Source organism: Thamnophis sirtalis, unplaced genomic scaffold (assembly GCF_051295495.1).
Source record: "Thamnophis sirtalis isolate CommonGarterSnake01/CBP01778 unplaced genomic scaffold, rThaSir2_p1.2 scaffold_6, whole genome shotgun sequence".
In the NCBI taxonomy this organism is placed as follows: Eukaryota; Metazoa; Chordata; class Lepidosauria; order Squamata; family Natricidae; genus Thamnophis; species Thamnophis sirtalis.
Genome location: NW_028261386.1, coordinates 108,432,126 through 108,504,214, shown reverse-complemented (window position 1 = coordinate 108,504,214; position 72,089 = coordinate 108,432,126).

Below are 72,089 nucleotides of genomic sequence, written 5' to 3'. Positions count from 1 at the left end.
ACTGGGAAACAGTGATGCAGACTATATTTGCAATGAGTCTGGGAAGGGGAGGAGGGCAACATCATTTGTTCCTGTACTCGGAAATAGTGAGTGTCCTGCAATGATGTTGGGGAAAAAAGGAGAGGATGTGCCCATGGACTATAATCTCATCAGCTTCCACAGCTTCCAGAGAGTAATATTTAGTGTTTTAGTCAGAGGCTGTAATGGTATGTGGGAATGACCTTGGGAGACAGGGAGAAGAGTTACAGATTAGGCAATGGACAGTTAAGAGGAAGCTAAATCCACAAAAGGAACAGGCTTGTGATAAACGTTTCAGAAGGAAGCCCCCTAGTTGTTTAGATTGTAAATGTGAGGGTGAAGAGATGCACTTTCAAATTTGCAAGGTCTGTATTCATGTAAATATAGAACTAGTATTCTTGTGGATGCTTATTTTCAAGACTACCTCACAAAACTAAGAGAGGCTTATTGCAAAGTTTGGTAGATTCAGCTGAAAAGTCATACTCTGAGTTGTAAAGTTGTGTCTTCCGGCCAATAGACTACCAAGTATGGAATTGATTGCCATTTCTTAAGAGCACCTCACCAGATTTGCTACATACTGAGCCATGGTAGTGCAGTGGTTAGAATGCAGTATTGCAGGCTAATTCTGCCGATTGCCAGCAGTTTGATTCTCTCAAACTGAAGGTTCACTCAGCCTTCCATCTTTCCAAAGTCAGTAAAATTAGGACCCATCTTGTTAGGGACAATATGTTGACTCTGTAAACCACTTAGAGAGGGTTGTAAAGCACCATGAAGTAGTATATAAGTCTGCTATTGCTATTGCTACTGCAAGGTGCAAGGTCTAGAAGGCTTCATGTCCACTTAAGAGCTTCCAGAAGGATGTTTTTGCAATGTAACAGAAATTTACGTACTGCTGTATTATGTAGAAAACAAAATCTCTTCTTCTCCTGAAAATCCACACTGTGCAGATTAGTCAGGGCTACCCTATATATTAAATAACTTGGCTATTCCGAAGCTATTTGAACTTTCTCCTGACTTCAGTGCCATGCTTAATCAGAAATGTAAGGGGCATACCTCACCTTGACGTATTAGTGCCGGTAGGGTTAGAAGTGTCTTTTAACTCCCTGCTTGTGCTTAACTCTTCAGCAAGTTTATATTCAGCATTTATCTTTGTCTTTTTCCCCCCACTGCCGTATGTTGCTGACTTGAAGTTATTGTTCTGTATCAGGGGAAAGCTCACCACTAGGGTTAACAAGCTGTTTAAAATGAAGAATAGCTTGGGATCCATGGAAAATAATCTGTTGCCTCCATCTGCCTGGCTTTTTTCTTCTTTTTACAAACTGGCTGATTTACAATCTTTGCAGAAAACATGACTTTGAATTTCCTAACTTTGTTGGAAATAGAATTATCTATATTACTTAAGGCTATAGTGCTGTTATGCCTTTTCCTTTCCTACAGAGCTACAGTTCCCATATAGCTCAGCCAATTTCACGAGGCTAGCCGAGGGCTATTCACTCGCTCAAGACACTAGCATTCTGCCACCAAAGTGTTTCCTAAATTAACAAATTCAGATTATTGATCCTGCAATCTCAAAATACACAAAAGGCCATTGTTGGGGGTTGGAGGAGTTAGCAAAATTTATATGTTTGATGTTATGCTACATTTTTTTTCAGCCAACAAAGCAGATCCTGCCTGAGCTATTGTGTGGCCTGAGGCACAGCATCAGTTTCCTCTCCATCACAAATCAAGGCTGGTCAAGTTATATCGGCAACCAAGGAGAAAAAAATTCCCACAAGTGCCTGTCCTCCCCATCGGCAATAAAATGCAATAACAATAAATTAAAGGCAGAATATTCTGCTGGTTCTCATGATATCCCAAATTAGCTGCTAAAGGGAAGCTGACTTCTTTGCCTCAAAGTTAGATCAGTGCCAGTGGCACTACCTTCATGTAATGCCACCATTCAAACAATAAAATACATCTTGCCAAAATGTAAAGTAGCAAATGCCCATTGTTAGCAGAGGGTAGAAAACCTGATGAAGTAACTTTTGCCTGATAAAGCATCACAAATGTTCTGACCCAGCTCCCTAAACACGACAAACCCTCTGATGTGAACTCTAGTTTATATGTCTACAAAACTAACATCCAGGACACAAGCAGCTAGCATACCATGATAAGGTTAATGCAATGAAGTTACTGTCCTCAAAAAAATTTCAATCTTACAACCATACAACTGGGCTCACCTAACATTCCAACTCAATGTCTGAATGAGCAGTCAAGTTTTTAAAACTTTTCAGAATGCTAACAGAGTCAGGGCTATTCAAATATTGGGTAGGCTATTCAAATGTTGGGGTAGGAGTGTTCATAAAAGCAGATATAGAAGGCACATCATTGCTTCCCACTATCAGAGGTGTCAAACTGGCAGCCCACAGACCAGATGCGTCATGTGCAGGCCACGCCTACCCCAATTCCGTGAATGGGGAAAAATGTTGTGAAACATCACGTGACAGCAATGTGACATGGCGAGTTTGACATCCGTGCGCTAGATGATGCTGTTTGAAGGGGGGAAAATGCAGAATTGTTCACCTGATTGATTTGAGTGGAGGTGAGCAGAAAAAAATGAAGGGAAGCAGACCAACAAATAACACTTTCCTATGCGAGGTAAAGCTTCATAGGTGATAACAAGCACCTTGAATTGTGCCTGGACCATCATTGGGAACCAGAGCAGCTTGAGAAGCAGAGGTATTATGTGGGAATACTTTGGTGTGGCCAAAACTTTCTATACCACTAAATTCTCAGACAATTATGGTTTCTCACTATTCTTCAAGGGCACCCCCATTTAGCAATAACAATAGCAGTTAGACTTATATACCTCTTCATAGGGCTTTCAGCCCTCTCTAAGCGGTTTACAGAGTCAGCATATTGCCCCCACAGTCTGGGTCCTCATTTCACCCACCTCGGAAGGATGGAAGGCTGAGTCAACCTTGAGCCGGTGAGATCTGAACCGCCGAACTGCAGATAGCAGTCAGCTGAAGTGGCCTGCAGTACTGCACTCTAATCACTGCGCCACCTCGTCTTTAGACTTTGCAGATGCCCAATCAGGAACCAAGATATGAATGATTGTAAGCTGAACTTCCCAATCCAAAAATTGACACAATTGTTAAACAAAACTGTTTGGGGGATGATCCTCCAAGCCACAGCTATAATCTCTCCTTCAAGCAGGAACTGTGAGTACAAGAAGGCATCTAAATTGTGTGCCAACCATCTGGGGGACCTATCCAGAGAAAAATGGAAAATCTCCACTTCAAGGAGGCCTCAGGATGCATGGCAGTTTGGTCTTGCCAAGTATTAAGTACCAAAATCCACATAAGCAAGCATGAAAATCACAAAATGGGATATAATCATATCACAATACCATATTCTACAACATATTGACTGGAAATGAAGAAGCATCATCTTAAAAGAAACCAAAAGACACAGTGAGGCAGACTGCTTTTTGCCGTAAGAACATTCCTCACCAAACTTGCAAGTGTACACATTTTCATGAATGCTTAACGTTGCTTGATAAAGTGTTCTGAGAAACTTAAAGGGTTGTGTGGAATTTTGTAAACATTTTGCTGGCCTGATAGCCACAATTTGGAAGGTTGTTGTTTTTTTCCCCTCAAAACACTGAAGAGGCATGTTCTCTTCTTTTTCACATTGGTAAAATGTTTGTGCTAAGATTTAGTGTGTGACAACCCAAAAGTCTATCTTTTCTGTAAACAAATTATGCATTAGAGACACCATTAGAGCTCAAATGATAAATTATTAGTTTTAATCAACTTGCAACTTACACAGTAGGAGAATTCATCCCAAAGCAAAGAAAAGGTTTTCAAGGACAAAATCAAGAAGAGAGATGAAAGAACAATCTAAGGTATTCGACTGCTAAACCTTTCCTTAATAAGTCCATAGTTTAGCTCACTGGTGAATCACCGGCAAATATTAAACTCAGTAGATATAAAGCTATAAAATAGCTCAGTAGATATAAAGTGCATATACAAATGCATTTAGTAAACCAATAAGTATTTTAAACAGGCAGTGTAGTTTAACAATTAATAAACCTCAAACAATGACATATTTGCCTCACACCTACACTTAACCAAATAGCCATCTTGAAGAGGGTCTTCACATTCAAATTAATCTGAGAAACTGGAAAATAGCTCTTTTCTGCCCTCTAGCGTCTGTGAGAAGACCTCAATTAAGCTTTTTGAAGGCAGAAAGCAGAAACAAAAGATAGCCCCAGTTTGAGAAACCATTATGATTATTTGAGACATCAAATCATCTCCTATAACATGGAAGACAATGTGTAAATATACCTGGTGTTGTTCCATTAAGGTTTATTTTCCCCTCCCCACTAATTTTAGCAAGGTGAAATCAATTTTACCCTTTTCTTAGGGGATGTAGATATTCTACCTAAAACATGTCTGGCTTCACAAACTTGTGTTTTGCATCCCAATTGCACCATGTGCCAGGAAAACAGATTGTTTGCTAATTGATATTACAAAGGAAGACAACCCAGTAAAGGATGATTATGTCAATGCCAGCTAGTAGCTGATGAAGAGCCTGACAGGAACACCGTCTTTTTCTCAAAAATTACAAACTGAACCCATAAGGCAATTTTTATTGATATATTGCTATGAAGGTAAATATAGAAAGTGGGACAGAAAAGGCAGCTTTGCATCTACAAAGAAGTCACAATCTTCTGTCCACTGGGAGGGCTAGTTGTGCAACTGAGACATCCAGTAGTGGAATTGGATGTTGGGATTATTGATCGTGGTGTCCAAAACAAAGAGACTAGAATGTAATATTAGGTATCAAAGAAAAATGGTTTGCAAACAGGTATGGGATATAAAGTCTGATGAAATAAAGTAAACATTTAGGATTGGCTATGTAGTAGCACAACAGCCAGTCATCTTATTCCAATATTCCTGACCAAAAGTTGCATTCCCTTTCGACTGGTGAAAGAAATGTCTCACAGAGTTGAAAAAAGAACATCAATTTGTCTAATATGCCAGCAATGGAGGCTGAAAAGTAAACAGTATTGCAGCCTTCATTTAGACCAAGGATGTCAAACTCAATTGCCACCTGGGTTGTATCGTGACATATCACAATATTTTTTGCCTTTGCAGAACCAGTGTAGGTGTGCTTCCCGCAGGACATATCTGGCCGCAAGCTGCCAGTTTGACAGGGCTTATTTGGACCTTACTATGTGCTTGATCTGATTTATCATGAATGATTTTCCAGCAGATATATTGTCTACTTCATCAGTTTCATCTTTCTAGTAAGCCAAAGTGTTGATTTACGTCTGCAAGAAGAAAGTACTTAAAAGCATTAATGTCAATCACTGGGCTCCATGTTTCAGAATGAAACAGTATTACCAGTAGATGAAGTGGGAAGCTTCCTAGGAGACCTATTTTTCAAAGCACTTGAGGGCAGGACAAGAAATAAGAGATGAAGCTTATTAAGAATAAATCCAACCTAAAACTACGTAGAAATTTCATGTCAGTAAGAACAATCAGTTGACTGGCTTGCTTTCAGAAGTTGTGAATCTGGAAGTTTTTAAGAAAGATGGACAGCCATTTGTCTGGAATGCTATAGGATCTCCTGCTTGATCAGGGAGCTGGACTAGAAGACCTCCAAGGTCCCTTCCAACTCTATTACTCTGTATTCTAAATGTAGGGTAAATAAGGAAGGAAGAATAAAAAGTAAGGGATGAATTGGCACAATGGCGATCAATGTTTTGCACGCTATAAAGAATAGTTCAACTGTTTTTCATATCTATTACCATGTTTCCCCCAAAATAAAACAGAGTCTTATTTTCTTTTGACCCCCATAAAAAGCATTTGGCCTTATTTTTGGGGAGGTCTTATTATTTTTGAAGTGGTGAACGTGGTCACCTCATGGCTGCTGCTGTGTTGCAATATTTTCGGGGGAGGGCTTATTTTAGCATAAGCGTTCAAAAGCCCAATTGGGCTTATTATCCAGGAAGGTCTTACTGGCAAATTTTCTACTGGGTATAAAGATTCTAAGCTAGTTGAATGGTGCACAAATGTCTTTTGTTAAATTAAGCCTATCAGTTAAAAAAAAGGTTATGTATCTGGGAATCTAAAATGTATTGCCATATTCCACTATGGAATCTGGTAGAAGCCATCTAGTATTTGAGTCAATCATTTTAAGTGTTCCATTTCCCCTGCAGAGATCCATATTGGGCATATAGTATAAAAATCACACACATTTCTTCCATCTTCAGACCAGTTTAACTAGCTTAATCCAGTGTCCTGTTGCATATGTAAGACCAGATTTTATTAAAAACAAAATCATCTACGAAACTGGTAAGTGCATTAGAACACCAAAGCATTTGGTGCTTTGAAATAAAGCATCTAATTGAATTTAAGCTTGAGAAGGATAGATTGTTTCCTACCTAAGTAATATACAGTAGCAAATGTATAGGAAACCATATTCATATCATCAGCTGTCCATATTTCAGTAGATTTTGCCTTCAGTAATAATTGGCAACCCAGTCTTGTGTTGTATTAAATTATGTAAGTGAAAACTGAGTGCTATTTGGCAGTTGTCTAACAAATAAATTCTGTCATCTGAGCAAGCACCAGGATACCACTCCTGAGCATTAGAGACCTCCAGGAATGAAGTGTGTAATGAATGTGCAGAACTTTACAATACAGCCAGTATTCTGTAAAATTTCTGGGATAATTTTGGGTTGACATTTGGTTGCCAATATTCCAGGTGCATACAGGTTTCCAGCTATCAAACAGCATATTCTGTTTTGATATTAAGTTAACTTAAACCAAACAACACAATAGGAAACCTACTGTTTGCGTAAATAGTACAGAGAAAGTCAATATCCCATTTAGTTGCTGAAATCCTAGAGGACCTAGTATTAGGGGAAAATAGTATGGGTTTTTTGTTGACATCTTTATGCTCTTCGCTTTGCTTAAACAATTTTTATGATGTGGACATGATATTAAATCTTTTAATATATCCTTTCAGTTTAACTTTTGATTTCTTTTCTAATTGTGCTTTTCATTTTACAAAGTTGTGCAGTTACGCTGTACATTTAATAAAACACTGTGTTTCTGGTACATTTTTCTTCTTTACTGTAGCGCACATTAACTAAAACAAACATCTTTTCTTCTCTTCGTGTGTTCATTACAGCAAGTTTAGGCTTCTGAAAGTTGGCAACAGAAAAATGCCCAGTAATAGAAAGTGTGAAGAGCCCAGTAATAGAAAGTGTATTTCTTTAAATACAACATTTTTTTTGCCCTAAACCATTGGGACTCTGCCAAAATAGTAATAGCTATAGCCTTGGGACATCTATGACCATAAATAGAAATTCTCCATGAAGATAATATTCTAAGAGACAGAAAGCAATTTCACCATAAACATATAATCAGCTACCTTTGACATATGTCCTCACTTCAAGTTATCATCCCTGCCAACATATTTTACTTGGATGTTTTAATGCCATATCACCATATGTCATGGTTTTGGAATATTGCCTCACATGGTTATCTCTTAATTGCCTTGACCTGAAGGAGCAGTTTCATAAACTCAAGCTAATCTCACACATTCACGCCACACTTTGTGAAATCTGTTTCTAAAAAGTGTTGGATGGAAGACTATGTTCATGCTACGCAGGTAACCAATGAACATTGCAAACATTTTTTTAAAAAAAAAAAATCAGAGTCCCCAAGCACTAATGCTTTATTTTATTCATGATGAGTTGTATCTTTATTATCACTTACTGGCAAACACAGATTGGTGGACTTTGGATAGCATTGTAGTAGTATGAATAGATTGCATTGATTGCTCTGCAGGGACAGCATTCCCAGAATCAATTTTGCACTGTGAGTCACAATCCTGAACCCTTATTTGTCTTGTCAGGGCTGAGAATAAACCACTAGTTTAGATGTAAGTAGAAATGCATTTATTGTAGTTTCTACTATGTTATCTTTTGTGCTCAGAAGAACTGGGCTATTGAACAAAATGAAAATAAATAAGCATGATTTATATAACAACACAATATATATTCTATAAGTCCAAGCTATTCTTTCTTTATTCCATTGTCAGTTTTCGTGCAGATATAAAAGTAGATTTTACTAAGTGACTGCAGGAAAGAATTTGGCTGAATAGAAAGGGGACAGAACCAAATTGAAAATAGAGAGTGGAATCAGACCCACAAAGAAACAGATTATTAATGGAGAGAACATCCTGGTTTGTAATAAGTACAGCTTGGTGAAAACAGGATTTCATTGACTTCTCAAAACCCTAATGCCCCCAAGGAATCTAGAAAACAAATCTTATGAAGAACAGTTAAAGTAATGTATATAAACCTGCAGGTCAGAAGACTGAGGGAAAATAGGATAGTGATTTTCAGATATATAGAGTAATGCTATATAGAGAAAGAAGTAGATTTAAACCAGAGAAGATATTCAGCAGGTTCTGACCAGTTCTGGAGAACCGGTAGCAGAAATTTTGAGTAGGTCAGAGAAACAGTAAATACCACCTCTGACTGGCCCCGCCCGCTTCTATTCTCTGCTTCTCTGGGGATTTTGCCGTAACCTTCCCCTAGAGTGAGGAGGGAATGGAGATTTTACAGTATCCTTCCCCTGCTATATCCACCAAGCCATGCCCACCAATCCACACCATGCCTACCAAACCACACCCACAGAACTAGTTTCAAAATTTTGAATCCCACCACTGATTTACACTCTGCTGGCCAGAAGGCCAGAGATTGAACCTATTGGTTGAAATAGTGATAAAATATATTCCAGTTAGATATTAGGATGAATTTCCTGTCAGCCAGTGAAATATACTTCCCAAAGTGGTATCCCCCTCTTCATTCCTTTAAACAGGCACTTCAGTCTGAAATGTTTTAGTGGATCTTACTAGATGACATATGAGGTTCCTTCCAACTCTATGATGCTATTATTATTGTTAAAAAGTAATTTTACTGGTTGGGGTCTCGAAAGGCTCACTGATTGCAAATTACATATGCTACGAATTCTGCAAATTATATTTTATGATTTGCTGATAATAAGCTTCCTAAAATCTGAATTTGGCACATTGTCATTATATCAGGGAATAGGGAATCTATTACTTTGATTAACAGTTTTGTGCACTGTGGTGCTTCTGCCAATTTGGGATCTTCCCTAACTCCATTGGGAGAAAGACACAAACTATGGTGAAGGTTTATTGGAAATACGTATATCCCAGGACTTTAAGGAATTACAGATTTCTTATTATTTTGAATCTACAATTTAATCTTCCAATAATGCTTTACCTACATTTTGCCCCTAGAAAGTTGAGTTTTAGATTTATTAATAGAATTGTGTCAAGGTATTTTCTTACAATTTCTTACACTTCTCTGTGTTCAGTCTCTGCAGGATTTGTGTGTGTGTGTGTGAGAGAGAGAGAGAGAGAGAAAGAGGGAAGGAGGGAGGGAGGCAGGGATATATATATATATATATATATATATATATATATATATATATATATATATATATATATATATATATATATATATATATATATATATATATAATGTTTGTTGTTTCAACAAGTGAAATCTATTACTATATTTTCTTTATTTTATTTTCTATATAATAGTGTGGAGTGCATAAGGATTATAGAAATTCAGATTAAAATTCCAGACTTTCTCTGTAACTGAGATTTAAATTTCATGGAAAAGAAGCAATGTGAATTTGAAAGGAAAGCTGCTAAAATCAGTAGATACAACAACTATCTGAAAGTCACAGTTAAAAGCCAAATTATGTGCCTCAAGTGCCAATAAGAAAGCACATTATCGCCACTAAGCATCTGTCATGACTATTTCAAAGAATGATGCTCAAAATTACATAACCATTAGAGTTTGTGAAATACTATCTCCAACTATTTTTTAGGTACTTGGGGTATGAATCACTGTTTTCCATTATCTACAATTGGAATGAGATATATAAAAGATGTTCTACCGTGTTATCTTTACCAGGATGAATTTAAAATAACCTATATATTTTTTTTAAAAAAAAGTTATTCTGAAGGGAATGAAATTCTCATTTCTACTACAAAAAAGTTTTTTTTAAAAAAAAAACCATGCTGAGCTATGGTCTGAGGAGTCTATCATTATTATATCTTACTATATACTTATATTATATTATATAAGCTATGGTGGTGCAGGCAGAGGTTAGAGTGCAGTACTGCAAGCTACTTCTGCTGAGTTGCCGACTGCCTGCAGTTTGGCAGATCGAATCTCACTAGGCTCAAGGTTGACTCAGCCTTCCATCCTTCCAAGGTGGACAATGAGGACTCAGATTCTTGGGGACAATAGGCTGACTATAAACTGCTTAAAGAAGGCTGTAAAGCACTGTGAACTGGTATATAAATCTAAGTGCTATTGATATCTACCTTGGAATATTGGATGTTTGTCATTTATCTTTAAATCTGCCTTTGCTAACTAATCCTTGAAAGTATAAGCCAAAGCCTAATGGTTCCAATTATGGCAAAAGGGGAATCGGGTTATCATTGGCGGTCATAAGAAAGCCCTGAATATGTTGTAGCTCACTGACTTTTGCTGAAAATAGGGATTATTTCATTGTAGCCTTTGAAATCCTAAGTATCATTTCCTTGTCATATTAAAGAAGAGAACTGAGATGTTGTTGTATTTTTGTTTAACATGTCCATGTTCATAAGGAACCTAATGTCAGGGTTCGAAATAGCATCCAAAATTAAATCAGAGTCCGAGACAAATGATTCCTCAAAGTTCCAATTTATTAAAAAAGCCATGTTGGCACATCTGGAAAAACCCGAATCTGAAAGCTTCTAGGTTTTCCCACCCAGTTGAAAGTTCAAGATCCTGCCCCAACACCCACAAGTCCATCATATGGTCTAATCTTCCGCTACCATGATGACAGATTCCACCCATCCAGTTCTGAACAGGTGCAGAGACAAAGATGACCTTGGCTTTTTAAGAAGAATATTATTATGGCTACATATGACCCATCTCCGTATAATCCCTCCTCCTTTTTTCTCACAATAGAAAGTAGACATTCGAAAGTGTGGCAGGCCTGAAGTACAAAAGAAAAGATGGCTTGCTGGCATGACACCTAACAGTATTATGACTGGGGCACAATAGAAGTGTTCAGGATTTTGTTTTGTTTTTGGCCAACCTGGAAACTCCTGAGCACAAATAGCTTTTTTGGAATATTGGAGGAGAAAGGAAGAAAAGAAAAGAAGAATTTTTAAAAAGCAGTCTAGGGCAGTTGATCCCCCCCAAAAAATCTCAACCTTTATATATTTCATCAAAATGAAGAATGTAAAATACAGATAAAATTGCAAAAAACCATCTCCTGCATTTCGGCTGCAATTCAATTTGCTTTTGCCATGGTTATGCATAAGAAAATATGGCTGCTGGTGCTAAAATACCAGCTAGGAGGACCCTGGGCAGTAAGATATACCCAGAATGTATACCAAGCATCATTTGTATTGGCAAATTTCTCAGCTAGACGCCTACATCGCAGCAAGACATTAAATAGATTTATTGCCTATCAGCCTTAAAGCAGAGGATAGATGTCTGGTTTTCATAGAGAGCTGATGCATTAAATAATAAAAGCAGAAATAAAAAGGCAGCAACACTACTAAGAAATCATCATTCATCAGAGTTAATGTATATGACAAATTCCTTTTGTGGTTGGGTTGTATCCACCTGCCTGCAAAAGCTTTCATGAAGATATCCAATAGTTTTTGGGCATAGAATAATTCTGCAACACATTCCCTGTTATCTTTTTGACAACATTTTAATCTCTAGGCTCTGAGTAAGACTGCAGGGAACCAACCTGTTATATATCATTTCATTCTTCAAGGAAATAAAGAAAAAAATGAAGATGGGAAGGACAGAGTCCGCAGTCTCCCCTGTCTCATTAATTGTAATATTGAAGTCACAATGCTTTAAAAAGATATGAATACTGTCGAGAGAGGCAAGGACTTTCTCTAATCATATATTTGGTGCTCTCCCTTGTGGCATCAAAGTTAAAGACATGATTTGATCTCCCAGTGATTCATGGATAGTTTTGTCATTTGAATGCTTAAACCAGGATTGTATTTGATTAATTTTGTGCATGAATCTCCACCTTTTTTGTACTGGAGATATTAAGGAAGATTGAAACCATGTTATCCTGTTTATTTTATTTTCAGTCCTAGAGACAGTGGAATTTATACCATGTTTTTCCACCAATAGGGAGCAAAATGTCCAGGCCACCTTTATTTTATTTTTGCTTTCTTTTCCTTATTAATAAAAAATCTTTCTTCTTCTCAGGGGGATAACATATGACAAATGATTTTGGAAAACAAAAAATATGGAGCTTTTATGCTTTCCTGCAGATAGGAAATGTGCCAAACATATGAGAACATTTTTGGCATGGTGGGCAATGTTTCTAGACAAAGGTTCTTTTGGTTTCTAGGTCTTAAAATGTGTTTTGCTTTTGTTAATTGGATTTATATGGGATAATCAACCTACCCTTTATGTTAGGGTAGCTACTGTTATATGTATTAGAAATGGTAAAAAAGGCTAATCAGTGTAGACATCTTTATTTACTTCAACCAGGTGTTGTTCATCCATCATCTATTTCCCAACTGTCCCCTGATCCCACACTGATCATCAATAGTTTTTTCAATTGTCATACCATTTTCTTCTTAATGATCTTCTGTTCTTCTGATGCTGACCCATAGTGACTAATGATAATCGGTTGACATCTCAAAAATATCCATTCTGAACATATTGAAGTTTCTACCTGACACCCTGATACAGAGACAGGGGGAGAGAGGAAAGGAGAGGGGAAAGAAGAGGGAGAGAGGTGGGGAGAGAATTAGAATAGATATTTCCTAGGGGGAACAAGTCAGAGAAACTCATCTCTTCATTGTGATGCATCAGTAGCCCTATTCAGTTGTTCAGAAAGGATGATTTTCATAGCATGAATATTGCATCTATGAGGACATAAAATGCCCCCACATGTAGTACCTTTTAAAAAATAAATCATAGAATGCACGAGTTGGTCGTGTAATCCAATAGCTTGCCCAGTGTAAAAATATATGAAAACATTCTACTAAAATAAACTTCACATGAAATGTTAGTACCACTTTACAACTAATATTCATTAGTTGTAATGTGTATTTGTAATACATATGCATCCAGTTTTGGTCATTACAATATAAAATGATGTTGAGACTCCGAAAGGAGTGTAGAGAAGAGCAAGAAAGATGATTAAGGACCTTGAGACAGAAACCTATGAAGAACAGTTGCAGGAATTGGGTATGTTTAGCATAGAAAAAAGAAATACTAGAAACCTATTTTTCAAAGCACTTGAGGGCAGGACAAGAAGCAATGGCTGGAAACTAATCAAGGAGAGAAGCAACCTAGAACTGAGGAGAAATTTCCTGACAGTGAGAACAATAAACCAGCGGAACAACTTGTCCTTAGAAGTTTTGAGTGCTCCATCAATGGAGGCTTTTAAAAAGAGTCTGGACAGCTGTTTTTCTGAAATAGTATAGGGTCTTCTGCTTGAACAGGGGGATTAGATAAGAAGATCTCCAAGGTCCCTTTCAAATCTCTTATTTTGTTACTGTGTTAAAATCATAGCATGTACAGGTTGAAAGATTGTATTTTGAGGATAAGTTAAAAAAAAATATTTTTTTCAATGATAAGGCAGGAGTTATGGGCTGCTGCTCCAGAGACGAAAAGACTCTGGCAAAACAGGAATTCAAGTATAGTTGAGTGTTGTCTGGAGACAGCTACTTCTAAAACTTCAAAGAAAAAAAATGTAACATTTCCACAAGCAGTACAAGCTTTCAAAGACACCTGCTGTGGTCTGTTTCACCACTCCAGTAACCAGCTGTTTTTGAAACTCAGAAATCCTTCAAATCAATAGTAAGTGTAAGATGCAGGAATGGCAAACAGAAATCAAAGAAACAAATATGTACATAAGATAAAGCTCTCCATAAACAGCATCCCCTCCTAACTTATGCTTTATCATGCTGATTTTCTTGGTAAAATTCTCCTCTTTCTGCTAGGCTGAAAATATGGTTCTCAGCAAAAAAAAAAAAAAAAAAAAAGCAACTCTATTAGCAAGGTAATTTATTAAGAGAGCAGAAGTGTTTGTACGGTAAGAGCCTTTTTATTATTTTCAAAGAAGCTTTGCTATTTCAAAAATTGGACAATCAATAGACAATTGATCGCATGAATTTCTTTTTCAAAATAGTTTAGATAGATAGATAGATAGATAGATAGATAGATAGATAGATAGGTAGGTAGGTAGGTAGGTAGGTAGGTAGGTAGGTAGGTAGGTAGGTAGGTAGGTAAATAGGCAGGCAGGCAGGCAGGCAGGCAGGCAGACAGACAGACATGGATATATGGACGTGTGTGTGTGTCTGTGTGTGTGTGTGTGTGTGTCTGTGTGTGTTTACTTTATTGATTAGCCCCTGGGTCATATCAAAGTGCAGAGTTCCATACACAAATTATTACTAAAATCTGATAAAATTACAATTTAAAATGAAATTGGAATAAAATTCAATAATTTAATATATAGATAAGTAAAATATGATGAAATGATATTTTATTATCACCCCTACAATCTACCCCAATCAGCCCCACATATGCTAATTACCGTACCGTACCGTTTTGCTTAAGTACTGTGCTGTGTTAAATGTTATTTTCAGATTCCGGCTCCACATAAGGTAAGTTCTTTTGATATGGGGATCCCAATGGGTCCTTCATTTGGTATATAGACCAAGGTACCTGTCTCTCACCCTCTTGTACAGGCAAGAATCAAACAGGATGTGAGCCAGGTCTTCTACCTCTGCTGTTCCGCAAATGCAGAGAAGTTCATTGTAGGATATAGAATGGAATCTCCCATATCTGAACATTGTATAAGTAAATTCAAAGAAAAAAATGTAAAGAAAAGAAAAAAAAGAGACAAAGAAAAAAAGAAAGAAAAAAGAAAAATAAAATAGAACAGAAAACATTAAAATAAATATAAAGAAATGATGTTGATCTTCTCTTGGCACTTATACATACAACTTTTATCAAACCTCTCTTTCTAAAATTACATCATCATTCCCTTTTTCCTATAACCTATTCTTTCTAATCATCTAAGTCATAAATCAGAAAATCATTTTTTTTTGTTTTTTAAGAAAAAAAGTCCATAAGGGATTTCAATCATTGAATTTCAAAAGAGCAAATATTTGTGTGCTTGCAATGTAAAATAAATACAGTTTGGCAGCCTCGGTCACAATAATATCACAATATTTGTTTCTGCCACTATTTTCTTGTAAGCATCCTTGATTTTAAAGCTCTATGCCTGTACTTTGTTATAATGTATTAGATATAACTGTGTATCTGGCAGGATGTTTAAGCAGCAGCTGCTAAAATGCCAAATCTTTACTCTGGTCGATTGCCCAAATGTGACATTCAATTGAAAATGTTTTAATTTAAGTTCAGTTTCCAGGAAATAACATATCTCCTCTCCTCTATCCCTCCTCCTCCTCCTTCTCCTCTTCCTCATCCTTTCGATTAAAGTTCCCCTGGCACAAAGTAATCACATCTTATTACCATTTCTTAGATGTGATTGGCACAATGTGGTGTTTTGTTCTACAACAGAGCATCTCAGTTTTGGAGATGTTCAATTTTCTGGAGCAGAAAAAAAGGTAACATCTTTCCTTTTTTATACTTTTTCTACTGACTAAACTTCACAAGAGTTTGAGAACAGCAGATAGTTTATAAATACTATCAAACATTTCATTTGCACAGCCACTTTTTCCTGGTGGACATATAGTCAGATGAACTGACTTTATTCTGACATAGGATGCATATATAAATAGGCTGCATTTAATTTAGTTTACTGACTCTCTGTGTCAGATTTTCAAGGTTCCTGGTGCCTGGAGATTCCATTAGTGTCAGCTGGATGTTTCATCCCTCTTCTTCAACCTTCAGTTTCATACGAGACGTTCAGAGAGCTTTTCATTGCAAAGGGAATGCCTGGCCAGAACTCAACACTAAATCACAGATTTCCTGATATTTCACAGCTCAACTCAACTCTTGGGTTCTTTAGACAAGAGGCAATTCAGACACTATAACATGTCTAGAATGCTGCAGTTCAGCTGATTATGGGCACATCATAATAAAAGAAGTGTATTAGTTACTGATCTAGTTCTGGTTACAAAGTACTGCTTGTAGCCCAAGTGACAAGAATTATGTAAAACAGCTTCACAGTTGTAATTAATGTTGTTGCCTATCAATTTCAGAAATATGAGTATATAGTTATATATTTTCAGGGGAGTAATGGATATTCATGGATATTAAATGATCACTCTTCTTGATGGGCTGCACTGGAAGCTAGCTATTTAGCACATCAGACAGATGGAGGTGATGCTGAGAACAATGTGTTTGTTTCCTAGCTGTGTTTTTTTCTGGTCATCATGATTCCTGCCTTGCTTTGAATTGATACCGTGCCTTGACTTGGATCATGCCTTGGAAACTCTGGACTTTTTTTTGCCCCATGAACTCTCTTGTGTTGTGGATTTAAGTTTGCCTGGTGGGTTTACTTTGATTGAGAAACTTTCAAATGCCTTGTGGACTTGTTGGCCATTGCTCTATGGAACTAGCATTGGACTGCTTGTGCTGGACTTAATTGGAACAGTTCTGGTTTTTCTGGTAAAGTGAATAGCTGGGGAAGATTAATAAACTCTCTAAACCACAGATATGGGGTGGGTGTGAGTGAATGAATGGGACAACACACAAACATAACAAAGAAATAATGATCTGCTACTACAAATCAAGTTGAATAAGAAGAGGAATTCTGAAAATAGTACCAATAATAATAGACACCTTGGTTGCATTTCCAAAACAACTAGATCACCATCTGATCACAATCAACACTGACAAAATCTTCCACAGTCAATTGCAAAAGGCAGCTTTACTTGGAACAGCTTACATCCTGCAAATGATACCTTTAACACCATCAAATAACAGCATCTGCCTTTTCCAGATTTTGGGGGAGTACTTAGTAGCTAGATAAAAATGCCAAATCCAATGTAAGCATCTTGAAAACTGTGTGACCAACCATAATAATAATAACCACAGCATTATTTGGCTGGTATCAGTATATATCAATACTAAATACTAAAACTATATCTACTTCCCCTCCTTCAGGGTTCCTTTATCTAATCATATATTTAGTACCACTGTCTATTTCTGTAGATCTAAGCCCTATATATTATCTTTCAAACTGCATAATATTCATATTTATTCAAGAGGCTATGTTAACTGTAGATTTAGCATTATCATCAAATGGACTTGATGAGGTAATAGTCTTTAGACCCTTTCAGAACTCTCATGTACAAATCTGATTATATGCTAACTCCTTTGCACTGCGTTCGACATATTATTTGGTTCATTGGAATAATGCATAAATATCACATTCTGAAATTAAGGTTGGCAGAAGCTTTACAAAGCTTTACAAAGTCTAGATGTTTTGTTTTCATATTGCCTTTCAACTGATCACATTTGTATACTTTTGTCAGTTTTTATACCCATGTTTCATATATGCAGAATTGATCATTAAACTGTTCAGCCATTTTATTTTGGACCTCAGGCATGGCAAAAATTTCTGAATGGTTGCTTTTACATATCTTCCATTTTAATTTGCTAGCTGATCTGAGAATAGCAGCGTTTTGCTTAATTTAATATGCTCCAAATAAGGGATTTTAAAAATCATTATCCAGAAAGTTAATTTGCAAACGGGTGATTCATAATTTGTGTTTGAGGGAAGTCAAATTCTATCACATTTCTTCAGGTAGAGATATGGATTAGTTCCTTTGGTTTCAGCTGAGAACTTTTATGCCACAATGTCAATGTACATGCAAGTGGAAGCATATTTTTCTTTATCAGTGCCTGAAAGTTCATTAATTTTGCAAAGGATTTCAGAGGCATATAATAACATGGCTAATGTATTGTTGGCCCACAGCACCCAACTTGTGAAAGATTAAGTATCAACTGATCATGATTTTCAAGTAGAAGAGCTTATTTGTCAAAGCTTTGCATCTGCTGTTAGGGAAGATTGAAGACAAAATGGGATAACAATTGATTTTACACATCACATAACCTTGACTACTGTCAACTGTTTAAGTTAGACACTATCAAGAATTAAGTACAGCAGAGATTCCATGGATGTTCTTTATAGCTGTAGGACAGAACAACAGAACTTTGAAACATGGTCTGAATTACCCTCTGAGTAATCTTGTACTAAACAAAATTAAGACAAGGTGGTATGCATTTCTGTCTCATATTTTCCTCTTTCTCAGGACTGAGTTATGTTTTCTCAAAATTCCCCTGTAACAACCTACTTATTCTTTCCCTTCTCTCATGGTTAGATTTACATTCTTTCCCAAATGTAAAATTTCAGCAACTTCCTTAAGTGTCTATTAATTTGTTGGAATTTGTCAGAATTTGTTGCATAAATTCAAATCCAGAAGCACAGATAGATAACTGATGCAGCAGGATTCATTAACTTCCTTATATACATAAGAATATATGAATAAATGTACAATACCAACAGGTGGTTCTTCCAAGTAAACACAAGGCAGGAGAGTTACAGGCAAAAACAAGCAGTTGGTTTCATTTTAGCAGACAAACCCAGACAGACTGTTTGTTTACTTCTCAGAGCAGCAGACTGCTTTCTTCTGTTTTAATTCTTTACACAGACTCAGATCTGTTTAAGCTCCCATTGGCTGATTTAGTGCTATGCCTATTCATTGGCTGACCTTGTTCCCATGTCTCTCCCAGTCATGAATATTTTAACAGAATTCCCATGGAAAAAAGGATGTTTTAAGTTTATCTATTGCTCTCAATCACCTAAAACAGTCCAGGTATTTATCAAAGATGAGAGAACAAGGAACTAAAATGTAACTCAAGGTTGACATTCAAACCATGCATTATGCAATTAAAAGAGAATTGCATTTTTGAACCTTATTTTTATATTTTCATTCTTCATCCAATGGGAAAACAAAAAAAGAAATATTATAGTGTTCTAGATATAAAAGATCTTGAATCAGAACTTCTAGAATTAAGCAGAAATGTTATTTTCTAATAGACAACCTGTACCTGTCGGGTCATTGTTTCAGCAATATTTCCTTAACTAGAGAAACAGGGTAAGCAAAAATGAATGTAAGATACCTTACTCTTATGAAAGAGTTTTTCAACTATTAATTACAATCTTTTTTTTTTATTAAATGTTTTTTTAGTTTTAGTTTAAAACTGGTACAACATCTTTCTTAATATATCAATCAATTACAGATAATACAGAAAAAGACAAAAACAACAATCAGAAAAACAAAACAAAACACAGGTGTCTATTATGAAAAAATAAGAAGTATATCAACTGGTTACAACATGTTTTGGTGCTTCTCTTCCATTGACTCCTATTAATTCAAATATCTTAACTCGAATATTTGCCATATCAACATCATTATACCTCTGGTTTTAATTATTATAATTATTTAAACATCCTTCATCCTTAGTTATGCTAAGGAATTAGTCCATAACACATGCTGGCAGTTCATTTACTTATTTGTAAAATCCTCTATTATCATCAAATCCTCATATTCTATTTTAACTAAACATCCATAATATTCAATTATATCATATATCCTAACATTTTCCCAATATTGATTAACATTTAATTATATGGATTTTATTTAGTTTTTTAATAGTGCTAATTATTATAGTTAATACTCTTTATGTATAACCTAAAGGTATTTTCTCCAATTGTTAATTATCATATCAACTCCACATTATATACATTACTATCAATATCAATTATTATTCAGCAATATCTGTTACACAAAAAAGCAATTAGATTTAGCTAATTTTCAGTTATATTCATCAATCTATCAACCAATTCCAAATTATATATATTGCTATCTATATCAGTCATTATTCAGCTATATCTATTACAAATTGAAGTAATCCGATCTAGATTCTATTTTAGCTAAACATCCATAATATTCAATTATATCATATATCATAACATTTACCCAGTATTGATTAACATTTGATTGTATGGATTCTATTTAGTTTTTTAATAGTGCTAATTATTATAGTTAATACTCTTTATGTGTAATCTAAAGGTATTTTCTCATATCCAATTGTTAATTATCATATCAACTCCACATTATATACATTGCTGTCAATATCAATTATTATTCAACAATATTTGTTACACAGAAAAGCAATTAGGTTTAACTAGTTTTCAATTGTATTCAACAATCTATCAGCCAGTTCCAAATTATATATATTGCTATCCATATCAGTCATTATTCAGCTATATCTATTACAAATTAAAGTAATCCGATCTAGCTAATTTTAAATTGTATTGTCCCATCTGTCAGCCTGTGTCCCTCCAACCGCAAGGTTTCCTCCGTCCAGTAGCCATTCGTTGAATAAATTTACCAAATGTTTCCATAAGCAAGTCCAAACAAAAATATTTCGGCACCTTTGGATTCTGAATGTCGGTGATGAAATAATAAAGTTGTTCTTGGCTTATAAAGCTTCCCAATTTAACTTTAATTCTCAAGGGTGAATTCTCCATTCCTTCTGCACACTGTCTCTTTAAATAAGTCGTCTTTATGGCTTCCCCCCTCCTCTCTTCCTCTGAGATAGACCAGACACCATTTCTCACATTTTCCGTTTGTGTTTCAGGAACATTTAAGCATTCAACGATCTCAGTTTTAGCTTCATATTTTAGAATCAATTGATCCAGTTTTCTTTCCAATCTTTGGTAAGAATGAAAAAGTCCTCTACACTCAGAGAAAAGAGTCTGAAATGAAGTCTTAGAGGTATCTTGGGACGCCATGATGTGTCGTAGTTAAAATAGAAGCTCTCTTTTTTTTCCCCAGAGGCTTCGAAGCACTTTTTACTTTTTTTTTTAGTCTCTTACCGGCTGTCAATCTTATCTAGTTGTAAACAGAGCTAGATAGTAAAGTAATAAAAATGTCGAATCGTGACGGGCTAATTAGTAGGAGATAAGTTTTACAATCCACTTAGGGAGATTCAGAGGGGGGAAGGTATCGCGGAGTTTCTTGAAGCATTTAAGAGGTAAAGTAACCACCAGTCATAAATCCATTAGAAAAGCTAATTCGCCGCTAATCTTCTTGTTGTTTGGTTTTCAATTAGCTTAATTTTTAACACGAACAGTCTCTCTTGGATAATAAAATCAGCTTACCAGATAGCAATAGCAGTAGACTTATATACCGCTTCATAGGCCTTTCAGGCCTCTCTAAGCGGTTTACAGAGAGTCAGCATATTGCCCCCAACAATCTGGGTCCTCATTTTACCCACCTCGGAAGGATGGAAGGCTGAGTCAACCCTGAGCCGGTGAGATTTGAACCGCTGACCTGCTGATCTAGCAGTAGCCTGCAGTGCTGCTTTTAACCACTGCGCCACCTTGGCTCTTGAATGGAGAAGTGATGACATCACTTCTTCCATTCTTAGGGGCGACCTGCAGTTTCAGTTAGCACGCAGCTAATCCAAAAAGGAATTGGCACGGGGAGTTAATACCCTCCCCCAGAGATTTGCGAATATCTCTGGGGTCCTGGGTCCCTCCCCACCTTCACTGTCGTCTTCGGGACAGCTAGGGTTCAAAGAACCCGTCCAAAAATCCTTTGGTATAGAGGAATTTCAGGAGTAGCCTAAAACTCCATCTTCTCACTGCTAAGCCCCGCCTTCTTAACTATTAATTACAATCTTGATCATTTCAATCTATTATTTCTTTAATCTGACAAACCATATCTGAGTTCATACATTTTGCTAAAACATATGATGATTTGGTGGTTTGTGTGAACTTAACAATTGTGATATGAACACTATGATAAATTAATAAGTTCTAGATAGATGATAGATAGATAGATAGATAGATAGATAGATAGATAGATAGATAGATAGATAGATAGATAGATAGATGATATAGACATAGACATAGACATATAATATATGTTGTGTATATTGCAATGTAAGAAATATCCAATATTTCTATAGGACTATGATTGGAATAACTCAAAATGTATTTATTTTTAAAAAAATAAATATGAAATCAATGTAGAAGATTTGGTTTGTTTTATTTTACCAAAAAGTTGACTTTTTTTCCTTTGTATTTATTTTTGTCCTACATTCCCTCAGGGTTAGGTAATAAAATAGAAATGGAAGTGCCTAAAGGTTTTTTCTTTTTTTAAATCAAGGTTTAATCCAAAATATCCAATTTTAGCAGCTATCAGAGTTCAATATACCTCTACAAATAAGTGCCTTTGAACAGCATCTTATCTTTCAGTGGTTCCAATATGAACAAAATTTATTTTTGTTCATTATGTTTAGAGTGTACAGACTATTATCTGATGGAACCACAGAAACAGAAATCTATACAAAACTAAACTTTTTTTAAAAAATAAAACTTTTTTTATCATAGACAAATGGCATCATTAAAGTAGCAACTAAATTTGAAATGGAGACATTTACTTTCCCTGCAGCAAAGAAGATGTACTTAACAAGCTGATTCTATGAATATTTATTTAGTATAAGTCCCATTGATTTCATGGAAACTTATTTCAGTAGGATTCACTGCTTAGTAAGTACAGTTAAAATTACAGTCTAGATACAGAACATAATGTAAATAAGGAGGGGGAAAAGCTCATGCTAAATATATAGTCCAGAAAAATGAAGCAAACCAATAAACCAAGATCACCTTAGCTTTAAAAATCTTTTTAATATGAAAGGGAGAATTATATAAAAAATATAATAGTGATGAAAGAAAAAAAAGAAAAATGGAGGAGGAAGAGGAGGAAGAGCTATATTGCATAAGATTAAGAGCTATATAAAATTTTCATATAAATAAGAAGATAAGGAGGGGGAAACACAATAAAAAGTAGTTTATTACTTGGAATTGATGAAATACTAAAAGAAAGATGATTGGCCGCAGTCTTAAAATTCAAAAATTAGTTTTCTGTCGTGCATGTCCTTTAGTTTTAATTCTGATTTCTCATTTCTTCATAATAGGGTAGTACTAGCAATAGCAATAGCAGTTAGACTTATATACCGCTTCATAGGGCTTTCAGCCCTCTCTAAGTGGTTTACAGAGTCAGCATATCGCCCCCACAGTCTGGGTCCTCATTTCACCCACCTTGGAAGGATGGAAGGTTGAGTCAACCTTGAGCCGGTGAGATTAGAACCGCTGAACTGCAGATAACAGTCAGATAAAGTGGCCTGCAGTACTGCAGTACTGCACCCTAACCACTGCACCACCTCGGCTCTAGTCCTACCATTAGGTAGCTAATTTTCTATGATAAGGCAAAACATAGAAGCAATTTAAGGTGCTGTTGACATTTTAAAGGACCTTTAAACCAAGGTGGCGCAGTGTGTTAAATGCAGCACTGCAGGCTACTGCTAGATCAGCAGGTCAGCGGTTCAAATCTCACCGGCTCAGGGTTGACTCAGCCTTCCATCCTTCCGAGGTGGGTAAAATGAGGACCCAGATTGTTGGGGGCAATATGCTGACTCTCTGTAAACCGCTTAGAGAGGCCTGAAAGGCCTATGAAGCGGTATATAAGTCCACTGCTATTGCTATTGCTATTTATGGAATGATTTCCCTTGGAAAATTGACCTTGGATTTTCATTGCCAAGTTAACACATACTTCAGAAAGACAATATTAAACCTTTATTAGTGGGTTATTATATTGTCTCTATGATCATCCTGTCTTTTAGTTTCCTTTTTTTCAAGCCAAAATAAAGAAATGTTATGTTCAAGGAAAAAAATAAAAAAATCATGCACTCCATCTTTTCTAATGAATGAACTGCAGCCTTCTGATACTCAAAGGAATCAGTTGTAGCCCCCAATTCTGCAAAAATTCTCCCAAACTTTCTTTCCCACCTACACTTAATATGAGGAATTATAGTAGAGGAATTAGTAGTTTTGCTTAACTTAACCTTAGCTGGAGATTAGTAAGACTCTGGTGGCACACCCCAGAAAGCCAAATATGTTGAAGAAAGCAATTTTGGTTATCTAATAACTAGTCACTTGGAAGGGATAGAATATTAAATCATTATTGGTACCCATTTATTTGTACCCATTTCCTGTGTTCTTATTCTTATTCATGTTTAACTAGGTTGAGCCGAGGTGGCACAGTGGTTAAATGCAGCACTGCAGGCTACTTCAGCTGACTGCTAGTTTGGCAGTTCGGCTGTTCAAATCTCACCGGCTCAGGGTTGACTCAGCCTTCCATCCTTCCGAGGTGGGTAAAATGAGGACCCGGATTGTTGTTGGGGGCAATATGCTGACTCTGTAAACCGCTTAGAGAGGGCTGAAAGCCCTATGAAGCGGTATATAAGTCTAACTGCTATTGCTATTGCTAACTATACCTTAGTTATTTCACCCAAATGTTAATTTTGCTGCAAGTAAATAACTGAAGCAAATGACAGCAAAACTATCATTTGGTGACCCAAACTACCTTCAGACATGATTAGTTGAAGGCAACACAATGAGCCAGCTTTCATAACTACATGCCATATGCTTGAAGCCCAAACAGTTTGTGTGGGATTTATGTGCAGTATATTAAAGCAAAATTAAAAATCAGCCAACAGAGGACAAATAGCAAAAAGTGGGGCGCAATGTATTAAATCCTTTTCATGAGTATCTTTTAGACTGAGTAAGCATGTAGCAATTCTCAGATTACCTCTTCTTAGTTAGAGTTTTACTATTTGCAATTGTACACATTAATTATGGCTGGATAAAGATCCAGATTTGAAGAGCAAGATGTAACTGGAAGCATACTTGAGTATGCTCATAGTTTCTCTTGGGAACTACCCTCTATATCTGCTATACTAGCTTAAGGACAAACATGTTGGATTTAAAATGTTCCAGAGTGGTGTTATAAGAATTCTGAATCATAATTTCCCCATTCGAATTTGGATCTCAGCACAGCTCCAATCTTTACAGTTGGTTGTTATATTATTATTCTATATTTGCCATAGCATGTATGGTGTGTGTGTGTGTGTGTGTGTGTGTGTGTGTGTGTGTGTGTGTGTTTGTGTGTACATACATGCACATAAATATACTCATATATTTAATAACAGAATTGAATAACAGAATAAGAGCATTGAAAAGGACCTTGGAAGTCTTCTAGTCCCAACCCTCTATACCATTTCAGACAAATGGTTGTCATTTGTTTCAAATGGTATAATAATTGTATTACTATATTGTAATATATATATATATATATATATATATATATATATATATATATATATATATGTATGTATGTATGTATGTATGTATGTATGTATGTATGTATGTATGTATGTATATATGTATATATGTATATATGTGTGTGTGTATATATATATATATATATATATATATATATATATATATATATATATATATATATATATATATATATATATATATATATATTGTTTTCTGAGGTTTTCGCGGGTGTTAGTATGTAGGTCTCTAGTTGTTCGGGTTTTCTCCCGCGTAGAATTGGAGATGTCTTGGCGACGTTTCGACGAAGTCACATTCGTCATCTTCAGGCTGCTGCTGACTACTTCAGGTTTGGTGTTTCCAGGAGTAGGGTCACTACTCCTATATATATACACTATATTATTAGTGTTGTATTAGATTTTACTATTATAATACAATAATAAAATCTAACACAAACTAAACTTTAATAAAATGAAATGAGAGGAAGTAAAAAGTACAAGAAAAAAGAATAAAAAAATAAGAATATAATAAGGAAAAATATAAATAAATGACTTTGAACTTTAATCGCAACCAATATAAACAAATGCACTCCAAAGTTACAAATTATTTATCTCTTCATCCCATAACCCATTCCTTGTTTATCCATAAACAAATCAATAAAACCTCCTTTTTTCTGTTCTGTATCAGCAGGAAGTCCACAAAGAGTTGCCAGAAGTAACAAGGTATCTTGTTTAAACCTTGATCAAATAAACCAACTTCATATTCCTTCTTTTTTCTTCTTCTAACAATATTCACCTTTAGTTCCTTCAACAATTGTTGTAGGATTTAATTTTTCTTCATTGCTTTTTTGTTCCATCACAAAGAGTTCTTCATGATTTCAACAAGCCTCCTTTGTAAATCCTGTAGGGAAAATTATCCAGGTCACTCTCTTGGTTTGTCATTTGTATTTTCCTGTTAAATTTTAAAACTTCAAGCAGTTTCTTTTGTAGATGTGAAACATCCTTTTGTAAATCATTCTTTTGGCCATTTCTCAATAACAATGGAACCATAGCCAACTCTAAGATTCAGTTTTGAAGAAACTCTTAAAATCTCAGAGGCAATAAAATGATAAAACCAAGCCTTTCAGAAACACCGTGTCACTTTGCTCTAGTTCTGCTTAGTTAGTTAATTAGTTAGTTAGTTAGTCACTCATGTACAAGATAACAGGAATAAGAATAAACATGAATAAGAACATAGGAAATGGGTAGAAATAAATAAGGACATTAGGACAGGGACTTTAGCACCCTGGTGCACTTATGCACACCCCTATTCTCCTTCCAATCTTTCCAGCGAATTAGAAAAGTAGACTTTCTCCTTGTCATAAATCTTCAAAATCAGAACACTCATCCACTTAGGTTTTTGCATCATTATTTGTGTGTAGTCTCAAATTAAATGAATTAAAAATATGCTTCCCATACATTTTGCAATTTCTTCTTTAAAATGGGCAATAGGGTTAGAGTTAAGGTTGCCTAAGCAGAGCTCTGGCAAGCACCCACTGATGTGTGTTCATAGTTCTAGGTTAGAGTCATGTTTATTTTTCAGTCTGTAAGTTGAGATGTTTAGGCCGTAATTTATGTTTTAAATCCCTTGAAAAGTGGAATTGCATTTTGTAGCACGCAGTCAGAATAATAGCTAAAAATAACAAGACACCGCTTAGGCAAGGCCATTTCCATACAGATAATAAGTACCAACCAGAGTCAGACAGGCAGTTGATCAGTGGGGAATGCAAAACTTTGGATCAAAAAATTTCCCTGAGCTCTTCTATTTCAATTACAGATCATTGCAGTCAATACAAAAGCATGACCCCCAAGTCCACTCATCATGGAATTTCTATATTTTTCTTACCCATGGTATGCTGGGGAAACCCTGGGCAATTTTCCTCCTTCGAATACAGAACTAGAGAGGGAAAGTTAATCAAAGCAGAGAGGCCAAAGCCAGTAATGCTGATGTCTGCAAGAGCGGAACAAATGGAAGAGACAAACTAGAGAAAAGTGAGATGGATGTATTTTAGAGCACATCATGTTGGAAACTGTATGGCATGCATTACACAGTTACGATAATTGATACAATTGCTAAAAAGAAAAGGCATTTTACTGTAGAAGAAGCAGCAGCAGACCAAAAAAAAACCCAAAAATCTAGTGGATGCTTTCTTGAGAATTGAATGCTAAAGGGGGGGGAAAGTGTTTGTACATTATCTTGTAACTCATATTCTTTGGGAAGCAGCAGCTTTTCTTCAGGCTTTTATAGCTCAAAATATCTAAATATTCATAAGCCAAAATGGAGAAAAACACTCTCAGCTCAGAGCAGCTCTTAGTTAAAAAGCATGACAAACTGAAATGGCATAGTGATATCTAATGAATGTATTTCTTTCCCTTTGGAATGATCCTGAGCTACACTAGAGAAAAGCAAATTAAATTCAAAATTAATTGCTAGGAAGATTACATGTTTTAGATAAACTTTGTTTTTCTTGTTTTACTTTCTGCAAGATAATGCTAGTGTGGTTCGCAGCCAGTCAAACATATCTGGATTCTTCTTTTTTTACCCATTTGGATAATGTAACATCTGAAGCATGCTAACATATATTGAATTTGTTATTCTTACTCAAGATGGACCAAGTAGTCTATTTCAAATCCATGTCATTTTTATGGTTCCACCACAAAACCGCGCTTGACTAAACCGCGCCCGACTAAACCGCGTCACTGACGTCATCAACAGGGCGACAACAGCGCGGAGACAGAAGCACGCTGTAAACCTTAAACCTAAAATTAATCCCTAAATTTAAACCTAACCCCCCTAAACCTAACCCTAAACCTAACCCTAAACCTAACCCTTAACCTAACCCTAAACCTAATCCTAACCCTTAACCTAACCCTAACCCTAACCCTAACCCTTAACCTAACCCTAAACCTAACCCTAACACTTAACCTAACCCTAAACCTAACCCTAAACCTAACCCTAAACCTAACCCTAAACCTAACCCTAAACCTAACCCTAAACCTAACCCTTACCTTAAGTTGAATCGGCTTGCTTTCAAAGCGCTATTTAAAGCGCCCTTCTTTCTCTGCGCTGGCTGTTGTCGCCCTGTTGATGACGTCAGCGATGCGGTTTAATCGGGCACGGCTTAGTCGAGCGCGGTTTTGACGGGTCACACATTTTTATATATGCTCATCCAGTCATTCGTTTACCCAAACGTTCAGCCATGATTACTTCACTCCACTTTTCTATTCATTTCTGCAGTGTAAAAAAAAAATCCACAAGAATTTTCATACTGATATACATACACACAAAAATGAAGATGGGATGGAGATGGAAGCAGAGACAGTAATGAAGACAACAAAACTAAGCCAAAATAAGTCTCTTAGCAAGTTACTTTTTAAAACCATGCCAGGAAGCATGAAAACTAACTGATAATCTGGCTTTCAATCCATTCATCAGTCCATGCGGTGTAGATCACAATAACTTTGACAGGAACTTAATGTGATGTAAAGAAAGTTGAGTTTGTAACTGATGATTGTAATATACTAACACAACTGTTTGCCTGTCTATCTGAGTGGTCATTCAAGACTTTGATTAGTTGCCTTGCCTACACATACTGTCATAACACTTTTCCAGCTGGATGCTTTTCCTGCTCCTGAATTGTATGGGTTTTATTTGTCCATGCAGCATGATGGGGGGGGAGGGGGAACAAAACCAGATTGATCTCAATACATGGTATAGTATCCAGTAAGAATGTCAGATAGTAGTGTTGAAGGCCCAGAACCAATAAACCTATTGTCCTGTACACTGTATATGAAATAATGCATACCCTTTTTCTAGGAAGAAAACTAAAGAAAGCTAACATATATGTGAAAGGTGTGGGACAATTCCAGCGTCATATCAATTTTATGTACTCTGCTTTAATTATTATTAATATGTGGGCTGAGTTCAAAACGGCCAGTAATTTATGAAACACAGCACTAGGTTATATCCCTGCATTTAATACCTGTGCTGTGCTTTGAATCTGAATCTTCCCATCTCTAAGGTAAAGGATAAGGTTCCTCTCACACATATGTGTTAGTTGTTCCTGACTCTAGGAGGTGGTGCTCATCTCTGTTTCAAAGCCAAACAGCCAGCACTGTCCAAAGACATTGTCGTGGTCATTTGGCCAGCATGACTAAATGCTGAAGGCGCATGGAACGCTGTTACCTTCTCACCAAAGTGGTCCCTATTTTTCTACTTGCATTTTTTACATGCTTTCGAAGTGCTAGGTTGGCAGAAGCTGGAACAAGTAACAGGAGCTCACTCCGTTATGTGGCGTTAGGGATTCGAACAGCCAAACTCTAGTGACATACTTTTAACTCTTATGCTTCTTTGTATGATTTTTATTTTGGTATGTAACAAGCATTTTCTCTGACCTTTAATTGCTCTTTAATTGATTTTTCTAATGCTCATTTTATAGTACTAGAGAGCTGAATATTTTTTATATGTGCTCTCTTATTATTGAAATATTGAAGTCAGATTTCACCCTGATATCAAACAAAGTATGAGGGAAGTGACTCAAAAACATATTGAGCAATAATAAACTCCTAAGAATGATGATGATTTTTGTACAGCTGAAAACATGATTGGCTAACTTTTAATAATTTCAATGAACAATAGATCCAGTCAGATGTGTTGCTTTTCTTTAATTGGGAGATAAAGGGCACAACCAATCATTCTTGAGCAATAGTATATTACTTCCTTTTTTTTTCTTCCTCTGCAGTTTTATGCCCCTCAAATTCTGCTCAGTAGGTTTCCAGATCCCTGGAGACTTGATAGCAAACTTGATGGAACCTGCTTTATTGGTAAATTACATTTACAGGGTTCTTCCCAAGAACTCAAATTTCCTCTACTTATTGGAGTCCAGTTCTCAAATTTCTTCTCTTGCTATAAGTATCATAAAAATGAATCCAAAAGTATCATGAAAGATAAGCTGAAATTCTAACATATCCTACTTCCATTAAATATCAATCCAAATTATCTTCCCAAACTCTTCTGTAAAAGGATAAGAAACTATATCTGAACTGTCTAAAACATTGCATGCAAACCTGCTGAATTATTGCTTCTAGAAACATTTCTCCACTTTTATAAAATATTGTTTTTGTCTGCCTATAGAATCAAGATTAAAAATAATTATCTAGATGAAATTCAACTTCCTGCTGTGTAAGCAACATCCTCACACATGGCTATCCAGTTTTTTTACAGCATTATTTTTAGTTAATAATGTATATAAACTTTTATACATTAGAATTTCAGTGATAATTTAATAATTTTAATACATGAATAATTTGTAATACGTAATAATATTTAATACTTACAATGAACAATACAATTGTCATCGTATTGTTGCTTGTATGTGCTACACAAAGCTGTACTATGGAAAATAAAGCTAAGAATTACCTTACCAAACAGATGTCTCTTGGGAAAGAAACATTTAACAATGTGTCCCTTTTTTTCACCTAGACTGTTTCTTTAACAAAGGGCAACAATAGATCAAACCAGATCTAATTTCTGTATCTCTCTTAACATGCTGTATATAAAAAGAAAACATTTTCACACCGATGAGTTTTTATTTCTTTTTATCTTCCCAAATTAAAAAAAAAAACCTACCAACTGTTTAACAATGTAAATGTAAGACCATCATACTAATTGGAATCTATTATAAACTTACAATTCTAAATCAATGCTATCAAGAAAACTTTTATTTTTGATTAGCTTCTGGGAAGTGTAGCTGAACCTTAATTGGGAACTAGAACTGCTATTTGGTACAATCAATCCATTATGCCATTTTGATGCACTTAAAAAGGTAATTCCTTTCTCTGAAATGATTTCCTCTTCGCTGAAGATATTCTGTATTCAGAAAGACACCAAAATTTAAACTGACTTCAAGACATAAAGTTGGGAAGATAGGGATATTGAGGACCTATACTTGCTCATAGTGTCTAGGTCTACCAATATGTTGGATAAATCATACCTTCAGTTTTATTTATTTATATTTTGGGGGCTACTTCAAGTTTGTGTTGACTCATAATGACTGCCTGAACAAGTCCCTGAAGTTTACTTTGTAAGATTTCAGAAGTGGTTTACCATTGTCTTCTTCCTAGGGCTAATAGAGTTACTGCCCCACAGCCAGCCAAGATGGTATTGTGCTTAAAGTAGCACTAGAACTCAGAGACTTCCAATTTCTATCCTGGTCCCTTAACAGGTTCTCTCATATATTCTACTAAGCCAAAATCAAACAACATTAGAACTTAGCACAATGTATACACATACATAACTGGGTTATGCATGCATAAAACCAGAAACAAATTACTAGATAATTACTAATTTGAAAACTTCATAAATTTATGATAGCCTTGGTAACTAGCATTAAGTATGAGTTATTTAAAATTGCTCAGATTGAAATAAATATCTTAAGAGATCTGTGCCTTAATGAGTTTCTCATTAAGGAGAGTATTATACAGTACATTAGTAGCTGGCTTTGAACATGAATGTCTGACTCTGCCCAGCCTTGTACCCGCTAGAAACATAGGAATTTAAGTCCTATAAGCTCTAATAGCTTCACACATGCTATGCTTTTGAAGCTCATAGACATTAAATCCAACAAATCTGGAAAGTATCAAATCAATGACTATTTTCACAGATCAGATTAGAAGGTCAATTGTTGATCTGGGGAGGAAAAGATCCTTGCTTATATGTTTAAATTTATCATTTAAATGTTTTCCCAAAGGCATATTAAGAAACAGAATGTAGGACATAGAATTATAGGATTGAAATGCATCTTGAGCAGGGGTGGGTTCCTACCGGTCTTTGTAAACTGATTGGTTGGTGAACCCGGAAGTAATTAACTTCCAGGAACGCCGGTACCGGTCCTGGCCCCTGTCACTGCAAAGAGCCCTTGCCGGCACGTTGCAGCTTGCTTGCTCGCTCCCCCGCCCATCCGCACTAAGCCAGCCCAGCCTGCCGCTCACTGATTGGCTGGAGTCCAGCCAATCAGTGAGCGGGCTGGAGACGAAGCCTTTAAAAGCTTCACGTTTGACCACCATTTGAAAACTCCTGTCGCCTTTCAGGAGCTTGAAGCTTACCCCTCAGGTAAGCAACTAAGCCCCGGCGGCAGGACTCGGGAGGCTTTGGATGGGCGGTGGCGGCTTAGCTTTTGCGAGGAAAGGCCTTCAGGCCTTCCCTCATGAAAACCGCGGGCTGGTGTACACCACGTGGGTGGGGGCGGTAGCGGCGCAGCGGTGCAGTGGCGCAGCGGCAGTGGCAACCTAGCTTTCGCAAGCCGCGAGCTGGCAATGAAGGTGGCCTAGCTTTCCCTCCCCCCCACCCCTCTCCATCCTCGCCTGGCTGGCTAAGCCTGCCAGGCAACCTGCTTAGTGTCTTACCTGTTCCTGCTGCCTCTCTGCTTGCCTGCTCCCTGTTGCTTCCATCCATTGCAACGAGGAACCATCGCATCAGAATGCTGCTGATTCTGCCTGCTGGTAAGTGACCTGGGTTTTTTTCTTTTATTTTTTAATGTATTTTAAAATAGTATTTTATTTATTGTGCATAGAATTTTTTAAAATAGTTTTACTTAAAAGTATTGAGTATAGAATATTTTTAAATGTTTTACTTCAATTTATTCTGTGCGGATTCTTTTTTTAAATTGTCTTAGACTATTTTAAAAAGATTCTATCCAAAATAAATTAAAATAAACCATTTTTAAAAATTCTATACTCAATACTTTGAAATGTATTGTGCATAGAATTTTTTTAAATAGTTTAAAAGTATTGAGTGTAGAATATTTTAAAATGGTTTACTTCAATTTATTATGTGTGGAATAGTTTGAAATGGTTACAGTATAAATTATTGCTTGTGGATTGGAATAATGGTTACAGTATACTATGGCTGGAACAATGCCTTAAAATAGTTACAGTATAAATTAATGCTGGTGGAATACTTAACAATGGTTTTTAAGGATTTCTTTTATTTATAGAATATCTTTTTTTAATTATTTTTTTGGGAATTTTATTTTTTTATTGTTTATAAAATATATTTACTACAAGAAATGTTGTTCCTTTTTGCAAATGTTTTCTTTGTGATGCAATATGTTGCTTTTAAGTGTTCAGACCAGGTTCATGTGTCTCAAAGTGGCTGCTTTTCTATGGGCAGGCCAGGTTGGTGCAAGGCAGGCCAGGTTGGTGCAAGCCAGGCCAGGTTCTATGGGCAGGCTATGTTGGTGCCAGATTTAGTGTGTTTCACCCTCGTTGTTTAGGTAATTCTGAGGTGGTTGACAGTTCTGTGAGCTTCCTGGCACTGTCCTTTATAATTTCCCACAATGCCTTGATGGTTTTTATTCCAGTGACTTTGTCTTTCCTGTCCTTAGGCTTAGGAAAAAAATTGGTTTCATTGGCAGTCTTTTTTTGGGGGGATTCTTATTTTTTGCTGTTTTTCTGGCACTGTCATAGTGTGTGTGTGGGTGTGGGTGGTGTGTAATGTCCCGCAGTTATCTACCCATTAATAATGATCTAGTAATATTTCCTTATACATTTTAGAGACCTTTCCTTACATAATTGGTGTTTTCTTTCATACTTTTGGATTTCTAATTTCTGTTTCTGTTAGTTGGCAATTGCTAAAACCAATCCCATGCGAAAAAGTATTCAAAGCCTTCTTGATTTTAATTGTCAATTTATTTGTTCCTGAACATTGTAATATTTATTCATTTACATATCTCTGTTTTTCCATTGTTGTGCAAACACAATTCCAGCAGCTGCTAACATGTATAAAATTAAATATATATTATACTCCCTTTCAAATAGCCAACAAAATATTTCTGGTTTTAATTCCATAACTTGCTTTACGATTGCTTCTAACCACTAACTTCTGAATAGCTACTTGGACCGACCTAAGTACTAATTCATAATTTCATATCTGGTCACATGGGCGGCAAGCCACTCCCATCTGGTCACATGGGCAGCAAGCCACTCCCACAAAGGGGGCCACACCCACAGAGTAGGTTCCAACAATTTTTGAAACCCACCACTGATTTTGAGGTCTTCTAATCCAGCCCCCTGCTCAGGCAGAACACTCTATATACCCGGGATGGTGAACCTATGGCACGCATGCTACAGGTGACATGTGGAGCCATTTGTCAGGGCACGTGAGGTGTTGCCCTGTCAGATGGCCAGCGCGCCTGCGCATGCTGGCCAGCTGAGTTCAGACTTTTTAAAAGCCATTTTCAGCCTCCCCAGGCTTCAGAAGCTTTATAGAGCCTGGGGAGGGCGAAAACAGCATCCCCGCATCCCCCGGACAGGAAGTGACTTCCAGTTTGCTTGTAGGGCTGTTTTTAGTCCTCCGGAGCCTTCAGGGAAGCCTCCTGAAGGTCTCTGAAGGCTCCGGAGGACTAAAAATGGCCCTACAAGCAAACTGGAAGTCCGTTCCCGAACTTCAAGTTTGCCCATAGGGCTGTTTTTTTGTGATCCAGAGGCTCCAGAGGTCCTCCGAGGGGGGCAGGGAAGGGTGTTTTCACCCTCTCAAGGCTCCTATAAAGCCTCTGGATCCTGGGAAGGGTGAAAAAAGCAAAAAATGGGAGGAAGTGCCTGTCATGCACGCATGCATGCTGGGGGAGGTCACACATTGCATTATGGGTGTAGCATGCCCACACACAATCCCCCCTGCGCTCCCCCCGCTTATGGCACGCGAGCCAAAAAAGGTTCGCCATCGCTGCTATATACTATTCTGGGCAAATGGTACGAGACATACTTAGATGGCCAAGACCCACTGTATTTCTTTTATCTATTGAAGTTAGAGGGAGAAAGGAACAAAATTAGAAGCTCACAGGATATTAATGTTCCCTTTACATCTCTAACTCTAGTTCTGAAGAACATGGTTGGTTTTTTTTCTCTTCTCACATTGGAAATTTTGGTAGTTTTTCTCATTCTATCTCCCTCCCTCCCCACCCCCTCTCTCCCTCCCTCTCCCTTCCCCCTCTCTCTCTTTCTGACACACACACACTTTTCTCTCACTCTTTCATAGTCATAACTCTGACTACCATAAATGGACTGAAACCATCTGGAAAACCACAAGAGAGCAGCAAAGAGCCAATGAATACTCTGCCTCTTTGCCCCCATCTTTTAATCATATCATTATGTACAAGGTTGTTTTTTTCTTATCCAGCTTCAGATAGATGGTTACAAGTGTTCTTACTGCAAGAAAAAACAAAATAAGGTATCTGGAACATATGAATCCAGTGACTATTTTAAAATGGAGACCTTTGATCCTTTTTAAAGCCATCCTTTTCTTTTTCTCCTAAGCACTAAGCCTAATTTTACTAAATTAAATCATTTAAGTAATCCAGAATGCTGTAATTAATATTTCAGTGTTGCAGAAGTGAAAAGATACACTGATCTTGCTCCTGTCCTTTAAATGCCTAAAGTGAAGCCTTTGTTCCTTAGCCACATCTGCTTCTCTAGATAAACAGACGGAATTTAAAAGCCCCCCAGTAGTACTCAAATAGCATCAGCCTCATTGTCCTTGCCAATATCCATCGATCAATCAAAGAGCTTTAAGATGATGCTCTGGAGATGTGTTGCTGATATCTTTATCAGCTGGGGCCAACCACATGGCTACTATCTGTACATCCATTGATATGAGTGGTTATGACATTCTTTCATAATATGTGGGAGCCATATAACTTATACGAGATTATCAATCTTCAGTGAAGAACTCTACTTTACTTTCATAGAAATATCAAAATCTGAAATTCATTGTTTGGTCTGTTTCTTGCTTTCATTTTGATGTGAGCCCCGATTCATTTGGTTAAATGGAATTTCAGAAGTGGGAAACTATATATGTGCATGTAAACGTGCAATTTACTCTTTTATTATTTAATGGTAACACAAACCATTTGTACACCATTTACATTATCACTAGTCTACTGCAAATAATAAACAATAGTGTTTCAAAGGCTGATGGACCTGTTGTTCTGACATTGTAATCCAACAGTTTCCTGCTCATACAGTCATACCAGCCATGCCACTTGAGAGATTCTTGATGCTACCCTTTTTTAGAATAGTGTTATGCACCCTGATGCTTGCTGGGAGTGGAAGGGGAGAAGGATTCTGCATTTTCCCCAAAGTAGATCATTGTGCCAGCTAGGAATAATGGAAGTTTGAATGCTGGAATTGGCTATGTCTAGTTTAAATGAAAAGAAGAGTAGGGATGACATAATAGCAATGTTCCAATATCTAAGAGGCTGTCACAAAGAAGAGGAAGTGAAGCTATCCTCCAAAACACCTGAAGGCAGGACAAGAAGCAATGGGTAGAAAACTGTCAAAGAGAGAAGCAACCTAGAATTAAGGAGAAATTTTCTGGCAGTTATAACAATTAATCAGTGGAACAACTTGCCTCCAGAAGTTGTGAATGCTCCAACACTGAAAGTTTTTAAGAAGAGATTAGACAACCATTTGTCTGAAATGGTATAGGGTTTCCCGAGCAGTGGGAGAACAGTTTTCCTGAGCAGGGAGTTGGATTAGAAGACTTCTAAGGTCCCTTCCAACTCTGTTATTCTGTTAAGTTATAGTCTAGGAATGAATGACCTTCCCCACCACCAAATTCATTCTTACCTGAACATAGAATTTATCCCAACTCACCTTTTACTCCCAAATCCCCAAAAATGTTAATGTGATTCTGATCACAAAAATGTTTCTCACTTCTCCTATACAATAGTCCAATATCTGTAAAGACGGCAGCTTTAAAAAAAACTTGGTTTCAAAGTTTTCAGTCTATGTTGAGAAATTTAGCCTATAAGAATGTTTAGATAAATCAACTGTTGTATACTTACAAATGAATCTTGAAGTTATCTACAACTTCTACACTTAGTTACAGAATGTTGTGGTGCAATTTAGGACTTAAAATAGTAGTTTTGTCCATATGGGTATTTTAGGTAACAGTATAAATGAACAGGGATGCAGTTGCTCAGTGGCTAAGACGCTGAGCTTGTCGATCATAAAGGTCAGCAGTTTGACAGTTCGAATCCCTAGTGCCATGTAACTGAGTGAGGTCTCATAACTTGTCCCAGCTTCTGCCAATCTAGCAGTTTGAAAGCATGAAAAAATGCAAGTAGAAAATAGGAACCACCTTTGCTGGGAATGTAACAGCGTTCCATTCGCCTTTGGCATTTAGTCATGCCGGCCACATAACCACAGCACTGACTATTCGGCTTTGAAACGGAGATGAGCACACACCCCCAGCACCGCCTCCTTGAAGCTTTACATGCAACAGTCATGGCATGAATAGAATACATTATCAAACCAAAATGTGGAGGATTCAGTATAGGCAGCACAGAGCTACCCAGGAAGGGGTCTTATACATCAATAAAGATAGGTATTTTAATTTCCAATATGGAAACATTGCTAAATTTAATAGAGCTTAAACCTGGATAATTTTAGACAAGGGAAAAACATAAAATATGAGTAAATTTACAAAAAGAAAATGCTTTGATTGTCTTAGACCTGATCAATTACTCTGTGTCCATGACTAAGATGAATAAAAAAATATTTCCATCATTAATCTGCTGATCTTTACTACTAAAAGGAACTACTACTGTGATTCACTTAAGTAGCCAAGAAGTTTGGATATTGATAGGAACTTTACAGTACATGTTGATTTCCCATGTAAATCATGCTTTATTGTATTTCAGGCTGCATAGAATGAGCTAGGGACTTTATTTACTCTTATCTCTTATAATAGCAAAGCTTCACTCTTCACCCCGTTTTTCTAATATAAATTTAAATGACTTGTAGCTTGTTTGGGTGTTTTTTGTTCCCTAGAGACATTTTTTTAACTAATACTTGATTTATTTCTGCTTTCTATGGCTCAAGCAAACTGCTCCAGAGAAAGAGAAACCTAATTAGATATTCACTTTGACATTCTGGCCCCATAAGAAAGAACATTAGCTTCATACTTATCCATCTGGTTATCAATTTGAGCTGGGGAATCTCTGCTTATAATTTTCTGGAGATATATAGGCAAACTTCCAGTTATACCATTAAAGTACCTGACATTCTACAACATGCTAATTATTGATCTTAAATACTAAGACATGCTACTTTTGGGGGGGAAAGGTGTCATAATATGAAAAGATTTGACTCTTGTTTAAGAATTATATTCCCTATTGTTTTGATAGAGGGGAAGGGAAGGGAAGAGGAGAGGAGAAGAAAGGAAAGGAAAGGAATATTATGCTTCAAAATAACGTACCATTCAAGTAAGATTGGGCTGACCAATTGTGTTGCCTAGCAACTGCATATGCATACTGTCAGTGAGAATCCATCTTCCCTGGGATCCAAATGACTTGGGAAGTGCTAGTTAGAAGTTATCATTTGCATGAGAAAGATACCAATGTCTGTTCTAATTAGAAATAACACTTCTTTACTCACATTGGCCAGCAAATTATCCAGTGCCAACCATCTGCCTGGTCAGGCCTTTGCTAACTAAGCACCATTTGGATGAAATGTTATTTCCTTTTCTGCACTCTTTGTGTATAGTTATGGCCATCTAATCAAGATGGATCACATGTTTTTGAAATCGATTCAATACACGCCTCTCAAAAAACCCCAAAGAATTTTCACTCAAATAGTTTCAATGAAATTTAAGGCATAAGATAGAATAAGCAACATATACTGTATCTATAAAATTATAAAAACATAAAAATAACTTTTCTAGTGAAGTTTACCATTAAATGTATTGTTTTATGAAGCATGTCTTTGCATTTCCTCCCATTCTTCTGCATGTTTGTCTTTTTGGGAGATATAATTGTGATTTTCTCTTTAACTCTATTAAACTGTACCACAACATAGTGTATTCTAATGCTTAGTTTATGGTAAATGCCTGTAGGATTATTGGAGGGGGAAGGCAGGGAGGGAGAGGGAGAGAGAGAAAGAGAGACAGACAGACAGACTATATTTTCATTTTTTTTCCTTTTTGTTAGCATGAGCAGAAAAAAATAATGTAAAAATGTCTTAGACACAAATATACAACCATTTAATCAAGGACCAGAAAATGCTATGATCTGATCCTCTTTGAGAAGGAATTACCAAAGAATAATTATTCTTTCCAAATAATAAATCACCAACTGATTTCTGACTTTTATGAGTGCAATTTAGCATCCTCATTGCTGCTGACTGCTATGCTACAATGTAAATATGCAACAGTTAGCTGAAGCATATAATGTGGTGCAGTGTTGAGTTGCCAATTATTTTACTACCAGTTTGGGTGCGCTCCCATGCTTGCTCGCGCATAACGCTTCCTGCCGCCGCTACAATCAGTTTAGCTGATTAGGGCCGAACCGGCAGCAACCCACCTTTGATGTGGTGTGAAAATGGTATCTAGCCTCAGAAAGAGAGGGTGTGTATGTGTGTCCATAAATATCTTCCTTTTTTTGGCTTCCATTCCTCTCTTCCCCAGAAAAAGGTCAACAACATTGTCAAGGAATTGTTTATGTTTCATTGTATTGGCATAAGCCAGTTGTTAAAATTCCAAGCAGGCTCAATTGTTTTATGCCATAGCCTTATTTCTCTCACTGAAAAGAACAGCTGTTGTCATCAATGCCTTTGTTGAGCTGCTTTGGCACCATGACTGTATGCCAGTTGCATCTGATATGCACAAGGAGAAACCCTCATATGTTTGCTATTGATCTAAATATTCTGCATTGAATAATATTTCCCTGTCTTAGTGAAGAGTACAGTTGGTGTACCATTGAGGTCACCGTCTATCTTCCAGTTGTTCATTACTCAACTGAATTACTCAGATGATTTCACAGAATGATAGGCAGACAATATATAGCATCCTACAATATGTAGGATGACTTCAAAAATGGCAAGAAGAAAAAAAATAAAGATCATCTGGGCGAATCTGAAACCAGCTGCTAGTTGGGAATCATGTGATATGTTTAACTATAATTTCTTCCTTATAACGAGTGCCAATGATTATAATTTTAATGCCTGGCACTGATGTTTTTGTTGCTGTAATGACTAGTTCCTAATCATTGATTTACAGTCTTTGGGATTCTCTGTATTAAATGATATATATGAATGTATTAAATGATTATATGAAAGCAGATGCCTACTTTCTCTCCCCAGTAATGTCACAACTTAGCAGCAAATCCTGCATTTTCTAGTTACTATAACATTGGACAGAGGGAAGTTTCTGAAAGATAAGAATAGGCAGGAGTAACAATATTGGCATTATTCCATACATCTTCCTTCATGTAAAGAGTGAATTTGCTGTAGATCTGCCACAGGGTTGTCAAACTAGATTTCATTGAGGGCTGCATCAGCATTGTGTTTGACCTTGGGGGGGAAGGGGGGGCATGGCCGTGGTGGCATGGCCAACTTAACGTCATTTGTGTTGGAGTTGCCTGTGGTGGCCCAAGTGCTCTGCCAGCCCAAATGGGCTTTCAAGCTCCATTTTCAGCTGCAACGGCCTACTGCAACCCTCTGCCACTGAAAATAGATCTCAGGAAGGCTGCCCGTGGCCCTCATGAGCTCCGTTTTCAGCTGCTTCCTACAATTTTCTCCCTGCGAAAACAGAGCTCAGAAGGGCTGCACATGACACCCAGCCACCCACCCTGAGCTCCCTTGTTGCTGGCAGAGGCACCAGAGACTGGTCCCTTGCTGTTTCAAGGGCGACTCTGCGGGCCAAATTTAAGCAACCCACAGGTGGGCTCCAGCTCCTGGTCCTTGAGTTTGACACCCCAATCTACTGCATTCATCCATCGGTTCCAGGCTTTGCTTCAAAAGCCAGGCTGTGGTTATCTCTACAGGAACACTAAACACTTCTGCTCCTGGGATGATTTTAAATGGATGTAAGTTCACCTAAGCGGAGCAGTCATAACTGAGCTTCTCAAAATTCTGAGTGGTGAATATCAAGAATTACATTTCTGACACAGCAGTTGGCCTTAAGACCCTTGATCTGCACTACTACTGAGACTAAAAGGTAGTTTAATTAAACACAGTGTTGCTATTACCCTATTACTTTGAACGATCTCAAAGACATTCTAAAATAAAGCTATAAGTTTCCTTGCCCTTCGAGCAATAAAAAGGATATCAACATCATTAGACATATGGAAGACTTCTGAAGCTGATAATTGGTCAAATAAGTTGGAAATTAGAGTGCATTGTTTTAATCTGGGAGGCAAGCTCATGTCAGAATTTTTCTCTCTCTCTTACTGGCAATTTTACACTACTGCTACAATCCTTCAAAAGGTCCATGCTTCCATCTAAAAGTCCCTCCTTCCATTGGTTTCTTCTGCTTTGAGTTCTCTTTCAAGATTGGACCTTTTAGGCATCAATCCAACCTTTGATCCATAAGTATTGTTTCAAAAGAGACCTTCTTGTTGTCTGACAGTTATGTTTTATTAGAATACTAACCATATTTTCTTGCCATGCTGTATATTCCTAGCATTTATGCATTATGATTTGTTTACATTCTTCACATCCCTAGCATTAACTCTGCCTTCCTTCCCACTGTCTTAAATTGTCCAACCCAGGGAGCAAAAATTTAGAAAGAATGAACTAAAGTCTAACTAAGCTCTGGCCTTCACAGAAATAATAATTTTGCAACAATTTGTAAAAGCCTGAATACAGTAAATGTATCAGAAGGGGAAGGAGATTAAGGTTTGGGTTTGTGTCATTATTATTATTGCCTCAAAATATTATATCCTAAATCATTACATTGGATTTTAACTAAAAATCCATCATATAAATATGTAACTGAAAAATTATCCTAATCAACCTGTTTAAACCTGGATACTTCTATATAGTGTTTATCTAGTGTATTAACATTCCAGTGGTGGGTTTCAAAAATTGTTCGAACCTACTCTGTGGGTGTGGCCTCCTTTGTGGGAGTGGCTTGCTGCCCATGTGACCAGATGGGAGTGGCTTGCTGCCTATGTGACCGGATATGAAGATGCTGATGACACTTGTCAGAACCACCTTAAATTACCTCACACACAGCACTGGCATGCATAAGAATATGATGTAAACTTGTTTTTTAAAAGGCATCTTTGGTTTGCGTTAAAACAACTTCAACACACGCAATGTTCTGATTGCACCACAAATGCAGTAGTTATCCTTACCTTTCATAGAGGCACTGAGTTTTATAAATATGAGCATAATAGTGTAAAATAATCATATCCAAGGACCAGTGGTGGGTTTCAAAAAATTTTGGAACCTCTTCTGTAGGTGTGGCCTGCTTTCCGGGTCCACTGGTAGAACCTCTTCTAACCGGTTCGGTAGATTTGACAAACCAGTTCTACCAAATAGGTGCGAACTGGTAGTAACCCACCTCTGTAACATTCACTTAAAGTATGTAGCACTCACATCTCTTTCCAATGAGAGGATTTCAATTCATGATTATACTGATTGGAGAGTTAATAAGAAAAACGGTTTAATTAATTCCTACACCAGACAAGTCCTATACTGAACCTGGAATTCTGGATTCATTGACAGACTTACAAGTTCTGGCCTTTAAGGGAGTTTTACAATCTAGACTTCTTGAGATCAAGTAATAACTGAAATCTCATCTTCCTTTGAAAATACGGTATTAATTATTTTGCTTCTCTGGGACAGCTACCCAGAGCAACTATAGTCAGCATCAGGATACAATCATGTAGTAGAATCTGGAGCTGAGTTGAGAGAAGGGGAAAAAAAGCTGATAACCTTGAACCACTGATGGGGGAGAAGTCTAGGGTAGCAATCTACCCTAGAGCTTTGCAGTTTGAAGACAGGATAAGAAACTATGGATGGAAACTAATCAAGGACAGAAGCAGCCTAGAACTAAGGAGAAACTTTCTGGCAGAACAATTACTCAGTGGAACAACTTGCCCCTAGAAATTGTCCAACAATGGATGTCTTTAAGAAGAGATTGGACAATCAGACAATCATTTGTCTGAAATTGTATAGGGTTTCCTGCCTGAGCAAGGGATTGGACTGGAAGTCATCTAAGGTCTCTTACAACTCTGTTATTCTGTTATTTATCTAATACTTTCTGTAGTGAGTGCCTAGTAAGATTCTTAACAATAGGCAAGTAGCAATAAACTTATCACACTGATCTGCTCCTTGTGTCATCTTTGCTTTCTTGCACCTGACAGATCAAGAAAGCAATATGGATGCCTGGATCCTCTTTTTCTCAAGACAGAAAAATAAAAAGGGGGTGGAGGTAAAATACAATAATGCTGGAGCTTCACCTAACAACTAGAATATTTCCTCAGTAGTCTCACTTCAGTCAATTGCTCCATAAATCAAAACAAGCAAACTTTTACACACAATCAGAATTGCTAAGATGTATCTGTATACGAACACCGAGGGCCTCCTCCACCTTCTGCACAGTTGGGGTTGCCAAGTGGTATGATTAGTTCATACTGTCAGGACTAGCTAATTAATGAACTATCCCCTTTGCAAATATTACCCAGCATCAGAATATTTGCAGTGAGCATCCTTCAGCATAATTCCCATCAGGAAGTAACCTTGTCAAGCCTAAAGAAGATATGCAAAGCCAAGTAGCCAAGAAAACAAATGGTCAGAAAGTGGTGACCTCTGTGATATTTAGGGAAAAGGTTAAATATTCAATTTTTGAACATTTTATTTTCAACTTGAAATAGTACAACTTTTCTACAAGCTCCTCCCTGGACAATAGGGAGGTTGCATTTCTGTCGTCCTTGCCATACCTTGTTATCTCTGCCTTAAAAGAGATGCAGAGGGACTCTTTCAGAATTTTATTGCAATGAAACCCTCAAAACTATCCAGCTGAAACTTGGCAGGTTTAATATCCACTAAGGGGGTCCCTGCTATTTTTATTCCATTCTGTCAGAAATTAAGAAGCTGCAGGCATGTGGATGTTTCTCCATTATAGCTTCCAAGGAAATCTTTTATTGAATCAAATCTGCTTGAATAAAATCTTGTTGCTTTTGGATTTCAGATCTTCAGTTCAAATTAAATCTTGATTGATTTGCATGAAGATATGCGAAATGTTCAGTAATGTGTCAATCCTTTCACCATATATTACTGTGGAAATGTAAAAAAGCATCTGCCATATTTGTTTTGTATAATATGTCTATATTATGCATTGAGAACATAATTTATATCTCAGATTTATTGTCCTTCTATGCCAGATCATGGTTTTGTTCATCATAGAAAAGAGCATTTGTTCAATTAATTCAATTTTCAGTTCACTTGTTTGACAGAATCTCATTTTTATAGACAAACTGGTATCACTTATCTTCCCAAACTTGCCTCAAAATTATGATCACAAGAGCATTTTCGACTGAAATGATGAGAAAATATGGGATTGCAAATTTCAGAGAATACATCATAGACAATGCCTCATAGTTTCATTTGAGTGTTTATGAAGATCCATAAAATAATATTAAGATAGAATAAAGTATACGTATATTTCAGAAATCTATAAAGTGAAATGCAGTGATCCCTTTATAAAATATTGTTAAGAGATAATAAAAATATAATTGGGTGGACTAATTGATGTATAATTCCTAAAAACCTGGTTAGACATATAGTTTGATGGTTGCAAAATTATTTGAAATGTTTTTATGAGTTTGTGCAATTATGCCTCCTGACTTATGGTTCTTACTGACCTAATAGCCAAGGTGGTGCAGTGGTTAAAAGCAGCACTGCAGGCTACTGCTAGATCAGCAGGTCAGCGGTTCAAATCTCACCGGCTCAGGGTTGACTCAGCCTTCCATCCTTCCGAGGTGGGTAAAATGAGGACCCAGATTGTTGGGGGCAATATGCTGACTCTCTGTAAACCGCTTAGAGAGGCCTGAAAGGCCTATGAAGCGGTATATAAGTCTACTGCTATTGCTATTGCTATAATAAAATGTTACTCAGAGTAATACCATTTATGGAACATTACTAATTGAGTTGGAGACTATGTCAATGGCTGTCTCTAGGGAACATTTTATCTAATATTGAAGCATTACCCATAATTTTGTCAACTGCATATACAGTATGTGGCAGCTTACGACAATGAATTTCCAAGTGTTGTTTATCAAATAAAGTCCTGAGATTTGAATGGTTCCTTCATTTTAACAAGATTGGATATGTACCATTAGTATGCCAAAAACCTCAATTTGACCCAGTACAAATGTCAAGTGCTTTTTTATAAATATATAAATAAGGCACCTCAGAAAATATTATACCTGTGTATTTCTTTATATGTCATTATTATAGCTATGCATAAATACTTAAATTTACCAGATGCTGTAGATGTTCATGTTGTCTGCCAGTTTCAAGTACAGATTCTTGTTCATAAGGGTATTTTAAATAGGTGAAGTTTGTGAAATTTAGGATGATGGGAGAATACTTTATAATAAAGAACATATTCTCATGCCTTCATAAATATCACAAACTCAGCATTAATGTCATTATTCATAAACCTTTAGTATCCTCAGATTTACTGACCTCTGTCCAGGAATTATGTCTGGAGACAAGCTGAGATGGTGAACATTTGTCCATATGGTCCCCAGAGGTTGAGCCTGACTCGATGGTGCCTATCCTAGAGAATTTATGAAGGATTTATGTGCTAACTTTCCTTGATGAAGATTCCACAGACATGTCCTAGGATTGCCAGTCTTAGCAGCTATTGCTTTGATATATGCTTATGTCTTTTTAATCCTCCTCCCTTATGTGTTAGCACTGAGTAGCTAGTAGCTGTAGACCATATTAGAAAATAAAGTAATGTTGTACAAAAACAGTTTTTCATGTGTAAAATTTGGCCAACTTAACTAACATTATATTTAAAGTGGGTGTCTCAAAGGTGCTTTTCCAAAAAGCAATTGGACCTTCTTGAGGTTTTTTCCTTGAAAATGTTTCATCCTGAAGAAGCTTCTTGGATGAAAAATGAAATATTTTCAAGAGGAAAGAGAGAGGGACGGAGGAAAGAAAGAGAGAGGAGGAGAAAGAAAGAAAGAAAGAAAGAAAGAAAGAAAGAAAGAAAGAAAGAAAGAAAGAAAGAAAGAAAGAAAGTCCAGTTGCCTTTTGGAAAAGCATCTTTGGGACAATCATGACCTGGGATGACTGAGAATCTTCGTAAATATTTAAAGTAACTCTTACTCATTTAAAATAATATATGCATTAAATATATCGTAAATGTGGCTGCTATAATTGTTGTTTATTAATCTGTTTACTTAATCTTAATCATTTAGCACTGCACAAGCATGGTTGAATTTCATTAATTAGATTATGATTGGTCTTTTTTCCCATATGCTTCTTCCTTCTTTTCTTTTCATCTGTGTGGAGTAATTTGGCTGGAGTTGCCCAAAGGCATTGCAGAGGACTTGATGGCAATATAACTTAAATTTTCTTGCTTTACATTTTCAGCTGTGTTAAAGGGGTAGCAGGTAGACTGAGCTGATACATGAATTAATAGGAAATCAGTAGGTTGGCTTATTTGCCTTGCACAAGTGAAGACCATTGAAGAACTGTTGATCAATCCAACCTATACATAATAGAACTGTTTCTTCTTCTTCTTCTTCTTCTTCTTCTTCTTCTTCTTCTTCTTCTTCTTCTTCTTCTTCTTCTTCTTCTTCTTCTTCACTCCACCTCTCTAAAGAAAATGGTTTATAAGGAGAGGATAAAGAGTAGAGTGTTCTTATTTCCTTTCCCTTATAACTGGATTCCTTTTACTGTGATGCTGATGACTTAAGAGTCCTATTGAGCATTCAGCCTATTAAGGACCTATGCTGCTTGCTTAAGGAAGAAGCTTGTCTGTTGGTAACCAGATGTTGGACCTTTAAAAATAAAATAAAATTACATTAGAGCTCTGAAAGGTTGGCAAGTCTAGAATGACCTTCATTGTAAGAAACAAAAGAAGTACTTGAAAGTCAACTACAGTAATTCTCACACTTCTTTTAAGGTAAAGGTTCTCCTTGCACATATGTGCTAGTCATTCCTGACTTTAGGGGGTGGTGTTCATCTCCATTTCAAAGCCAAAGAGGTTGTCCGAAGATGTCTCCATGGTCATGTGGCCAGCATGTCTAAACACCAAAGGCACATGGAATGCTGTTACCTTCCCACCAAAGGTAATTCCTATTTTTCTACTTGCATTTTTACGTGCTTTCAAATTGCTAGGTTGGCAGAAACTGGGACAAGTAACGTTAGGAATAAGAACCGCTGAACTGCTGATCTTTCTGATCTACAAGCTCAGCATCTTAGCCACTGAGCCACCGCATCCTGAGGTACACTTGTTTACATATACGTAGTCTAATTAAAGCAGTATTATCTTGAGACTCATTCCCATGCTTCCTTCCTTTCTTTTGTGCAATGCTTCTGTTTCCTCCTTCATATTCTTAGCTTCTTCTAGGCATTGATCAACCTGGCATTGTCACCCACCAGTCAGTTAAATCAGTTATGCTGCTAAATCAGTCGTGCTGCTTTTTCTAGTCTTCTGAGAAAAGTTTGTGGAAGAGACATGACAAAGAGTGGGAGACTACATGGCTCTTATTAGTTATTTATGGGAGAGCAATTTCTATCAGCTCTGGAGTTTCAACCTTTCAAATTAAAGTAATAGGTTAGGGTTTTTTAGATAAATAAAAACAAGAACTCTCGTATCTCTGGAAACAATTACATTAATAGAATGTTATTACTATAGAATGCAATATCTTTTTTAAAAGATTCAATCCTTTTTCCCATGATAAATTGATTTTATGGGGAAATGCAACATTAAAAATGGTGGTGGGGGAGATGGTTATGTGGAAAAAATGGATGACAGCAGATATACTGACTTTCGGTCAATTAATAGATGATGATTTTTTAACATGCTGTGCTGAGAGATTAATATCTGTCAGATGTAGCTCAATGGAAATATTCACAACTGCAACATCTGTTAACACTCTTTGGACCAGCATCAGCATCTGACACCCCTAAAATACTAGAACTTTACTATTTAGTTTCCATTTGTAGACCTTTTATATAAACTGCCACTATCACCCAATGACTTCTCCTTTTTGCTGTCCCGCTTGTTCACAAAACTGTGGTTTAATGGGTTTACTAATATTCCTCAGCAATTCCCTTCAACAAAAAAACTCAGAACTGTTCCAATTAAGCCCATCCATGAGGAGACCAATGCTAGTCCACAGAGCAATGGCCAAAGAGTTCACATGGCCTATTTGAAAATTTCTCAATCAAAATCAATTCATCAGACAAATCTAAACCCACAACACAAGAGAGTTCATGGGGCAAGAAAAGTCCATAGATTCCAAGGCATGATCCAAGTCAAGGCATGGCGTCAATCTAAAGTGAGGCAGGAATCACAATGACCAAAAAACATGTAGCTAGGAAACAAGCACATCCCCAGCATTACCTCCATTTGTCTACTGTGCTAAATAGCCAGCTTCCAGTGCATCAAGAAGGGTGAGGCTTTTCTGGCTGACCTGTTCTTGGGTCAGGTGCAGAATGCAGTTCCTCTTCCTCATCACCTGACCAGCTGCAGCTGAATGCTTTCCCCATCTGGTCTGCTGCAGCTGCACTTTAGCCAACTCCCTCACAGACAGCTGCTCAGAGGCATCCACCACCTCAGCTCTTGACATGCTAGGAACTGGGTCATCACTGCTCCGAGCTGACATCTAGAGAGGTATCTGGTGAAGCATCTGGGAAGTCATCACACCCTTGTACTCTAGGCAGTCCCATGTAGAATATCCATTGGCGATCACTTCAACAATGAGATGAGTGGCATATAAGTTTAATAAATAAATAAATAGCCTCCCAAAACGTTTTTACTATTTTCTCCACCACTTGGAAAAGATGGCTAAGTTTTCCATAGAGACTCATGGTTTTCTTAGATACCAGTAAAAATGGCTTTTTCCAGAGGAACCAAGTCCTTTAAAAAAATAACTGAAAGACGGGAGGGAGGGAAAATAGGCTGGAAAGATGGTTTCCTTACATATATGTATTTATATTGTGAATCATAAATCTGTGTATGCTACTTATGATTTCCTGGAGAACACAAAAAGCTTTGGGGTTGTTGGGTATTGGATATTGGTTTATACTTGTTATATACCATCTACTTATGCTGGTCATATACCATCCACTTATTTTCTTCGTTCTAAGAAATTGCTTCTGGAAACTCTCATGACAAAAATAAATGCAACAGTCCTAAGGAAAAATGTGACTTGTAGTGAAATACTGTTTCTGCCCTTGGACTTCCGACATGGCTTTCAATACTGTTTTATTCAGTAACAACATAGAGTCATGTCTAAGAAAATAAGTGCTGTGTTTATCTAGAAGAACTTAAAATAATGGCCAGTGAATTTAGCCTGCACAATATGCACCTTAAATTCTCCCCTCTATGCCTCTACTGATCTTTTCATGCCCTCCACAAATTGCAGAGGCTTCCCTGCTAGGATGGGAGAAGTTGCTGCAGAGCTCCAGGTCCCGCCCAAAAACTCTTCAAACTCAGTAGGGAAGGGCACAATAGCTAAAGTTCTTTATGTATTACACAAAGGTCTGAAAGCATCAGACCTCTAGCTGTGGAAAAGGCCCGAATACGACCTTGTTGAGTATGGAAATTGCTATAGTACTGGGCATGCTAAGAGCTGTAGGTTAAAGCAGCTTTTCTAATGGGGACTGTCACTATATTTTGCTTCTATGGCCTTTGCTTTTTCCTTTTTTTTCTCCTCTGCCCTAGATACACTTTGTGTGCAAGGGAAGAGAAAATAGTGTAAGAGGCATATATGCTCATGAATATTTTACTTAGCTCTTGGACATGATCAGAAATATCCATGCATTTGACTGAGAGCCTGAAAAGACCTCTTTGATGTGTCATAAATGATACATTGTTGAATCAAAATGAGTGAAGAAAAATAGGCTTCTTAATTATAATCATAGTAGCAAAAGGAGAAATCTTTTCTCTAGACATCATACAGTAATTCTAAGGGAAATTGTTTGGCAGAACTCATTTCTGAAGTGTCTAAGAACCTGATCAAAACTATAGACATCCAAATTGGATACTTATTACTGTCACTCTAGTAGCAGGAAAGTTGGAAATATCCCTTGGGTGTTATGTGCACTTAAGTGAATACTGAAAAGGGTGATGGGATTTTGCCACGGAAAGCCTCAAAGATGTGAACTTAAAACTTTTTTCCAAATGATACAAATTGTGTATTAGTTCTAACTTACTTAGTAGCATGTAAGCACAGATGGATTTCTGGTTTCTATTGTTAGACTAATTATTTCATGTATCTAGTTTTAAAACAATTCTAAAATTCTGATAAAATAAGCTACCATTACATATCGGTTTAGCGAGCTCATAAATTGATATCTTCAACATAATTTTGTCTTATACAGAGATTGTCTTAAGGTAAAAGTAAAGGTTTCCCTCACACATATATGCTAGTCGTTCCCAACTCTAGGGGGAACGACTCTAGGTGCTCATCTCCATTTCAAAGCCAAAGAACAAGAGCTGTCCGAAGAAATCTCCGTGATCATGTCGCCAGCATGACTAAATGCCAAAGGTGCAGGGAACACTGTTACCTTCTCACCAACGTGGTTCCTATTTTTCTACTTGCATTTTTTACATGCTTTCGAACTGCTAGGTTGGCAGAAGCTGGGACAAGTAACGGGAGCTAACTCCGTTATGCGGCGCTAGGGATTCAAGCCGCTGAACTGCTGACATTTCTGATCAACAAGCTCAGCATCTTAGCCACTGAGCCGCTAAGAGATTGTCTTAGTACCACCATAAAAAGGTATCCCTCTCTTGAAAACTAATTATTCTCTGCCATGGCCAAGTACTTTTGCTTCAGCTCTGTGACTGACTATATTGCACAGTAGAACACATTTTGAACAATACAAAGCATTGTATCAGTTGGTAAGCACAAAAAATTATTTAAAACATCACAGTATCATTTAACCAACTATTTTAGCAATGCTGCACAAGCCTCTCTGGGTTTTTTACTTTTAGACGCAACCCCTAGGCACAAACTTGAGACATAAAAGTGCCGTTAAGAAAGAACATTTGTGTAATTCCAAAATCCCATCATAGAAAAGTTACATTAAGAATAGTGTGGAATTGGGTAGAGTGAGGTGGAAGGGGCAATTCTTCCCTAGCTTTGGGCTGCAATTATGTTTGAGATACATGTGATTGTAAACAAAGTGATTCATAATGTGAAAAATAAAGGGAATGTCTCTGATTCCTTTACGATCACCAATAGCTGAAAGCTATGCCATGTATCTAAATCAACTGCTACTCTTCATGGTATCTATGGAGATTCTCAGTCATCCAGGTCATGGTTGTCCCAAAGATTCTTTTTTCAAGAGGCAACTGGACTTTCTGGTTTTTCTTTGAAGACGTTTTGCTTCTCATCCAAGAAGCTTCTTCAGCTCTGACTCCATTCCCCACCATCCAATCAGAGCTGAAGAAGCTTCTTGGATGAGAAGCAAAACATCTTCAAAGAAAAAACAGAAAGTCCAGTTGCCTCTTGAAAAAGCACCTTTGGTACTCTCCACAGTATTCACCAATATTTTTCACTAAAGATTGTCATTCCAGAATATGATCCCCAAAGTAGTGTTGATAGATATGGTCCTTTATATAGAGGTCTGCCACCTGCCCCCCAAAAGGACAGTAGTCAAGAGATTGAAGCCATTTTGAGTGTCACTGACATATTTGCAACATTTCAAATGTGCCAACTGTACCAAAAGATTAGGAATCCTGTCCTAAAACACAAGAACGACTTCCCTGAAGTTTACGGTTGTTTGAAGATGAGGATGACATCATAAAAATACCAATATTATCTCTGGACAGGCACAAAATACTGCAGTATTCTCAACTGGATTCCAACTCTGGGGATCTTCTGCCATCCTATGAATATTCTAAATGCTCAATCTGCCTATGGATCACTTGATTCCTAGTATGAAGGAACACTTCCTTGTTGAATCTTCCATATCCTGTGGTTTCCTGTTGAGAGTGCGAGCTTTTGCCTCTGAACACATCTGTTCCCATTTGAGCTTCCTCTTTTTATGTTCTTATAGCTGTTCTTATAACTTACTGCAGGTTCCCAATAACTGGCCAGGCTTTTAAGATTTTCTTGCGATTCCAAAGGACTCGGAGAAGGGTACAGATCAAAGGAAGATGAAAGAGTCTGGATTCAAATAAATAAACTCTTCTGTGATGGACTGGTCATCTATAATGATGACAGTCAGGGGTGGGTTGCTGCTGGTTTTACTACTGGTTCACAACCCAGGTGTAACAGTGCTCATGTGCACTGTTCTATGGAAATTGTTCTACGCACATGCGCAGAACAATTTACAGTGAACTGAGCACACGCAGTCACTAAAATCCAACATGGCAGCGACATCAGTGGCAGTGAGGAAACTGGTTTGGGGGTGGTGGTGTCAGGCCTGAGTCACTGCCAGTTCTGCGACCCAGGCTGAATTCCACTACCAGTTCGGCCAAATCAGGCCAAACCGTTAGCAACCCACCTCTGATGACAGTACTCTTGGTTATTCAAGGTGTATATTGGATAACATGAGTTTGTAGTGATGTGGCTTTCCAGATATCCTATTTAAGAAACTGGGGATTGTTTGATTTGACTGTACATTGAGCACCCTAAATTTGAGAGAATCCGATAATTAATCCCCTAGAAATTAATTATTTCTATTTAGCTACCTAGAAAAGGTAGCTAAAACCGACAGTGTTAATTTTTTTAAGGGTATCTCCCCCACCTGAAGTACTGGGCAGAATCCTGATTGAGAGGATCCACGAACAACACTTGTCTTCAGAAGTTGTGGGGGCTCCAACACTGGAGGTTTTAAAGAAGAGATTAGACAACCATTTGTTTGAAATGGCATAGGGCTTCATGCCTGAATAGTGGGTTGGATTAGAAGGCCTCCAAAGTCCCTTCCAACTTATTTTCTTCTGTTATGGAGTGCAGTTTGGCAATGTTGATCTTTCCAAGAGGGAATAGTGTGGTAACGATAAATGAATGCTTCCTTTTCAATGAAAACTTCTGGTGACTTCAATTAAAGAAAAACCTCTCTTCCACCCTCCCTCTGCACATTTTATTGAGTTCATTTTTATTTGTTGCTCTGCCTATTAAAATTGTTGCAAGCAGTTTGGTTTCGCTGAGCGTTTCCTACACACAAGTCAGACCCTCAGCTGATGTTTTTATGACCCACACAAGCTGTGTTGCTTCACTAGCAGCACCAAGTAATCAAATCCAATAAAGTGAAACACTGGCCTTGCTGTTGCTCTGTTCCAGCCTCCCACTGAGATGGCTTCAGGCCTTGGTTTCAGGGTCTACAAACATTGGCTTACAAAGGAACTGAGACAACCTCACAAAAGAGAAGAAAGAAGTGCAGAAGTTGAAGAGCAAATCTATTACCGCCTGCAATTTTTTTTAGCCTTAGGCTTGAAGCCTTACTTCAAGGACTGAAGTGCTAAGACAATTTTTTTTAACAGTTGAGAATCAACCCTATAACAATTAAAGGTAACCACATTTTAGGTTTTGTAAATAGGATGAGGATCATTTTCTAGGATTCCTCAAATAATTTTGTCTTCCCCTTGGAAGTTTTCCTACTAGTACAGGCTATTGTTGGAAAATCAATAGCCTACAAGGCTTAAACATTTGAGCCATTATCTAGAATTGTGAGAATAGAATGAGCAGAGCAGAGCAGAGTTAATCAGCATACATTAAAATGAAATTTTGTTACATTTAGTTCTCAAAAAATATGCATATACACACATACACTCACATATATGATGCATAGAAACATCACAGTCTAGTTGAAATGTATACATATATTATGGCAAAAAAATTACAAAGTATGAAACCAAGCCAATTCTTTTCTCCATTCCTTACACCAAAGAAAAACAAAAGAGTTATAAATAATGGTTGTCATAAGGAACAAAGCTGTTATAGAATCTGATAGTCCTGCTAGAAATACTTTGAAACCTCCTCCCAGAGGGGAGCAACAGAAACAGACCGTGAAGTGGGTGTGTGGGGTCTCTAACAATACTTTGAGTTCTAAGCACTTAGTACTTATAAGCAATATCCTGAATGACATGAAGCTAGCTTCCTATAATTTTCCCAGCTGTCCTTACCACTCTCTGTATAGACCTTCTGTCTGAGGCACTATTAGCACAAAACCAAGCAGTGATACAGTTTGTTAAAATGCGCTCAAACATGGCTCTGTTAAAGTGGCCATAACATAAGGAAGAAAATGTGCTCTCCTCATCCAATGCAGGAAATGCAAACATTGGTTTGCATGCTTCACTAAAGATAATGTATAAAGAGACCAAGTCAAATTGTTAATCCAAAATCATTGTCTCTTAATACCAGGTTAAGCTTGTTTGCCAACCATTATTTATAACTTTTATTTTTCTTTGGTATAAGGAATGGAGAAAGGAATTCCTTCTTGGCTTGGTTTCATACTTTGAGAAAATGTCAAACTAATATGAAACCTGAGCTTAATACAGCTACTATTCAATAGGTATATACATGATAGACATATTTAAAAGCATAAGAGTAATCCAAATTTATTTATTCTTTCATTATTCAGAAGTATAGTTCAATGATACAAATTTAATTTGCTAATTCCTTTTTCTATCAAGAAAGATATCTTAAAAAATGCATAAAGTATATGATATTCAGGTGATAATTTCATGAAAAGTACTCTATTTTCCATACCCAGAAGTCTATCCATCTTTTTTTTAAAAAGATGGGAACAAATAGTCATATTACAAGACACATGGGAAGAGATTAAAGTTTGGGGGTTTGTAATTATAAGTAATTAATATTCAAGTATTTTTTCTCAACATTTGCAGATAATCTTAAAAGTAAGACTGCAATTTGTCCAAAAATACCCAGTCTGTTTTATAATAGGAATCAGAATTCAAGAAAAGTAAATGGAATGCCACTCTCTGTCAAGAAGGGTAATGTGACTTCATAAATGTAATCCCTAATTCCATTAAAAAATCTATATGCTTGGTAGGGAGTAGCTCAGCAGGCAAACATCATGTTTTAAAAGCAAAATCCGATGTTTCAGAAGAGCCAATGAAGTTAAAAACATTTGATTTTTCAAAATTGAAATATCAAGTAGCTGGTTGTATTTTTATTTTTTTGGTGAGATACAAAAAAAACTTGTAAGACTGAACTCAATTTAAATGTGTGCATTGGATTAAAGACATACTGGACAAGTCCAAGCAACTGAATCCAAACTATTTAAAAGGTATGTAAAATGTCATCCGTGTCACAGAATAACACCCACAGTTAGTGGACTTCCAATGCTCCCATTGTGTGGACTCTGTGCTTCCAGGCTGAGAACTGCAGAGCCACCTCCATGTTCATGGATGAACTGCACAAGAATGTTTCTTCTTCAAACCCAGAGGACTGAATTGGATGAAAGGTATATTGGACAAGACTAAACTATTGAATCTGAACTATAGAAAAAGCATCTAAGTTAAGAGCCGAGGTGGTACAGTGGTTAGACTGCAGTACTGCAGGCTACTTCAGCTGACTGCTAGCTGCAGTTCAGCAGTTCAAATCTCACCAGCTCAAGGTTGACAGCCTTCTATCCTTCCAAGGTGGGTAAAATGAGGACCCAGTCAGCAATATGCTGACTCTATAAACCAGTGCTATAAAGTGATATAAAGCACTGTGAAGCAGCATATAAGTCTAAGTGGTATTGCTAAGTGCTATTAAGTGCCTGAAGAGCACTTCCTTCATCCCAGAACAGTAGTATTTACTTACTTAAGGCTCTTTCTAACAAGAATATCAAAGATATCAGAAATTCATATTGACAAAGACAAGGCAAGCCAAAATACTGACTGAAGATTTCACAACTTTAAAAGGGAAAATTCACCAATAATACAGGTAGCCCTTGACTTACTATCACAGTTGAGCCCAACTAAGTCAGACAGTTGTGAAATGAATTTTTTTGCCACAGTTGTTAAGTGAATCACTGCAGTTATTAAGTTAGTAACACGGTTCTTAAGTGAATCTGACTTCCCCGTTGACTTTGCTTGTCAGAAGGTCACAAAAAATGATCACATGATTCTGGTTTATTGCAGCCCTCATAAATACATGCCAGTTGCCAAGCATTCAAATGTTGATCATATGACCACAGGGATGCTGCAGCTGTAACTGAAAAATGGTCATAAATCACTTTTTTCAGTGCCAGTCTAACCTTATAAACAGTCACTAAACAAATGGTTGTAAGTCAGGGTCTACTTGTATTACAACTGCCTATCTCCATTATGAGGATCATGGCATTAATGAATGCCAGATGAACTAGCTATATGTGGATATTAACATTAGCTTCACCAAAAACTCTTCAGCAATTTGCCACTCAGGAAATGCCCATTTCTAAAATAGCCCATTAATCTGGGACTGCAAAAACCATAATCAAACTTTTTTCCCCCAGTGGAAGAAATGCATCAGGAAATCTATGATTTTTAAAAGTTGTCATCTTTGCTCATTGGTTTTGCAGGATTCATCGGAATACCAGAATGTCCTCTTGTTCTGAGCAATTATATCTGTGTTTCTTTAGCACTTTGGAAATCCTTTAGTATTTTGAAGCCTTTAAAAAAAATAAGATTGACATAGACTTAAAATGTAAACAATACACTATTCTTAATATATAGCACTACATTTCAAAAGAAGGTTGTGTAAAGCTACCAAGGGGAGGGGGGCTTCAATCAAACCACCTTATAAAAGAAGATTTGCTGATTGAAGTTGAGACCCACTTTGCTGCAGCAAACCCAAACAGCTGCCAGAAATTGTCTCCCCAGAGTGTTGCAAGTTCAGTTTGCCACATGAAGGATGTTCACCTCTAATACTGAAATGAGAAACTGGCTAATGAACTTGATCATTAATTTGTTAAATGGTCTGCTTATCTAACCTCTTTTGGGGGTGGCAAGATTGACATTGTTGTGGACAATAGTCACTCTTTCAACTCTAAGGATTTGGATAGCAATGTTACGGTCAGTGGTGGGATTCAAAACAATTTACAGCCGGTTCTGTGGATGTGGGTTGGTGGGCGTGGCAGGGGAAGGATACTGTATAATCTCCATTCCCTCCCCACTCCATGGGAAGGTTACTGCAAAATCCCCACTTCATCCCAATCAGCTGGGACTCGGGAGGCAGAGAATAGATGGGGTGGGGCCAGTCAAAGGTGGTATATACTGGTTCTCTGAACTACTCAAAATTTCCACTATCATTTCTCCAGAACTGGTAAGAACCTGCTGAACCCTGTAACCTCTGGTTACAGTCAACAGGATCAGCTTGTCAGAAACAAACCCTGCTAGACTAATGTTATATTTTTCTTTCAGAAAGTTACTAGCTTCATAGGTTAAAATGGTAGAGACATAGTATTCCTGGATCGCAGCAAGCACCTCACGATAACCTACTTCATTAAATGGTAAAATTATAGCTAGATGAGGGGTTCTCAATATTTTTTTTGCTAATTCCCCCCTCCCCCATTCCTAGCCTTATTTACTTCTGTGATTGTCTAATAGTAATTTATGACAGACTGCATTTTCATTGGCATTATTGTAAACTCTGGCAGTTTTAATAATTATGTTGGTGAAAAATAGCAGAGAATGAAGTATAAGGATTATGACAAACTAATCATAAGTCTGGCAATGAAGTTGGAGTGGTTTACCTAGAAGCCTTATTATGGGCAACTAAGAATGTAGCCTAGTCTTTGAGGAAAAGAGGAAATGACCCACATTGAGAACCACTGGCCTAGATTGTATGACTCTTAGATGAATTCATGTTTGGCTGAATGATATTAAACTTCAGATAGTTTCCTCTAAAACATGATGTTAAGAATGTATGTTCAGAACAGAATACCCACAGCACTCATTAATAGTTCACATTCAGTTTGGAAGGAACTATCGAGTGAATGACTTTCTGCTATTCTGCTATTCAACAATTTTAAAGTACTGACTAACTTGAATGAACAAGTTGAGACAACATTTAAAAAGTTTGCAAATGTAGCTAACACTATAGAGATAGAGGAAAGGTTACATAGAGACATGTGCAGCATACTGCCATGACCTCAGTGACTAGTTACCTCAGATTCTCTATAAAAGAATAAACTCTGTGAAGGCAGACAGACATTTTGGATGAACCCTGTTATGACTGGTCTCTGAATCCATCATAACACTTTAGAAGAAAGGCAGAAGGTTCAAAGAGATCTAGACAAGTTTGAACAGTCAAGTGAAATGGATAGGATGGAATTTAACAGAGAGAAATAAAAAAAAATCTGAATTTGGATAGGAAAATTGAAAGGCACAAGTACAGGAAGTAAGAGAGCTCACTTGCCAGTATAGGCAGTCCTCATTTAGCAACTATCTCATTTAGTAACTGTTCATTAACAACTGCACATTTAAGGCAGATTTCAATCGGTCAACAAGAAGTGAATGGGCACCAAGTAGAATTAAAATGAATTGCAGTGAAAGCCATTCAAACTTTACAGGATTAATTGAAGAGTTTACCATCCCTATAATTTTAATTCAACTCTCCCAGAAAACAAAAAAGATGGTGGCATTTCAGTGTTTTCCTGTTAAAATTTATGGATGGTGTATATTTTTTCCAGTTAAATTGCAAACAGACTAAAAAATAGTTTCTCCTAGATCCCTAATTGCAAACGTGAATTAAAAGATGCCTTTCCAAATGTCAAACCCTTATTACTAAGGAATTAGAGTGAATGTACCCACAAAATCATACTGCAAATTTCTGGTTTTAAATTGCATTCATGTGTGAGTGTTACTTTTTGTCATTTTCTTTTATAGAATGGGTATGGTAATGTTTTAACTTACTAAATTTAACTACTTTAAGAATTTAATCACTTTTGAGTTCAGTTTAAGGAATTGGTAGGGGGAGCAAAATGCACCACCAGGCATGAAATTCCCCCCTAGCCTGATATTTCTGGTAATACATGCAAAACATATTAAATTGTGTATTCAAAATGAAATACATTTTTTTTTCAAAAACGATACGCTCTAAAGAAATATACTAGACACAAAACACACAATGTAAGTAAAATCCTGTTTAGAAGAATGATCCCATTGGATAATACAAAACTGTGTTCCCTGCACAGGCTAACTGGTAATAAAGCCCATTTAAAGCATACAACCCCACAATGCCTGTTGGCTAACAAAAAACTGAGCTAGTGAATGATAGACTGGCTTGATCAAAAACTCTATTAGCCTGAATATTTTTGTCCCTTTCATTTAATTGTATTGAATTCTCAGACTGCCTGGACAAGTCCCTGCAGTTTTCTGGCAAAGTTTTTCATAAGTGGTTGCCCTTGCCTCCTTCTAGGACTAAGAAAAAGTGATCAGCCTAAGATCACACAGCTGGCTTTGGATCTAAGTCTTCCAGTTTCTAACACATGGTCTTCCAGTTGTTAATCTCTAACCACTTATAACAAGCAGGCACTCTAGATCTAAACAAACATGGAACTCTGTCAAATTATGGGTAGAGATGTTCACCCAGAAACTGCCAATCTGCAGCAAAGTTGTATTGTTTCACCTCTCTTGGAGATGAAACCAATACAAGCAAGCATCTGTAGTAACTTCACCTTCACACCTGCACTCTCCCACAGCTAGTTTCAGTGTTGCAATTCAAATTTCTGTGCACTTATTTTCTACACCTATTAACCTATTGACTGCTAGGGGGTAATAGATGTAAAGACATTTAGTAAACGAATTCTGCACTTTTAACCTCATTTTCTTATCTTAAAAAAACAACTACTACAAGTTTTTTCTGCAATATGCCTCCAATGGGTTAGACTTTCAAGGCATTCATTACTTTTTTTTCTTTTCCTCTTCCAATTCTGAGCTGAGTAGCATAGTACTTACCTAATTCACTGTTTCTCCATAATACCTTTTTATTTTCTAAATAAATCCTTCTCTTTTTTTCATACAAAAATAAGACTGAAGAATGCTTCCTTATAAAAGAAATGAATATACACTGTTTCTCTCCACACATTGTTTCCACTTCTAAAGTTATCTGCTGTTCAACATTTGTCCTCCCACACTTCTAAGAGGTCTCCCACTATTCTCTCTCCCAAAGCAACCCCATATGCAACCACCTCTTTAAATGAAGTCTGGTCCTCCTCCCAACAGGTTCTGTAAAAACAAGCCATGTCTAGTCCACCGCAACAATTATATTAATGCTAGTGTAGGAAGTTAGCACCTGCCCCTCTCCTAGAAAAATGAAATATTCTAGGAAATATTAAAAAGGCAGAATATTATATTTCCCTGGATGAGAAATGGAGAAAAATGGTTTTTAGGCAGGAAACAGACTGACTCTTAATAGTCCCCACCATCCTCAATAGCCTGCAGCAGATAAAGAGGTAGCTAGGTCTATTCATAGGCAAATGCTGTCACCCACGATCCAACAAAGGTAGGAATAGCCCTCTACCCATCTCACCACATGGCACCTGGGAAGATTACATCATCCAACAAGGCTCAACCAAACCTGGGACTCAGGACAGCCTACAGAGTTGCCCCCGCCTGGCCCCATGGGAGTCTGACAACCAATCAAAACACAAGCTCAAATTCAAAGGCCCGGAGATGGTACAAAACTCAGGCACTCTTAGCATCTCTGTCCTTTTTTTCCCCAGCATCTCAAGCCATGTGATCCTGTCCATCAATAAACCTTCTTTCCAAGCAACTTCCATGAATCCAGTATCTTTTTCTCCACTTGGAACTGAACCCAGATGGACATTTCTTCCAACACTAGTTCCCCCAAAGTCAATGGAGGCTGAAAATCTCTGGACTATGATATCTCTTGTCCAAGTCTCTTTTTAACAGCTCACTCCTTCCTGCTACATGATCAGCTCTAATTTCCTTTACTTATGGCTGGCCCAAGCCTTTGTATTATCTAAAGCAAAGTGAAAAATGGTGTTTTTTTTTCTTTTCTATTCCATGTGGCAAAGGCATGAGTTCATGGGGTTAAAGGATGTAAAAAATTGTAAGAAAAATGTATAAAGGGGAATGGCTTTTATTGCATTATTATGTATGCAATCTTGACTTTTTCGGCCCTCTCCGAAGATGCTACTACCATGTAAAAAAGCCAGCTACAATTTTATTTCCAACAGCATAAACTTATCAGATGAGATAGTAGAACATTCAAATTCATTATCCGTCATTAGATAAACCTATTGGGGAGGATGAGATTTTTTTAAAAAAAACACTTTTTTGTGGCATTGCATTTAAAGACATCAAATACATCCCTATTTAGAAGACATGGTCTAAATAGTAGCTCAGCAATTCCAACTTTGTACTGGAATCTTGATAAATTTTCTTTAAATAGATGTAGGCTTTAAAGCTCAATCAGCCCAATGCTACAATGCAAGCAAAAGGGAGATGGGAGCAATTTATTTTCAGATCAGATACCCACAGTTTCCAATTTAGATATTGGAAAAGATATCCAAAAGGAAAACAAAAAAAAAATACAATGGAGTGAACGATTCTCCCTACCACCATCCTCTTAAATTGTATTTCCATACAACTCTATTCAGAACTTACATGATTTTAGCTGACTAGTGGTTAACTGGAAAACACAGTGTGAATATTGCAAGGAGAAAAACAGATGGCATTTATTTAAAAAAAACCTGTGATCCCCCTCTGTGGAAGAAATTAAATTTGCATATTTAGATGAAGGGCAAAGAAGGAACCAAACACATAAGAAAAGAAGGCTCTTCTAGGGTAAATATTTCCTACTGTGGAAGAAATTAGTTATGTTAGTCAAATGAAGCAGTCAAAAGAAGTATGGTTAGGATCCTTTTTTAGTTTCCTGTTAAGAAATCTTGGCTTTTCTATTGGAATATACAGTACAATCATATCGAATGAGTAAAGTGAGAGATTATTGTATAAAGTCTGAAAGTAATAATGAGCCAAACCAAAGTTATAGTTTCAGACATTTAAAATATGATGGCTAATTCATGCTGAGGGACAAGTGGGGGTGTTGGATGATGGCTGTGACTGCACAATCAAAGCATCTTTTCTTTTCTACAATGGGTGGGATTTCAATCACAAAGTCATGGCTACCATCTTGTTCTTTTGGCCCATTCACCCCTAGTTGTCTTGACTTTTTCTGCCCTCCCCGAGGATGCTACTGCCATGTAAAAAAGCCAGCTACAATTTTATTTCCAACAGCATAAACTTATCAGATGAGATAGTAGAACATTCAAATTCATTATCCATCATTAGATAAACCTATTGGGGAGGATGAGATTTTTTTTAAAAAAAACCTTTTTTGTGGCATTGCATTTAAAGACATCAAATACATCCCTATTTAGAAGACATGGTCTAAATAGTAGCTCAGCAATTCCAACTTTGTACTGGAATCTTGATAAATTTTCTTTAAATAGATGTAGTACTCCTCCAATGCAATCTCCTTTTCCTTTGGAAAAAAAATCCTCAAAAGCAATTTATTTTCAATCGGTTTAAGTAAGACTGGCTAAGAAACATGCAGAAGGCATGTTCAGCACAGCTTCTGGAAAGTAGAGCATGTTCAATTTTTGTGATCATAAAAAACCTAGCAGGGGAAGGGAGAAGTATTACTTTTAAGCTTTAGTTTAGTAGGTATTCCACCCTCTTTCCAATCTGCTTGATAAGTGGCCAAATGGATCTTAATTAGAGATGTTCTCTAAGAGAGGGGTGTCAAACTGCGGGTCGAATGTGTCATGCGCTGGCCCCACCCCTGCCCAGTTTAGTGAATGGGGGAAAGTCCTGATATGTCACGTGATGCGGCTGTGATGATGCGAGTTTGGCACCCCTGCCGTAAGATATATTATCTATCATGGGATCCTTGGTCCTCTCTGAGCTTGTTTGTTTTCTTGCAGGCTTTTTCTTATAAAACTAGGTAACATCTTCAATACTATAGTATATGCTTTAACCATAAGCCAAGGCATTTAGTAATATCCTTCTCAAGCTACAGCTGATATTGCACTTTCCATGACATCTAAGAATGTAGCAGAAGTGAAAACATGAAGAAACATATTGTATCCAACTTTAATCATTTATTCGGGATTCAGATTAGGGATTCTTAATCCCTGATTTGTTGAAAAAATAAGTCCTGGTTGAAAGAGAATGTGTTTTAACAATAGTTACAATACCATCCAAACAAGGATTGTACTAACTTTAAAATATTGCCATGAAATCTCACCAGAAAGCATACTGTGTGTCCAAACATACATTTTTCCTGAGTTTCATAAAATATAGAGAAGGCAATTTAGTTGAAACAATCTGCAGCAGCTCTCTAGTGAGTCTATACTAAAAAACAATTTGGTCTACCATGACCCACAGGAAAAGCTTCCTTAAATAGCTGACAATGCCATCCTATGCTCTCTAATGAAAAAATAAGGAGAATTGAGTCAGGGTGGTTTCTTATGGGGAAAATATAGGATTGCAGCCCAGATAATCTGGTGTGGAATGTAAAGGTACGAAATGTGGGGAATTATTATCACTGCTAAAGTTGTTGGCATTATACAGTGGGCATCATGGCCATGGCAGTTCCTAAATGAATTTAAAATGTAAAGTGCTATATGATTTTATGCAACTGAAGGATTTCAAGTTTTTTTCGGAGCTATTTCACATTATCGAATTGACTACATGCTCAGTGACAAATTGACTTACTGAATATATGACTCAATTTGTTATATTACAGGTTAGGTTTGATCATATTAGGTGACTTTTTAAGATGTGTATTTTAAAAAACACAATCTAAGTGAAGAAAATCTAACCCTGTTGAAAACCATGTTTCAGCAAAAAAAAGGAGGGGGCTTGTGCTATATCAATTGACTACAAATATATTTTAATTGGAAAGTTGGGAAGGAAAGGGGTATCTTACCATATATTTAGGGTAATATATTTTAGCTATAACTGCACAGCAAAATTAATTCACAAATGGGCACTTGAATCATCAATAATTTTACATCATCTTATAGCTGCTTAAAAATGTAACAATGGAAGTAAAATATCATTATTTCCCTCAATTGGTGTCGAGTCACTGTCTCCTCACCTTCCATATTGCTGTACTTATCATCTCTGATTGTTGGCTATATACTGGCTGAACGATGAGTTAAAATCCAACAATTTAACCTAGTCTCAAGTATTATTTGCATTCTATGATTTAGTCAATTTTCTTATTTTAAATCAGTGACTTCACCTCTGTCTTCTACTTTTTTTCTGCTGTCTCCTCATTATCTTTCCTTTAATGCTGAATTATATGAAAAAGATTTTGTACACAAACTTTCAAGGTAGCTAACTTTGGCTATGATTCTCTTGAACAATGCCAGAGTATGGGTGGAGCATGGAAAATGTTTCCTGAAGGAAACAGGGCTGGTTAGCATCTGGCAAAACATGAACTGAGCAAATCCAAATAATTACAAGCTTCATTGGCATTATTTGCAGTGGCAAGATCCTAGCTAAAGAGAAGCATGGTCTGACTTTGACATGTTTTGACATTATCACTTAGATTAGATGCTTAGCTAAAGTCAGTGATTTTAGATAGGAATAGCCAATGCCAGGAGAGATGACTGAATTATTTATAAGAGATGGTTGTTGGGTATCCCAATACAGCTAGGGAAATAAACAGACTGGAATATTAGATAAACATTTATTATCAAAAGCAATACTTTTGTTTTAGGACACCCATCACTATATATTTTCTTTATAGCTTTCTTTGTGCCCAAATATTTCAGAGTCATGACTTCCTGCTGAAAGCAAGCAAGGACGGAAACAGATGTTGATTTTTAAAATTAACAATTTAAAAAGAAGACTTTCATCTAGATCAGGAGTGTCAAACTCAATTTCATTGAGGGCCGCATCAGGGTTGTGTTTGACCTTGGTTGGGGGGGGGGCGTGGCATGGTCAGGAATGTAGCCATCTCAACCACACTAGTGTCTTGGGCGCTGTGGTGGCCTAAGTGCTCTGCCAGTGAAAATGGGCTCCCAAGCTCCGATTCCAGCTGTGACTGCCTCTTGCAACCCTCTACCAGCAAAAACAGAGCTTGGGAGGGTCACCATAGCCCTCACAAGTTCTGTTTTGGCTTGCAGAGACACCACAGGCCAGTCCTTTCCTGTTTTCAGGGTGGTCCTATGTGCCAGATCTAAGTACCCTGAGGGCCGGATCTGGGCCCTGGGCTTTGAGTTTGATACCCCTGACCTAGATTGAGAATGCATTTTATTCCATGTAAATTGAAAAACTGTCAGAGCCAGGAACCAGGGCAAACATTTTCCCATAATACATTATTCAATATTTGTATTTAAACAAGTAGCACAGGATTTTTCATCTCATTCAACTATTGTCCTGTCTGATATGTTCCCTTTCCTTCCAGAACATAGGAAGAACAGAACTATTTCTTGCCTGACAGCATGGAAAATAATGGGTTAAAAAGGCTAGATGGTGTTGCCCTGTGTCTATTCACTAAAAAATAAGCTTCACTGGATTTAGTGAAGCTTACTTATTGGAAATTGCATATGACTGGAGCCTTGGCTTAAGCTAAGGCTTAAGAACTTTAATGCAGCAGTTGGTAGCTCATATTCTTTTGCACCTTAACAAGCTTATAAAAATGACACTGGTGAGTTAATAATTTGAATCTAGGCATCCATGCTTCACTTCATGAGCTCCACAATGATGCCAGCTTTCAAGCTACTATGATAAAAAATGTCATATATCCAGGAACTTTTAAAAAGCTGAAAACATTAAATTTATCAGCAGGACCTTAATGTTGGGTTTTGTTGCTGCAATGTTTTGGTGAAAACTGCATTCTTGATGTCTGAAGAAAGCCATCTTTCATTAATGAATGATAGTCCAACGTTATTTAGGTTTTCATGCCTTGACAGCAACTGCAGGCTAAGTTCAATCAATCAATCAGAACAGAGCTGGAAGGGATCTTGGAGGTCTTCTAGTCTAACCCCCTACTCAAGCAGGAGACCTTATACCATTTCAGATAGGCGGCTGTCTAATCTTTTCTTTAAAACCTCCAGTGATGGAGCAACTTCTGAATATAAGCTGTTCCACTGGGTAATTATAGCATATGCTGTGCTTGGAAAGGGCTCCAATGCCACAGAGGTTTTTTTTTTCATTTTTTTTTATTCTCTTACACACAATTATAGGTATACATTCACATAGTATTCCTCTTCTTTACATTTGTCGTTCTTATACATTTATTATTCCATTTAATATGTTATAATACACAATTTGGATTGCTTTATTTACCATTCCTTCCGCCTGTTGTAATACCACTTATTTTCACTTTTTTTCTCCCTCCCTCCTTTCTCTACTTACTTCCTTCCTTCCTCCTCTCCTTCCCCTTTCTTCTTCCCTTTCCTCTACCCCACAGAGAGGATTTAATGGACTCAATGTAGAATGTCTATTGTACAATGTGGTGTCCATGCAGCAGAATCTGTGAATGAACTATCGTCCTTCTAGAACAGCAGTGTCAAACTGAAGGCCCAGGGGCTGAATCTGGCCCACGGGGTGCTTAGAACTGATGTACAGGACCACCCTGGAAACAGCCCATTTTTGCTGGCAGAGCTCTTGAGTTACCACAGGCACCCCTAAAACAAGTGACATATAGCTGACACCCCCCACCCCACCTCCCCAGGTCCAACACAACAGTGATGTGGCCCTTAATGAAATTGAGTTTGACACCCCTGTTTTAGAAGGATGCCTGGAGGACAAACATATGCTCAATGTAGCGAAACAAGCACAATTTATGCGAGTGCACAATGCAATTATTTAGTTCTTAAGTCATCAACCTTAGTTTTCAATTTCTGGATGTTATGGGCAAAGTTTTTTTAATAACTGAATTTCTCTATTACAGCTCACTTGGAAATAAAGCATTTCTGCAATAATTACCTACTGGAAAGTGGAAATCAGGCCATGTTCCGTTATGGCAAATTTGTGCCACACTCCTAACATGAAATGTATACTTTGCCATTATCAGTTTCTCTGAATAATGCATAATTTTCATATGATGAACTACCTTGCTTTTTTCTTGAAGAAAGCGCAAGAAATTCATGTGGTTTGTATATACTGCATAGCTTTCACATTATGATTAAAAACAAGTGAATGATACCCCTTTTTCTGTGGGTGTGCCACATGCACGCACATATGTGTTTACTGACATCATGAGCTATATGTAATATTTCTAACTATTTGACATTTTATTTAAGGTTTTCTCCTATTTTCTTTTTCTCTTACATAAATGTTGACCAGCTAAATTCCACTTAAAAAACAGAAATATGCTATATAATTCCTAAATGACGCTCAGAATGTTAAACATTGAGGATCAAATTAATTTTATAATGTTGAACAAGACAAACATAAGAACTGCCCTTTTGGAGCAGGTTAAAAGTTTGTCAGCATTCATTAATACTGGACAAATCCATAAGAAGTTCACAAATCGGGAATCACAGAAGCAGCTTTGTGTCTTATATTCTTGGACTGAATTCTAAATGTTATTTTATCAGTACACAACTATTATTCTTTCTTGCATGAGTTGATCTTCTGCACCAGTGGTGGGTTTCAAAAAAAATTTAGAACATCTTCTGTAGGTGTAGCCTGCTTTGTGGGAGTGGCTTGCTGGCCATGTGACTGGATGGGAGTGGCTTGGCAATCATGTGACTGTGTGCGCATGTCCAACTTGTAAAATGTGGTGAAACCCACTTAACAACGCTCTTGCTTAGCAACCAAAATGTTGGCTCAGAAAATCTGGCATTGAAGTGTGCAAGTCTTAAAGCTGTCAAGTTACAAGGCCCTTGCACCCCTAACCCATTAGAAAAAAAAACCAGGGGTGTTCAAACTTGACAGCTTTGAGACTTGTGGACTTCAACTCCCAGAATTTCTCCTCTCACACTTCATCTTGATGATGTGCGGACGGGCGGGGGGAGAGAGCTGGAACCAGTTCTAAATGGCACTGTAGTTTTGTGGAACCTCTTCTATAGAAGAGGTTAGAACTGGCAGGAACCCAACCCTGTTCTGCACCTACAATTTTATGTTATATATGTACTGCATACTAGTACATGCATGCATACACAAACACATACAAAGAGAACAGAAATGCTGAAGTGAAAATGTAAGTGATTTTGGTAGCCTCCTGAACTCTGGTAGGAGCAATAGCTTGGCTTTGTTCCTGTTGCTTACTTTATTTGTGCCCCCCTCCAAAAAAAAACCCCAATTCTTTTGGTGGCTTAGAAGCATGTATTTTTTCATATAAGCCTTGCCACCTTACTCTAAATCAATGTCTTTTCCGTAGCAGCTTTGAATAGGTACTGGACTTCAGCTACTGGACTGCATTACTGGTGTGGTTGAGAATTCAGAGCTTTGATTCCAACTTATCTTGAAGGAAATATTTGTAATAGCTGGCAGAAGAACAATTTATATACTAACATGGCAGTAGACAAATTGATATCTGAAAATCAGAAATTTTAGATTTCTAAGTAAGCTATAGTTTATTGTCTTGTTCACTATCTCATAGTGAACAAATGTATTTAAAATGAACCTTGACTGTATTTCTAAAAAGCAACTAGTGATACCAATGCATAGTCCTACTAACAGTTTATCCAAATGTAAGCTATCTTTTTCTGTGCTTCTGCAATTAATTCAGCAGGTACACATTCATCTATATGATTTCACCTCTGTGTGCTTCACGGTGCTTACCCTTTACATTATTGCAGATTGCTATCTGATGTATACAGATTACAAAAGAAATATTCAGTGAAGAAATGTAATATATTTTAATGACCCCAAACAAGAATGACTAAATGTACAATCCTCGTAGTTAAAATTATCTCCCATTGAAGTTTGAGTAAAAATTAATTTCAGCATATATTTGACACAACAGAGCATAAGCTGTTCTTTTGTTTCACTGCCTTGGTAGGGAAGAGCTTAATTTTCAGCTCATCATAGGCTTAGTTTTTATCTTATGCTATAATGGCAGAAATTAATGGAATAAATGTACTCCATTCAAAGATAAATTATCATTTCACTGATCTACTTCTTAGACTGCAAATTCCCCAGGCTCCTATTAAAAGCTTTAGAGCCATGGAAAAGTGTGTGAAACTAAAACCATGTTTCCTTTCTGCAACCACATTTTTAAAAATATATTTTGTGCATAAGACTGCTGTGAAACTTAATTGAAAGGGTTAGTTTTAACCTTCCTGACTTGACTGCAGATATCTTCATAATTGTCTTCTTCAGATAGAAAACTAGGATGTCTCATAGACTCATCTTAGGAAATTGCATCTGAGAGTGTGGGAAAGTGGTGGCAGTATCTTCTCCACTGCAGTTCCAAGATGACTCCACACCCATTTGCACTATTCAGGTGACCCTGAAGGCACAGATGAACCTCCAAGTGGCCTCAACGTCTCTCAGAAAGAGTGACCAGATGAGTGCAAGGAATATAATCCTTCCATTTGTCACCATTCAATCAGAAGTGAAGAAGCTTCTTGGATGACAAGTCAAACGTCTTTAAGGAAAACAAAGAAAGTCCAATTGCCTTTTGAAAAAGCATCTTTGGGACAACCATGACTTGAACAACTCCATAGACCTTCTCCCGTATGTTTTGAATAGCCCCTTTAAAAAAATCAATTGGCACCCACTTTGATATTATTTAGAAGGGTACCAAAATAGTATTTTGCAACAGACCTATATTATTGTCACTGATGGGATTAGGTTCCAGTTTGTGTATTTTTTAACTTGTCAAACTTTTATCCATTAGCTGTTCATAGTTTCACTGTGTATAAATCTAAAATAATTAGTCACTTTTAATAATTTAAAATACAGACAAAAGACAAACAGAGGTAGATGCAAGCATTTCGTATTGACTTATCAGTGCCTACATTACAATAGTATGGTTAAAATCAACCTCAAATATAAGATCATGTATAAATCTATATATAAATATGTATAGATCTATGTATAGATCTGGGTATAAATCATTGTGAGATATATTTGACAGCAGTTCACAAAAATAAGTAGATATCAATATCTCTGGAGAGAGAATTGTAAACTGAAAAACAAGACATTCACATGCTCTATTTGACCATCCCATAACTACATATGTGCCAGGGTGGCACTTTCCATGTTGTTTCTCAGAAATGATTATCTCCTTCAGAAGAATTTCTAAGCAAATTCTCTTCGTGAAATTGAATTAGAAATGGTAAGCAAAAAAAATCAGTTTAATTTTTCTCAGATTTAATTAAAATGAAAGACTGTAATCTACCACATGCTGAAAATTAGATTTGATCATAAGGATAAATTTTGCTTTCCATTTAAGAGATAGCCAATTTTTATCAAGGGTGAGATTAAAAAAATGGCAATTGATACAAAAAAGAAATGGCTTCTTTTTACGAAGGGGATAGTGGGGAAAGATGTATCTGGATTTTCATTCCCAGCTATTAAATTAGCTGGTTTGTCTTAGATTTCATGCTACTTGGTTTTGCCTGAGAGAACACAAGTATCATCTGTTATTCTGCCTTATGTAGCAAAATGTTTTGGTGCAGCTTTTATTCCTACTATGCTATGTATTCTGCTATAAAATACTGCATTATTGGAGCAAAACTGCATTCCTTTCCTACCTATACCAAATCTAAAAAGACCACAATTATATAGCAAAATCTCTATTGCAAAATATTATACCTCTTTCGCTCTAATTTATTGTCCTATTATGACACCCCAAAATCATCTCCCTAATCCAATGACTTCACTCATGCTAATGGTAGATCCAGTCTTAGGAATTGGCAATTGGCTGCTCAAAGGCAGGATCCATCCAGCCTAATGGAGAGAAATCACACAACTTCAAAGTAACATTTTGCATAGGAGATCGTGCTTCTTTTTCTGCCAGAGTAAAACCTGCCACAGAACTACTTCCCTTTCCAACTTTATTTACTTTAAAAAAATGAATTTCAACAACTGTAGAATCAGGCTGCAACATTGACAAAAGTGAAGGGGGTCTGAATACTTTCTGAATGTGCATTGTAAGTGTAGATTGGACGGCTGAATATCAGTGTCACCCCAAGTCACTGATCAATTTGTTCTGGTAATTGCAGTAAAAATTAACTGCATCTTACTAGAAAAAGTTAAGCATGGTGGTTGTTGAAGTTATAACTGGAAACATATTTAACATTATGAACCATGCAGAAGATTTAAAATCTATAATTAACATCATGATGCACTCTATAAATACTCATCATTTAAGTGGAAAGAGGGCCAACTTGTGTTTTTGATCTTTGAATATGTGTTACTACTATGCATTATGGACACTATTATTAAAAAAGGTACACCAATGTTTCTGTAACCAGGGAGATTTTAAGAAGATAGGGTTAGGATTCAGCCTGTTGCCTTGGAAACTTGCCCTGAGACCAGGAGATTCAGCTTGAGTGACATTTTAAGAGCATGAATTAAAAGCTGGCACAAAATGAGGGTTATAATGTATTCCTTGTTGTTCTAGGTAGTTGTCTCTGCATTATGAGCTTTTATATCTCATTATTTTGATTGAACCACCAGAATCTGAAGTGACTAGAACAGTCTACACCATCCACAGGAGCGCCTTCAGGCTGTTCTCAACTGGACATGTTCAAAAATTATTTGAGTGAATAGTAATATAAAGAACTCTTTCAGAAATAACAATGGTTCAGTTCTCATGAACTATTAATCATGTCTGATTTAATGGGATCATTA